The sequence below is a fragment of the Aotus nancymaae genome, unplaced genomic scaffold (genome assembly GCF_030222135.1).
Source record: "Aotus nancymaae isolate 86718 unplaced genomic scaffold, 86718_ANA_hifiasm-v0.15.2.pri h1tg000006l, whole genome shotgun sequence".
Taxonomy (NCBI): Eukaryota; Metazoa; Chordata; class Mammalia; order Primates; family Aotidae; genus Aotus; species Aotus nancymaae.
The window spans coordinates 1,262,556-1,332,462 of NW_026988417.1; the positions used below are offsets into that span (position 1 = coordinate 1,262,556).

Here is a 69,907-nt window from a genome sequence, read left to right on the forward strand (position 1 = left end):
CTGGAGCCTGGGGCTGCCTGTCTGTGCTTCTCATGAGGCATTTCTCTGCTACCTGGCAGGCATTCCCATGTCGACATTAAAAAGTCATTTCTTACACACTGCTTGTTCATTTCTCAGCTTTCCTCCCGGTTTCACCCTATGGATCAGCCCTGCAGTAGAATTTCTCGGAGCCAGTGTTCCTCCCCTCCGCGCCCCTCCGTTCTGACACAGTCCCCCCTTCCCGCCGGCTATCCAGATTTGGCTTCTCGAATCTCCCCTCATCAATCACACCCCCGGCTATTCATCGTGTTTGTCTCTCGGAGCCATCGTTCTACGCCTTTCCTGTGGGTAACAACGCTTGTCCCCCTTTCCTACCCCAAATGGAGATTGATTATCTTCACTTGTACTCAGAGATGAGGACTGTCATGCTCTGAGATCAGACTGCGAGAGGGTTTGGAAGCTCCGTGGGTGCAGGATCTGCCTCCCGATGCCCAAATCCCACTCTCCTTGGTGCTTAGTGGCCTCGGGCACTGGCAGCCTGAGTGCCCTGTGAGGTGAAGGCTGTGCCTCCAGATGGCCGTGGACGGTGAAAGATGGCGTGGACACTTCCACTCCGCCCTTGGCCTCACCTCGCCGGCTGTAACAGGTGCCGGTTCTTGCTGTTTCTCCCTCCTAAAGAGCTCTCACCTCTGTGGCATCCTCCCTTGTCCCTTCCTAGGCCTGGGCCCCCCACCCCATACCTGGGTCTCCAGAGCCGCCGCCTCCCTCGCTGGCCTCTGTGTGCCCTCCACACTTTAGTGAGAGTGAGTCTGTCACAGGCAAGCCTGACCCTGCAGCTCTGTAGGACCTGAGGGCCCAGGTCCAGAGGCTGGCTCTGCAGGACTGTCCTGGCCACGCTCCCCAGGCACCCGGCTCCAGCCCATGGGCTCCTGGGATCTGGGTGTGTTGCTCCCCTCCCTCTTGCCTCTGGGCCTGAGCACAGGGCACTGCCTTTCCTGGTTCAGGTTCAGCTTATGGCAAAACAATAGCACTAGTGACAATGGTTGCCGGTGTTCATTGCTCTCTTCCACTGGGTCGGGGGCTCTTGCCATTCCTTATCTCACTTTTCCCACAACCCGAGACTATGGGATTGCTGTGACTTTGGGTCCCATTTCACAGGTGGGAAAACTAAGGCTCAGAAGGTTTAAGGGAATGGCCTCGGGCTCATAGCTAGCACAAGGTGGAGCTGAGACTTGAAATCGGGCCTGTCTGGAGCCAGCGCCTGCCTGTTTAATGGGCTACACTTGGGGACTCCTCTCATCCAAAGTTCCCGGTCAGTGCCCCTCCCGGGCTTCCCCTGTGTTCCCTGTGTCACAAGTCAGTTTGATTCTCTACCCCTGCACTCTGCTGCAGAGCCTTGCATGCTGGTGCCCAGGAGACGTTCCTTTGAAGCAGGGAAGAGGACTGTGTGGGTTGAGGAATGGCTGCCGCTGGCATTGCCAAGGGAGTCACAAGCGAGCGCCCGGCCCGTGGGAATGTGAGGAACACAAGGATGTGCCGTGTAACAAATAACCCGAGAGCTCAGGGCCTGGCGCCGGGGAGCCTGGCCTGGGAGCTTCTGGCGCTGGCCCTCTTGGCAACCCTCTCCACGCAGCGACCCCGGACTGGGGTGCCCTCCCTCACTGCTTCCACAGGCAGTGGAGGTGGACCGGGAGCAGGTATGACCCCTGGGATGCTCTGGCTGGGCCGGAGAGTGGAGCCCCTCATGGCTCCCCACACTGTGGGGGGCAGACCCAGGCCCAAGGCCCTACCCGGCCACAAGGAGGGCTGGGAGGTGCTGCTCATCTCAGCTTGGAAAGGGGACGGGAGAAGGAACCAACGGACCTGGATGGACTCCGCCGCCGGGAGAAAGTTCTGAGCTTCACAGCTTCCGTCAAAGGATGCCCAGTTCTGTCCCCAGAAATACATGGGGGGTTCTCACTCTGCTGAGTGAACGCAGATGCTCAGTGCTGTGGACTTACTTGTGTCCCTTGCAAATTCTGGTACTGAAGCCCTAACCCCCAGGACCTCAGAATGAGATTGTATTTGGAGGCAGGGCCTGTAAAGAGGTCATTAAATACATGTAACATCTGTGGGGGAGGTCCTCATTGGCATCGGGGGCACTTGGTGTCTGCGTCCAGGGCCCTCAAGCCTCCTTCCCCCCACCCCCCTGCTGTTTCACGTCAGCCTGGCGCTCTGCACTCACTGGGGAACCCGACTGTGAGTGTAAACCAGTCAGTTGCTGTCTTGCTGGGGAAGGCCAGCACACGTTGGGGGCGTGAGAGTAAACAGCTCCCGGCCATGCTGCCTGCTCTGCTCTGGTCTGCTTGGGGTTTCCAGCTGAGCCAAACTAAGCATGAAAATTTAGCTTCATCACAGAGGCCCGGGGTGCCCTGGGCAGGTGCCCAGCCAGGTTAGGGCTGGATTCTCACTGGGTGAACCTCGGGGAAGGAGAGGCTGTAGGTGGGAAGAGCCTGTGTTTGGCAGGGACTCCTCTGCCCTTGAGCAAATGAAGACAGAAGATGAACCCCAGGAAGCCTTGGGATTAGCTAAGCACACGGAGGACAGCGGGGACTCGGGGGCAGACCCACGGAGAGGAGAGGAAAGACAGGGCGCCACGCCGGCTGAACCCGGAAGCTTCTGCCATTTTTCCTGCTGACGAGAAAGGCCCTGGTGAACATTCGCTTTTGCTGAATAACTGTGTGTCCAGAAGCAGCATCATGCTCTTCCGTGCAGCTAAAGGACAGTGGGAAAGCTGGGGTCGCCAAGATTGACGTCTTGGCAGGAGGCCTGGGATATCGCCCCGCACGTGGACCTCTGGTCGCGGTGGTGTTTCCGCAGCTGCGAGAAGCTGGAACCGGCAGGGCGGGGCTGACGCACCACACGGTGGCTGCTCCAGAAACGGGGCTTGGCTGGGCTCGTTCCCGGCCTGGGCCACAGGATTCTGAGGGCCTCTCTCCAAGGTGGCTTCAGCGGGGCTACGACGGAGGAGGTGACGTTCATCAGAGGCGGATGTGCTGGCCCCTTGGCTTCTGCCCCTTGGGCCGCGGCTGTGTCCTTAGAGACGGTTCCACTGGGCGGGCGTCTGCCATCCACGCTCCTGTGGAGCATCTCGGGGAAGACAAGGTGGCTGCCGAATGATGCTGGGTTTCTCCCAGGACGGGGGACCCAGGGCAGGGGAGGCCGTCAGCCGTCAGCCTTCAGCCTTGCTCCCCTAGCCCCGTGGTCACCTGGGTCCCAGAGGGAAGCACATGGCCTACAAAGGGGTGCTTCTGTCTCCTAAGGTGGGAGAACCAAGTCACCATAAAGTCCTCACAGTTCTGGAGGCTGGGAGTCCAAAGCCCAGGTGTCGGCAGGGGTGGCCCTGCCCGGGGCTCGAGGGAGGGTCTGATTCACGACTCTCGCTGGCCTTCCAGTGGCTGTGGCCGTCCCCCACACTCCTTGGCTTGTGGCTGCCAGCCTCTGTCTTCACGGGGCCTCACGCTGTGTCCCTGTGTCTCCCCCAACCCCTTTCTGAGAAGAGCACTAGTCACTAGTCACTGGATTTAGAGCCCACCTAAGCTAGGATGTCATCCAGAGATCCTGAATTATATCTGCAAAGACCTGTTTCCAGATAAGGTCACCACACGTTCTGGGGACCCCCTCCAGTGGGGCTCAACTGAAAAGGGCCTAAGGAAAGCACTGTTTGGACCCTCGGTGGCCCTGCTTGGCAGCCCTGGCGGCCCCGTGCCCCTCGGAGGCCTGCCGGCTCCCAGCACCCTCCCTGAGCCCTCAGCCTCTTGGAAGGTGCCGTGGCACCCGAACCCCCCAGGCTCCAGGCACAGCTCCAGAGGTTGGGCGGGTGGGGGCTGCATCCAGGGCCTCACATGGGCAGGCACTGCCTCAGCCCCTGCCCAGTATCCCAAAGCAAGCAGGGCTGGAGGGTGGGCTCCCTGCAAAATCGCCGTCACAGCCCCAGGGCCGTCAGCAGGCAGAGGCGGGAAGCCTGGTTGTGGCCCCCAGCCCTGGGACGCCCCCGCCCTAGGACCCCCCACCCCGGGATGCCCCAAGCCCCGGGATGCCCACGCCTCATCCTCCCAAGTAGTTGGGACTACAGGTGTGTGCTGCCACACCCAGCTAAGCTTTTATTGTTGCAGTAAGGTCTCGCCGTGTTGCCCACGCTAGTTCCGGACTTTTGGCCTCGAGCCATCCCTGCTTGCTCTCCCACGGTTCTGGGATTGCGGGCATGAGCCCCATGGCTGGCCATGTGCCTTGTTGAGTCGGTGACCTCACCTTTGCTATGGAGATCTGGGTTGGGGTCCCGTGTCTCACGTGAGAATTGAGGCTCACGAGGTAGTTCTTGGCACCCTCCAACCCCTGAAAGCTCACACAGGCCAGGACAACCCCCCGGCACGCCTTCTGCCTTCTCCTCTGTGAACCAGGAAGCACATTGTCAGGGTGCCTGGTGCCCACCGCAGCCTGGGCTCGTGGAGGAGGCCTGTCTTTAACGTCTCTTACTGGGCATACCCAGAGGCCACATGTTCAAGGGTCAGAGAGACCAGGAGAAATCCCAGCTTCTTCACTCACGGCTGTGCATCCTCAAGAAGGTGACTTTGCCTCTCTGGGCCTCAGCTTCCTCCGTCTGACAGCACAGGGGTCTGCAAGTCTCTAGGGGCCATTTGGGCTCCGTGGGGACCTCTTGCCTCTGCCGTGGAAGCAGCTCCGAAGAGTACACGTGAGCTGTGTGGCCTTGTGCTGACCAACACCCTGGCTCACGGGGGTCGCACCAGGCGCCGCTGAGAAGCAGACCAGAGGCCACTGCTGTGACCAGGGTTGCTGCCTGACTGCCAGGCACCCCACTTGGGCCTCTGCCTGTCTCCTCTCCCTCGGAAACCCCACGGGTAGGTGTGCGCCAGCAGAGAGAGCGCAGGGCCTGGAGTTCTCATCTGTGCCACCAGAAGCAGGGGACGGTGAAACGTCATCCACGATCACCAGAGAGACCGCTCCAGCCCAGGCATCCTACACCAGCCCAGAAATGCGACGGGTAAGCATAACAGCAGACGTTAGAAGATATGTCATCCATATGGGTTATCCAGAGAAAGTGCCGGAAGGAAGCCAGCCACTGCCCACGAGTCAGAGCAGAGGGCACCCCGCTGACATCGAGGTGAGGCCAAGGGGAGAGAAAACGGGGCTGAGAAGGGCCTGTGATGTCAGCACGTGCGGGCGGGCACAGCGGCGGGTCAGTGTGGCTGGTAACGACCCAGATAAAAGACATAAACCTCGTGGACCAAACAACATGGGAGCTAAGCTCGGAAGCCAATTGGAAGGGGACGCGAAGAGGGGACTCGTGTCGCAGGAGCTCCCTCTGTGTCTCTCTCCATGATTCGGTCTAGTGGCAACAAAAAAATGCAGACAGATCAAGAGGGATGGTGGCTCACGTCGAGGGAAAACTTCCGAGAAGCCCTTGTCTGTTGTGTATTGGCTGCAGAGAAAACCTCAAGGAACTAAAAAGCAGATTAATTAAAATGATCCTGTTATCCAAATATCGTAAAATAAATAACGGGAAGTGCCAGCTCTTCCCCCAAAACTTAGAAACCAACACATTCCCAGGTAGCCCTTAGGTGAAACAGGATATCGCATCGGAACGTGCGCTCTCTGAAAAGCCAAGAAACCGTCAATATTGATCCGGTGCTGAGGGCTCAGCTAACTCGGTGTCCAGAGCCCCCAGCACACTTCTTATTTTTTAGAGGGAAAAATAAACATGAGGGACTTTGTGCCACCTTCAGAAAGCAGAACGAGAACAAGAAAGTGCATTTTAAAAAGCAGGGAGAAATTCCAGGCACCGTGGCCACACCTGTAATCCCAGCACTTTGGGAGACTTAGGCGGGTGGATCACCTGAGGTCGGGAGTTCGAGACCAGCCTGACCCACCTCTACTAAAAATACAAAATTAACCGGGCATGATGGCACATGCCTGTAATCCCAGCTACTCAGGAGGCTGAGGCAGGAGATTCGTTTGAACCCGGGAGGCGGAGGTTGCGGTGAACCGAGATAGGGCCGTTGCACTCCAGCCTGGGCAACAAGAGCGAAACTGTGTCTCAAAAAATAATAATAAAAGAAAAGTAGGGAGAATTAGGAATATAAAGCCAGAAATTAATGAGGTAGAAAACAAACATGTAAAAAGGAGAAATGATTGTTTTTCTGAAAGAAATAAAATCCCCTTGCCCAGCCCAAAAGCTGCATTGAGTCATGACCGTCTAAGCCGGGCGCGGTGGCTCACGCCCGTAATGCCAGCACTTTGGGAGGCTGAGGCAGGCACATCACTTGAGGCCAGGAGTTTGAGACCAGCCTGGGCAACAACATGGTGAAACCCTGTCTTTACAAAAATTAGCTGGGTGTGGTGGGGTGCCTGTAATCCCAGCTACTCGGGAGGCCGAGGCAAGACAATTGCTTGAACCTGGGAGGTGGAGGCTGCAGTGAGCTGAGATCGCACCATTGTACTCCAGCCTGGGTGATAAAGTGAGACTCTGTCTCAAATAAATAAATAAATAACTACCTCTATTTAGAATTTGTGTACGTTGAATAAAAAAACCCACAAACGATCAGGAAAAAGGAGACCCAAGTACGGAAGAGCCTGGGAGAACGATGGGACTCCAGCCTGCTCAGCCGGGGCAGCTGTTTGGAAACCTGAAGCAACGGGCGATGTTCTCGTGGGTGTAAAGTGCCAGAATGACTTCAGACCGGCGGCACCACGAGATGAGCACGTGGCGCTGGAGAGGGGGAGCGCTGAACCAGGAAAGGAGGCACCGGGAGCAGATGTCCGCAGCTGACGATGACCTCACTTCCCATGGAGGAAAAGTCATCCCAGGGTTATTTTAACCTTCCCAAGACATGAAAGGATGGAAAACTCTACAATTCGTCTCATGAAACCAGGATAGCTTAATTCAAAAACCTGATGTAGAGCAGAAAGAGAAAACCATTGACAAATATCACTTTTAGAAGATGCAAAAAAATCTAAGTAAGAGGGCAGCAAGTAGGACCCAGCGCAACATCAGAGGCCGCGTGTTTTGGCCACGTGGGTGAAGGCCAGGCTTACGAGGGCAGCCCAGCCATCAGAGAAGTCGGTTCACTAACCAGGTAGCACAGAAAATTCAGAGAACCCCACCGACAGGTACTGAAAAGAAGATTGAGCACAGTCAGCAAGCGTCATGAATAAAAGCACTATTTGTATTAAAAGAAAAAAGTGCAAAAGTCTCCGCACCTGACAGTGGCCAAGATCATTCTACGTGGAAAACCCAAATGTCACAAATACACGTTTGGCTCACGGGGCCTGCTGCTGTCGAGATTGTCCAGCATTTTCTCAGAGGTTCCAGCAGACTTAATAAGAAAACCAAACAAATGCCACAAACATCAGAAAAAATAAGACAATTTATTTTGTCAACGACCTGATTATAAACCTAGTGATGCCTCTGCACCCTCATTTAAAAATTAAAAATCAGGCCTGGCGTGGTGGCCTGTAGGGTCCAGCCCTACAGGGTTCTCTGAGCCGCTCCCGGCTGGTGCAGAGACGAGAAATTGTAAGACACAGAGATAGAGAAAAGAGAGTCTGGGCCTGGGGTCCACTCCTACCCAGATCGCGGAGACCCGCAGTGGCCCCGAATGCCGGGACGCCCCACTTTTATTGAGTTGCAAATCCGGGGGCAGGGTAGGTAGGGCGTGGTCTTGGTGGTTAGAGACTGGGGGCAGGGTGGATAGGGCGTGGCAGTGATGGGGTCAAATACATCAGGTGTCATTCAGGTGGGGGCTCAGGAATTTCTGGCACCCGAAGTGAGGTAAGGAGCGTAATGCATCAGCACTTTTTCCATACTTACCGAGAAAGAACTAAAACATGAAGATTTATATTACTGTTACTGATTATCTCTTCTAAGAAAAAAGGAACCAGGTGCAGAAGCAGAGCGTGAGAGTGGACGTGGAACGTGACCACTGAAGCACAGCCTCACATAGACACAGTTAAGCCCCGGGTGTCCACGGGCATCCCTGACAGCCGCCAGGCCTTACCACAAGAGCTTGGAGCAGCGGAGTTTTCTCCAGACTTCCCCAGGAAGGGGACGTCTCAGCCATTTTGGACGTCTCCTCCCCTAGCTGCCTAAACGGCGGGGCTTTCACAGCGCTGGCGCTGCCGCACAGCCGAGGCGCCCTCCAGCAGCCCTTATGCGGGTGTGACAGAGCCTGGAGCATCTTGCCTTAGTGTCATTCATTTCACAAGGTCACCCCAGGTCCACACGTCTGACCTGAGAGGCATTAGTAAAGGAATTATGATCACCTGCGAATAACTAAGATCACACATGAGTAACGGTTAACTACTAGGGTTATATTTCTAATTACTTTCTTCATTATTTATATGGAAAGAGGCTGAGGCCTTTTGCTCCTGCCTTCGTGCTTATGGGATCTCCCCCTATAGCGGCTCCGCCTGTAATCCCAGGACTCTGGGAAGCCCAGGTGGGCAGATTACCTGCGGTGAGGATTTCAAGACCAGCCTGCCAACATAGTTAAACCCTCTCTCTACTAAAAACACAAAATTAGCCGGGCATGGTGGTACATGCCTGGAACCCCAACTTCTCAGGGGACTGAGGCGTGGGGATCACTTGAACCTGTGCGCAGAGGTTGCAGTGAGCCGAGGTTGCGCCACTGCGCTCCAGCCTAGGTAACAAGAGTGAAACTGCATCTCAAAAAAAAAAGTTAAAACTAAAATTTAAAAATCAACTAAAAATTTAATACAAGATGAATATACAAAAAGTAGTAACTTCACGCTCCTCTAGCGATAATCACCTAAAATTTTCTAAAAAAAAAAGAGTCATGGGCCAGGCGTGGTGGCTCACACCTGTAATCCCAGCACTTTGGGAGGCCAAGGCGGTTGGATCATGAGGTCAAGAGATCGAGACCATCCTGGCCAACATGGTGAAACCTCATCTCTACTAAAAATATAAAAAGTTAGCTGGGCGTGGTGGTGCGCGCCTGTAGTCCCAGCTTCTCGAGAGGCTGAGGCAGGAGAATCTCTCAAACCTGGGAGGTGGAGCTTGCAGTGAGCCAAGACTGCACCATTGCACTCCAGCCTGGTGACAGAGTGAGACTTCATCTCAAAAAAAAGAAGTCAAAATATTCCATTTGCCAGGGTGAAGGTTAGGATGCCGTAAGGAGCAGCTCAGGCCATCGGGAACTCAGTGGGGGCGTCATTTCTGTCCCACATGGTGGCTGGGAACAGCTAGGTGGGCTGCTCTGTCACCTGCCACACGCGGTCTCCTCATCACGGCTCTCCTTCAGTCTTCCAGGAGGGTTTTCCTGGCTGCGGGGTTCCACTGGGTGCAGAAATGCCCATGTCCAGCCGACAGGAGGGGCCGGGGCCGCGGTCGGAGCGGGAGAGGAGGAGCCGTGTTTTCCAAGACCACCTGTGAGGCGTGGCCCATGTTGCTACATGTGTTCCGTGGTTAGCCCTTGGTCCGGGCCTGGCCTGGCTGGAACCTGGTCTCACCGTGGCAGGGACAGGGCAACGTCATCACAGAAGGGGCGATGACGGGAACAGCGTCTCCAGGTGACAAAAGCCCCCGACAATTTGGGGAGAGAAGTGGGGGCGGGGGTGAGAGGAAGCGGGGCCCGAGGGCTCCAGCTCGAGAGCCGGGAGCAGAGCAGCAGAGAGGGCCCAGCCCGAAGCCCAGCCTCCGGGTTCCATGAAATTGCCTCCAGTCACTCCAGGAGAAACAGCGCACGGCCCAGGAAAGAAAGAGCAGGCAGCTTGGACCCAGGCTCCAATCCTGGCCGCCAGTTACCGGACGGGGATGGCCACGTCGCGTGTGCGTGCCTCACTCTCCACATCTGCGGCCGGTCTTGATGGTTGCACCTGCCTGGCGGGGCTGCTGTGAGTTAAGGGGTGAGAAACACCTCCCTGTCCACTGTCTCCGATGCGTTCTTCCTGGGTCACCCCTCACTCAGCACCCCCAGAGGCTGGGTGGGCGCAACGGGCACTTCAGAAGGCATCCAGCCTGCAGAACGGAGTCCAGGACCTCGAGAAGCTTCAGGGATGAGCAGGGTGGGTCGGGGGCAGGGAGTCAATGACGGGGAGCGAGTGGAGGGAGGAGGGGGCGTCAGGACGGGGTGCGGGCAGGGCAAGGACGGCTGAGCGGCCCTGGTGTCAGAGCAGCGGAGGCTGGGCGGGGGCGGGGGCGGCCTCTGCGTTTCTGCCTCCAGGACGTTATGGATCTGGCGGGGAACACGTAAACCATGAGCTCACCCCACGGAAACGTGGTTTCCTCTGGCTGCCCCACAACAGCTGTTCCCCATCAGCACCGGCTCCATCTCCCTAGCAGGAAGCTGGGCGGCTGCAGCAGACCAGGTGTGGACGCCCCTCACAACCTCCCATCTGCGTGGACATCACTGGATGGGGTGGTAAGGGGGAGACTGGGGTGCAGCCCCCCACACCTCTGGCCCCTCTGGTGCCTGCCTTTGCTCTGACTATGTGGAGGAGATCAGCTCCCGGAGAGGGGGGCCAAGGCTGCAGGGTCCTCAGTGCCACCAACCAGGCATGACCCCGACCACGGGCCGAGCCCCACGTGGTGCCTCTGCCCTGGACCTGTGCGTCCCGTGCCCTCCTGGCTCTGCTGCAGCAGACCTGTATGCTCAGGCCTTCTGGACTGTTCCGGCCCCTCCCATGTGAGCTGTTCACACCATACCTGGTCCGGGCTGAGGCTTCCTGCCCCTTCCCCCTCTCAGCCTGACCAGGTTGGCCTGGGGGGCCTTAGGTGCAGCCTGCCCACGCGGCCCTCCCCGGCCACCGACAGTCAGGGGGACACAGATTCCCTGCAGGCCAAATGCAGATGCCCCAGCCCCTCCAGCCTCTTTCCCCACGGGATGTGATCGGTGACAAAGAGGGGGTGGACTGGCCTCTTGCCATGCTGGGGCCCTGTGCCCACCCTGCCCACTCTGAGTGTCCCAGCTGTGAGTTCCCAGCCCACTGGCTTCAGGCACTGCCACGCCCAGAGCTAGCCTCTCTGAAGAGCGTGTGGGTTTCTCCAGGCCAGGCCTGTGGCCAGCAATGCAGGCAGGTGTTCGTGACCAGGGCGTTTGTGTTTTCAGGAACAGACCCCAAACCACGCAGGGAGGGAGGAGGCCCTGAGAGAGAAGGCGCCAGCGCACGCATGTGACCACAGAGAAGACTGCCTTCACCCCGTCCACATCCCGGGAGCACCTGCCGCACGGGGGACCCAGCGCAGTTTCTGGTTTTCCGGTGCTGCCTTCTTGAGGCGTGGCCTCCACAGTGGCTCCCCTGATTCCTGAAAAACAGCTTCACTGAGGTGTAGTTCACGCCCACAAGTCACCCTTTAAAGAGCACCGTTCAGCGCTTCTTAGTATAACCACGGAGTTGTGCCACCATCCCCACTCATCTCATTCCGGAACGCGTGCATCATCCGCAGAAGACGTCCCGTGCCTGTTAGCAGCCGCTCCCGGCCGTGGTTTGAGTGTGGCCACAACAGAAACCAGACAGCAGTTTATCAACAGAGACTTCCTGCCTCTCGTCTGGAGGCCAAGGCGCCAGCAGGGCCACGTCGGCTCTCCTCTTCCACGACGGCTGGAGGGTGGGCCTGCCCCACGAGCCATAAGGGCCCTGCCTGGTGAGTGGGTCACATACCTCCCATCGGGCCCCACCTCCCGGCCTGGCTGCAGGGGGTCTAAGTTTCAGCGTGGGCTGCGGAGGATGCAAGTTTCCAGGTGTAGCACTGAACGCCGGCCCAGAACTCGCCCTCCTCACAAAATCGTACGAGTCAGCGTTCTCTAGAGGGACGGGACTAATAGGATCCATGCATCTGTGAAGGGGGTTTCTGAGAACTGACTCACGCGATCACAAGGTGAGGTCCCACGACAGGCCGTCCGCAAGCTGAGGCGCCAGGAAGCCGGTCCCAGGCCCGACACCTCAACGGTAGGGACGCTGACGGCGCAGCCGTGTCTGTGGCCGAAGCCCCGAGAGCCCCTGACAAACCACCGGTGTGAGTCCAAGAGCCCCACAGCTGAAGAACTCGGAGTCCGAGGTCGGAGAGCAGGAAGCACCCCGCACGGGAGAAAGACGGAGGCCGGAAGACTCAGCCAGCCCAGTCCTTCCATGGTCCTCTGCCTGCTCTATCCCGGCCGCGCTGGCAGCTGATGAGACGGTGCCCACCCGGGTGGAGGGTGGGCCTGCCTCTCCCATCCACTGACTCCAGTGGTAATCTCCTGTGGCAGCACCCTCACAGACACACCCAGGATCAGTGCTTTGCATCCTTCAATCCAGTCAAGGTGACACTCAGGATTAAACATCAAAAAATACATTCATTCCACCCCAATCGCCCCAGTCTTAACTCATCCTAGCACCTACTCACAACTCTGAAGCTCCAAGTCTCACCTGCTTCAGAGGGGGCGAGCCTCCAGGCACAAGCCATCTGAAGGCGGGCTCCCCTGCAGCTGTGAGCCCCTGAAACAAGCGTTACGTGCTCCCCAAATGCAGTGGGGCAGGTTCACGACAAACATTTCTATTCCAAAAGGGAGAAATAGGCAAGAAAAGAGAAGAGCAAGCCCAGGTAAGTCCAAACGCAGCAGGGCAGACAGAGTGACACTCAGGCTTGGGGATGATCTTGGAATCCATGCCCACCTTGCAGCCACGCGGGGCAGGGCTGGGCCCCAGGCTTCTCTGGGCTCAGCCCACGCAGCACTCGTGGGTCAGAGTCTCCTGCCTGCAGCTCTCCCGGGCTGCGGTTGCTCGTTGGTGGCCCTGAAGTCCTGGGGCCTCGGAGGCAGCCCCTGCCTCAGCTCCACTGGGCATTGCCCGGGTGGGGACTCCAAGGCAGCTCTGCCCCCACGATGAGTCTCTGCCTGGGCCCCAAGGCTGTCAGCAACACACTTTGAAATCTGGGTGGAGGCCACCGTGGCCTGCAGGGTCAGTGCCGTGTGGATGCCACCAAGGCCCACCACATTCGCCCTCGGGAGCAATGGGTGGGGCTGCGCCCACGCCTGCCTGACCGTGGCTGGGGCGGCCAAGGAGGGCTGGGCCAGGATCTGGGGAGAACAGGCAGGCTGTGAGCACTTTGGTCCCAGCGGTGCCTCAGGGGCCCACCCTGCAATGCTCCTGCCCTCAGGGCCCTCATAAAAGGGCTGGAAGGAACTAGCTGGGCTGCTTTATGGGAGGCTGATCACCCTCGGAGCTGCCCTCGGCAGACCCCGGCCTGCCGGCGCCTGGATCTTGGACTTCCCAGCTTGAGAACTGCAGGAAATACATTTCTGTTGCTTATAAATTACTCAGTCTGGGGTGTTTGGTTATAGCAGCGGGGATGGACTGAGACGCTTCCCGTTTCCTCCCAGCTGTGCCCTCTCCCCTAGCCCCAGGCAGCCGGGAGCCTACGCAGTGTCGCCAGGGACCTGCCCTTTCCAGACACTTGACATAAGTGGTCCCATGTGATCTGTGGCAGTCCGCGTCTGACCTCTTCCGCTTAGCAGATGTTCATCTGCTGTGGAGCGTGGGCCAGAGCTGCAGGCGAGTGGCACAGCGGGGCCGGGCCACAGGGTGCCCATCTGCCCATCAGCCGACGGACACGTAGCTGGGTCCACTTTGGGGCTATTTCGGATAATGCTACTAGGAACACTTGTGATGAGCTTTTGTGTGGACACACGTTTCTGATTCTCAGGGACGTGTCCCCAGGCGTGGGATTGCTGGGTCACGTGGAAATTCGACTTCACGCTTTGAAGAACAGAACGGCCGCACCGTCTCGTGCTGCTGCACGCGAGCTTCCCGTGTCTCTGCCCTGACACGGCTGATGCATCTGGCTCCAGACATCCCAGTGGCTGTGAGGCGGGGCCTCGTGAGGTTCTGATTTGCATTTCCTGGTGGCTCACGGTGTTAGGCACTTTGCCCTGAGCTTGTTGGCTGGTGTATACATGATTTGAAAAAACATCTATTCGGATCCTTTGCCCATTTTTAAACTTTATTGCTGACCTGTAAGAGTTCTTTAGCACGTCGGGTTTTCACTGCCTCACCCTGGAGCCGATACACATCCCTTCGCTCAGTCACTGGCCAGAAATACAGAGAAATGCTGCCGTGTGACCCCAGCCTGATGCAGGGGTCCCCGAAACATTGGACGGCACTGACCGTCTGCAGGACACAGACCCGGGAGGAGGCTTCACGCTGTTTATTTGGCCACAGTCCCTCCCGGATTCGAGACGTCCCCTTTAGCGTGTCTGTGCTGCCTGTGTGTTCGCCACCGTCTTTCACCGTGACTGACCACACACCGGCCCCACACGGGGCTGGGCAGCTGCGGCCTGCCGGTGCGTGTTAAAGCCTGGTGGCCACAGCTCTCCTGTTGCTCTTTTGTTCCAGAATTTCCTTCGTTTTCTTACTTTTCCATGTTAACTTCACAGTCAGTCTACCTGGTTCCGGGGTTCTCTGGTGTTTTAATTGCCTGCGGGGGACGGTGCCTCGTGCCGCCCGGGGCAGACCGGCCGTGTTGCTGGTCTGCAGCCGCCAGGCCTCAGGCCCTCTCTAACGGGTATGGACCTGCCGCCGTTTGCTCCTAGAAGTGCACACTTTTTGTTGAAAATGGTGCCTTGTCTTTCTTCGTCGTCCCTCCTAACTGGGAGCGCTGGAATCTGAAAGAGCTGAGTCCTGACTCTGAACGCTGTGCACGGCCGCCCTCGTAAGCTCACCTCTGTCTTCCGATCCATTTCCGAGGTCTGCGTGGAGTCACAGCAGCGTGCCGGGGAGCAGCCTCTCTCCGGCTGCGTGTGCCCAGCTCCTCCGGGGTGCTTGGCTGTGAGGCCTGGCCTGTCCCTGTGGTCGAGGCAGAAGACCCAGCTGTCCCCTCCCCAGGCCCTGCCCATGCCCTCCCGTTACGCTGCCTGGACTGCGCATAGGGCAGGACCCTGGGGCACATGGAGAGGAACTGGCCATGGGTGGAGACAGCGCCTGGCTGAGGTCCTGGGGAAGAGGCCATGTCCAGGGCTCCTGGACACAGGAGGTGGCGCTGGCTGAGCCCCAGTGCTCACGCTGGGCACAGGGGAGGCACTTTCGAGCAGGGCCTCCTCGGAGCAGCTGCATCCGGGGCAACTTGTCCACGTCCACGTCTTTACCAGAACTGCCGCTGGTACCCACGGAGCTGTGGGCTTTGTCCACGGAGAGCAGTGCCCAGCACCCAGGGGACCTGCAGGGCTGCTAGGATTCAGGGTTAAAACCGAGAATCCTGGCCCCCCGCATCCCTGTCCCCAGAGGCCCCACCAGAGCTGCCTGGCCCTCCCCTCCGCCAGCCCAAGCATCCGAGGCTTCTGCCAGCAGTGCCTGTGGCAGCCTCAGGGAGGGTTGCCGGGGGGGCTGTCGTTCGGTGTTGATCAAGGGACATGCTGGTGTCTCCATGGCCCCAGGCCCTCCAGGCCCTCCCGGGCTCCTTCACTCAGATGCCCCACTCACAAACACCCACCCAGGCCCCACCAGGGGCCCCTCTCACCTCACCTCAGAAGTCATGCAGGGCCTCGGCCGACAACCCGGGACCCTCAGCGTGGATGGGCAGGAAGGTCCAGGAGGGGCCCCTGAGGCCTCCTCGCTTGGGCCGGGGGGTTGAGGCCACAGGAAGCCACTCTCCACCCCTGATGCCCACTTGCAGCTCTCCTGGCTACCTGACCAGGGAGTTGGGGGGTGGGGAAGCGGAGCTTTTGGGGAGAGGCCACACCCAGTGTTGGGTTTGCGTGTCCCAGGTGGGCTTCTCCTGCCTGGACTCCTCCCGCGGCACTGGGCTGGGAGCTGTCAGGGTGACCCTGCCCCACCCAAGGTCAACCTGGGGCCGTGAGCAGGAGGGCGTCCCTCACTGCTCCTCCTGAGTCCCTGCACGCCCCCACAGGAGCCGCGTCTCAGGGCACACCAGACTGGAGAGGGCCCTGACCAGGGCCTGTGGGTGCCACTCAGTCACTCGCCCGGCTGCAGCCCCCGGCTCCCCTGGCTGACTGTGGGCTTAGGCTGAGCTGACCGGGCTGGGAGGTGTCGGCCCTTGGCCTGGCCTAGCCACGGCTCTGCTAGAGCAGGGGGAAGCTGGCAGCCCAGATTCTGGGGCCAGAGGGAGGGCCACGCTGTGACGGATGAGAAGAGGGAGTGACCTGGAGGCCCCGGGGCAGGGACCCACAGCAAATGCCTCCTCCAGGATAGATGTGTCCCCTGTGGGTGGGCCGGGGTGCCCAGCAAGAGCGGCAGCTCCTCAGGGCATGGGAACCCAGCAGGTCGAGTGGGGCTCTTGGAATAGAAGGAACCTCTTCGGGCTCAGCTCTGCAGGCAGAGAGGGGAGGCAGGGAGGGCCTGAGGCTTCTGGTGGGGAGGCAGCTTGCCCTGGGAGGTATCCCTCAGCAGGCAGAAGAGCCAGAGCATCCAGCCAGGAGCAGAGAGCAAACCCCAGCCCCAGGTGAACCCCAGGTGTGGGCTGGGTGTATAGCACGTGACTTTGACCACGAGTGGACAGGTGAGGGGACATGTGGGAGTGATGGGGACAGCGGAAGAGGCAGTGGGGGTCGTGGGGCAGGTGTGGGCGGTTGGAGGTGGGTGGAGGTGGATGGGGCCGGGGGGGATGGATGGGGTTATGTGTGAGCAGGTACAGGGCGGGTGGTGGGCAGGCGGAAGGGGCTGGGGTTTGTGTGGGCAGGTGCGGGGCAGTGCTGGGGAGGCACTGTTGGGTGAGTGTGGGGCTGGGCAGAGGCTGGCCTGGGACCCCAGGCTGCTGCTCAGAACCTACTCTCTGGGTAAGCAGCTGGGCCCTGCTAGGTGTGACCACCCACCGCACAGAGTAGGGGAGGCTGGAGCTCCAGACACCTGCAGGGGCTGGGAGTGCCGTGGGTGAGTCTAGCTCCTCGCCACCCTCTGTCCCACCAGCATCCATAGTCCCGGCTGGCCCCGGCGTCCTCCAGAGTGGTCCCGCCCCCCTGCTGGAGCCAGCTCGTGTCAAGGACCTGGAGAGGCCGTGGCGAGCCCTCCACGGTGGGGTCCTGCAGGTGCTGCTGCCACTGAGCAACGGGGTCAGCAGCTGGTTTCAAAGCAAGTGCAGCGATAGGCCGCCCTGGAGGAGCCGGCGCACGCAGGCCCCGCGCTTCAGGTGCAGGGAGGGTCCGGCTGCCTATCCTTGGTCTTGTTCAAGTCGCATAACCTGCCTCTCGGGGATGTGTGCGGACCCTGCGTGGGAAGCCCTTGACTGCTGTTTGAGGGTCGGGCCAGCGGCGGCTGAGGCTGTCTCTGTCCAGGGGAGCGGTCAGGAGCCTGGGGGAGCGGAGGTAGACTCAGCAGTACTGGTGCTCAGAGGGGCTGGGGACACCGACTTGGGCCACACCCTGGCCGGGCCACCCCGTCCCTGCCGGGGCTCGATGCCGAGGGGAGCGGGTCAGGCGGGTAGAGGCCCGGGGCCAGCCTGGGGAGCAGAGCTGCTCGGCGGGCCTGAGGTCCTCCTCCGGGCGCCGGGCTCAGGGCCCAGTGGCCAGATGGTTTTCCTTGCTGCAGGGAGTGCCGGCAGCGGGGGCAGGCCTGGGAGGGCTTGTGCAGCTGGGCCTCTCTTGGGCTTCTCTGCTGTTTTTGCTGGAAAATCAATCCTGCAAGTCCAGCTGGGCTCTGGCTGAGAGCAGCTAGGGGTGGGGGTGGTAGGTGCTTCCCGGCCTCCTCGGGGTCAGTTCTGGGCCCACAGTGGGGAGAGAAGGCAGGAGGGGGTGGGGGCCCAGCCTGGGGTGGGGATCCCAAAGAGCCTGGCTCCCCATCCCGTGCCCTGCTTGGGCCACCCAAAGGAACTGTCCTGACCCTCCCAACTTCCTGTCCAGGTCCCTGGAGCTGCCTGCAGCCTCCCCTTGCTCCCGTGCCTGGGCGGAGGTCTAGAGAGGCCAGAGCCCAGGTGTTTGTCAGCAGCCAAAGGAGAGTTCTCTGCCAAGGCGCAGTAGCCCGAGGAGCCAGGGCGGCCGCTGCCTGACCCTCCCCGGTTCCACCCCTCCTGCCCCCGAGCCCTACGCCAGACCTGAGAATCACGGCCTCCTCCTGCTCCAGGGGTCCCAGCAGGGCCCTTGCTCGCCTGGAGGGTGTGCCCTGCCACCTGTTCTCAGCCCTTTCTGCGGACCTTTCTTGAATGGACTCTGGGCAAGGTGTGAACACACGAAGGCCATGTCCTCGGCTTCACGGTCTGTGCCTCTGCTGTCCGAGTTCGGGGGCCGCCCACGCCTCCGTGGTTGGCATACCAGGGTTCGTTTTACCCATGCGGGCCCAGGACCTGTGCCCTCGAGCACATCTCCAGTTCACACGCATAAGCACACGCCTGCCCACCAGATACCCACGCACCTGCACGTACGCACACGTACACCAAGCCAGCGGGCCCCACCGCCTCCCCACCGTCCGCCGCCCCAAAGCCCTCGGCGTCAGAACCAGGAGGGTGCTGTGGCTGTTCCCTTTTGAATACACCTGAGTTGCACGAGCCCAGATTCATAGACCTTTGTTGCTCCGTATAAACTTGGGGATAGAACTGTTGAACTTGTTCAACGTAAGCGGCTGAGATTTCGCCTGGGAAGGTGACGAAGTCATTTAAAGCGCAGTATTTTACGATGTTACCAGCCCGCCCCACAAGCACAGCCTGTCTCATCTGATGGCCTCACTGTTCACCATGGAGGCTGGCGGCCCCGGTCACTCCCACGGTCTTTACCAGCCGGGTGCCAGCGGCTGGGACCAGGTTCTGGCCACTGTGCTCACTGCGGAATCGGGCTAGCGGGCCGGACCCTGCATCGTGAGGACAGAGCAGGACGCATCCCGTCACAGGCACCCGCTGTCTGCACCACCGGTGCTCCCGTGAGGCCACCTGGCCAGGCCCAGGATTAGCTGCAGGCTTTGGCTGATTTTCTTGGATTTTCTACACAGATGTTTGTCAGCAAACACCAGCAGCTTCTCTCTTCCCTTCCAACACACAAACCTTATTTCACGTTCGTGTCTTAGGGTTTTAGCACAATCTCCAGTCTAATGCCAGCCTCCAGGGAGATGAGCCGTGCTGCCCATTTCACCAGTGAGGAAACCGAGGCTGAGGCCCCCCCACCACCTTCTGCTACCAGCACCCCTCCTGGGGCCTGGCTGGGCGGGGTGACTCCCTGGAGGCGGCACCAAGGGGAGGTTCGTCTTGAGGCTCCAAACATTTTTCTGACTGTTTTCTGTCCCTTACAGCCCAGACTCAGAGCCACACTTCAGCGTCCTGGCTCCCTGGCCGCCAGCCTTGCACCGCGGACAGCCGTTGGCGGCGTTCCCTTCCTGCAGGGAAAACCGACCCTTTGACTTGGAAACACTGAGACCAGCTGAGTGGGAGCCTCCGGGCCTGTGTCCAGTCCACACTGCCGGTGCCTGGCTGCCTCTCAGGGCGTGGCCTGTCTCCAGCTGGAGCTGGGAGGGCAGCCCCACCCTCGGCTGCCCTGGGGGCTGACCAGGGCCCAGTGACCCAGCCCAGGGCTTGCCTGTGCAGAGGCTCAAGCCAGCAATCAGCGTGGAACTCCTGGTCTTCCCACCGCTGCCTCTGCAGCCCCCACCAACGGTATCAGAAAACGTCAGCTCCAGCCAGCACCCCAGACCCTTGGTCACCTTGCCTGCCCCTCCTCACACCCAATGCCTGTGTCGGCGAAACCAGGGACAGCTCTTTAATCGTGTCCAGAACCCACCCTTCCCATCAGCCCAGGCCACCTCCCTCAGTGGTCTGGGGGCTCCAGGATGAGGGGCTCCAAGCAGGTCAGAGATGGGCTGGGTGTCCTGAGGGGAAGGAGGCAGAGGCCTCGGTCAGGGAGGCAGGGCTGCCCTCTGTGGGCCTCGAGACCAGGAACCACTGCCCATACCCAAGAGACCTCTGCGGGCCCCGGGGTGCAGAGCCAGGTAGGACGGGGCACCCCACCAAAGGCAGTGGCCTCCCCGCTGCTTCTGCTTTAGATGGGGCGGGGAGCAGGGGGAGGCTGACACTTGGGGACTGACGCTGCAGGGTCTGGACACTTGGGCTGGCAGAACCCGCCTGCATGCAGGGAAAGGCTCAGGCCAGGGACGTCCCAAAGGGACGCGGGTTCCCCCAGCGCCCGCTGCAGGCCCTCCTTGCAGTACCGGGACCCACCTGCAGGAGTCTGCCTGCAAGCGCTCCTCCGGGGTGTCTGGCATCAAAGTTAATCTCATAAAATGAGCTGGGACTCTGCTGACACGCATGGACCACACTTCCAAAGGAAACTCGGAGGAACCAGGAGGCTGGGGTTTCGAAGAGGACACCAGTAAACAGGTCCGGCTGTGGGCCAAGGTGAGGGGCGACCCCTTTCGGCTTTTTTGCACATTTCTGTAGGCTGGCTGACCCGTGGTCTGGGCAGCTTCCTGGGCCCTGACATCTGCTGTGGCCCCTCCTGTGGCCCACAGTCTTCCCGGGCTGCAGGCCGGCCTGAGGGAGGTAAGCCAAGAAGGGAGTGGGTGGGCCATGGGGCAGGACCTCGGCCAGTCAGACCATCATCAACACAACGGCCCGGCCTGGCACACTGCTCCCCTCCCGGAGGGGCACTTCAGCAGCCCGCCTCCACGCCAGGACCCTACAGTGTCCCACAGATGAAGCGGGCAGAGGGCCAGGCCCGGGACCCACAGAGACCACTGCCCAACCTGCCACAGCACTGTGTCTGGGTCTCTCTCGGGCTGCCCGCTTCAGAGAGGCTGAGCTGGGCCCTGGAGGTCACCATAGCCGGGACTGAGGCTCACCCGTATCCTCGTGAGACACAGTCGCTAGAACAGATGCTAGGCACGCTGGCTCTTTCCGGGATTTTTATTTCTTTAAAATAATTCATACAAATGGTTACAGTCACAAACATGATTTTAACCAAAATATTGCTAGCCTACCACATCAGCAGGACGGCAGCGGTGCAGGCGGGGACGCTGCCACCCTCCGCGTCCCCAGGACAGACGTCGACGGGCAGCGGGCGTGCCGGGCACTGCACGAGCTTCTCCTCCCGGAGCTGCTTCGTGATGCCGTCTTCATTTGGAACAAGGGGGTTCATGCCAAAATTAGGAAAAACAGCCTTTGTTTTGTTTTTCTAAATTATCTAAAAATAAGACAAGCAGGTAGAAAAAACAATGCACTGTGTGGCAAAAAAAGAAAACGGGAAGGATTCATTGTCCTGAGAAGTTTGCCAACTGCCTCATCCGGGGCACGTTCCAACATACAAAAGGAAAAAATAACCTCAAGTCCATTTCCGAATGCCCCCGCAGGTTTTCTTTTTGTCGACAGCTAAGCAAACAGATCCTTTGTAATGTTCTAAAAACTGTACACAGACAAGAACGTTCATGGGAGAATAACTACTGACTTCTTCTGCTTAACGAGGAACGCGAAGGACACAGGACAGAGAGCCCACGGGACGGACGACGACAACCCACACGGGCCCGGCGCTGCCCACCCGCCTCCGGCGCCGCCCACCCGCCTCCAGCACCGCCCGACAGTCTCTGCGGCGCCAGGGCCGCCACGCAGGCACCTCCTCTGCACACTCTGGTCCGAGGGGCTTCCGGCCCTCCGCCCAGGCGCCGAGGCTGGAGAGCTCCTCCCGGGCTACAACTGGTCACTCGCATGGTCTCGATCCGCCTCGGGCTTGACAGTTTGGCCAGGAGAAGGGGCGTGGGGCGGGTGGGCCACAGGGGGCAGACCGTGGGACAGGGACATGGCGCTGGGCACGATGCCTTCCACAGCAGCTGGGATGCCAGTGGGGGCCACACCCACCACGCCGGGAGGGTACCTGCTGGGAGAGGGTCCAGCCGTGGGGCCCACCTGTAGGCAACCTGGCCAGGCCCCGCCTGCCCTCACAGTGGCAGCGGCACCGAGGGGGCATCTCTGGGAGGACCAGCAGTCAGGGTGAGGGTCCTTGCCTCTGCACGGACGCTCCTGCCCACGGGAGCTACTTCTCAGGGCAGGGGAGGGGAGCCCGGGTGTCTCCAGGCAACTGGAACATGAGGTCCTCACCTCACCCAAAGCCCCCTGCTCCCGTAGACCCCGTTCCCACACAGGCCTCTGCCCAGCAGTCCCCTGTCCACTGGGCCCTGAAGGCCACCCAGCCCAGGCTCCTTCCAAGGGGCCCTGGTTCTTGTGGGACTTTTGGGTGAGGTGGGCACCAATTCTACCCAGATCCTCGAGCTCAGCAGACACACCGCCCTTCCTGCCAGAGGCTGTGCTGGGATCCAGGGGAAGCCGCCCACCCTCATGGAGGCTGTTAAGTGCCCAGTGGGCCTGCTCACCTGTAGGCGGCCCCATTGAGCTCAGGGTGCACAACCGCGGGGTCCATGCTGGCCCAGTGGGTGGCGGCCGTCAGATGGTCCTTGTTGACACAGTTCTTCAGGCTGTCTGGGATCCGGCCTGGGAGACGCAGGAGGGAGGAACAGCTGTGGCTCTGAGGGGACCCCAGGAGCGTGGCCCACTGGGTTGAGGACATGAACTGCAGAGCTCTCGGCAGTGTGCTCCTGCCCTCAGCCCTGGGGCTCCCCAGGCACAGCTGGGTACTGTCAGGGGCCAGCACCCTCACAGCGTGGGCAACCCCCAGCCCAGAGCATGTGCCCAGCTTGCTGAGGGGCCTGTCTGCTCAGCCCAGGAACTTCCCAGAGCAGCTCACAGGCCCCAACCGGCAGGTCTTGTGTGTAGGACATGGCTCCAGGGCTCAGCCTGACTTTGGCCTCAGAGGCCCTTGCTGGGGCCTGGTGAGAGCAATGAGAACCACGGCCCTGAGCTGGCAGAACACGAGCCCGGATGCCGGGCAGATGTGGGCCCACGAGCACCTGGGGCTGGCAGGAAGGGTGCCCCAGGCTACAGGTGGGCGCAGGGCCTGACGGAGACACCCCTGCACCCACCTGTGATGGCTCTGCAGAGCTCCCCAGGCTGGACCGAGCCGCCCCCGCGCCCACCTCTGATGGCTCTGCGATCTCCCCCAGGCCTGACCGAGCCGCCCCCGCGCCCACCTGTGATGGCTCTGCAGAGCTCCCCCAGGCCTGACCGAGCCGATCCCGCCCCCGCGCCCACCTGTGATGGCTCTGCAGAGCTCCCCAGGCCTGACCGAGCCGCCCCCGCGCCCACCTGTGATGGCTCTGCGGATCTCCCGTGCCGCCTCCTCTCGCATCTCGATGGATGCCTGCTCGCTGTACCATGCGGCGTGGGGGGTGCAGATGAGGTTGGGTGCGTCCTTCAGGGGGCCCTGGCTAAAGCTGGGAACAACACCGGCATGGTCAGTGCGGCCCGAGTGTTGCGCCCGCGTTTCGGGGGGAGGTGGCTGGGCAATGGACCCCCTGTGGGAGGGCTCTGCCTGGAAAGCAGACCCCACAGCCTCCAATCTGCTGGACAGGTGGGCTGAACACAAGGGCACAGCCTGGGACAGTGAGACCCACTGGGGGCTCCTGACAGCGGTGGGATTTAATCTCCAAGCCCTCAGGGGAGCAGCCTTGATGGGGGGACATGCTGGCCTGGCCCCTCTCCACCGAAGGGTCTGTGGGTCCCACAGGCTGATCCTGCTCCTGCCGACGGTATCTTCTCCTGCAACTAACATCCAGCCCAGGGGCTGCCTGGGGTCCCAGGGCGCCGTCTGCAGGTCTGGATGTGACCCCGTGGCTCCATGGCCAGGGCCGTCGGGGACCACTCACAGACGTTGGAGCCTCACGCTCTCCTGGCTGGTTGGGAGCCCTACCCAAAGAGAGGCTGCAGAGGACGACCAGTGCCTCCCAGCACTGAGGCGAGGCAGGCCTGGAGCCCATGGCTCCATCCTCACCACAGAGCGGATGGCAAACTCCCCCAGTGCCAGCTAGCAAGAGGCTGAGCACAGACAAGTGCCTGGCCTGGCAGAGGCGCCGTCTGGAGGCCGAGGCCAGCAGGAAGGTGGGCAGGGAAGAGCAGGGGCGGCACCAGCCGTGGGGGCACCTGAAGGGTTCCGACTCGTGCACGTCCAGGGCCGCACCGCGGATCCGGCCCTCCTTCAGGGCCTGGGCCAGCGCCTTCTCGTCCACCAGGCCACCCCGAGCCGTGTTCACCAGGAAGGCCCCTTGTCTCATCTGGAAGACACAGGGACAAGGCTAGGCTCAGTCAGGGATCTGTGCAGGGTGGGCGACCAGGGAAGCAAGGGTGGCGGTGCGCCCTGTCAGGTGGGGGAGCCCGTGGCCCCTTCCCAGCCCAGGCCCACCTTGGGCTCAGCAGGGCTCTCGGACTGAAGGCCCTGGGCATTTGGCACTGTGGCCCTGGCAGGCTGGCTGGGACTCGGGCCTTAGAGACCTGCACAGCCCCACACCTCCAAGAGAGCTTGACCCTCCTGTCCAAGCCGAGCTGAGGACTGGGCGGGGCTCCGGCCTTGGCCCCTGTGGTACTCTCTTTCTGGGTCCCCTCTAGCCCAGCCTCCAATGTCCAGGGCCGTCTGCTCTGAGACATGGTTCTCGACTCCAGCCCCAGCTGGGGCCTGCAGCAGAGCGTGCTGTCTTCGGAACAGGCTCGTGTTTCATGTGCTTTTGCAAAAGGCTTTTGGAGAGGCTCCTCCTTGGCTTTGCAGCCAGGGCTTTCTGCATCCCCCCATTTCAACAAAGCCAGCCCCCCAGCCACGGCGCTTGGCTGGCAGCCGTGCAGGTCACAGTGGCTCCTCTGGGGAGCTGCTGCCCGTTACAGCCTCACACCCAAGATCCTCAGAGACAACAGGGCTCTGACCAGTGTCCACGTGCCACACCCTGTCCACTAGAAGGCTCTGTGAACAAAGAAAGGGGAGGCGGGCACCTGGCCTCATCCTCCTTGCAGCTACAGGGGTCTGGGCAGACGGCTGACACGAGGCCCGACAGGCGTGTACACACATGCACACACAAACCAGCACATACAAACGTGCAGACATATGTGCACCCACGCACATGTGCCCGCGTACACACACACCAACGCACACACACAACCCCCTGGAAGGCCTGGAGCCATCGGGAGCCAGCCGCCCCCAACTCCACCCACTCCAGGGAAGCGCAGTGCTGAGGCAGAGGCCCACCTGAGCACAGCCCTTTCCAGCTGCAGACATGCAACCTGAACCTGGCGGCACAGCACGGAAGCCACGACGGCCGACCCAAGGCCCCCAGGTAGCTGCGTCTGTCCCCGCTGTGCGAGCAACAAGGACTTCATGGGAATCTGGTACTCAACGGTCTGTGGTTTTGTCTCGTATGGAGAGTGTTTTAGGTATTCTGAGTAGAACTCGGAACATGGAGAAAGCTGTCTGTGCAGACGGGGCTCACTCCAGCAGGGCCGGCGGACACCGCGGTGTGGCTCGAGGAGGGCAGGGTCTTGCCCGGGTGCAGGTGGCAGCTGGGAGGGACCCACCCGACGCCCCCGCCGTCCCTCACGCCGGCCCCGCCGGAAGGCAGTCCCGCACCCCGGCCCGCGCACCTGCTTGACGGTGAAGTCGTTGATGAGGTGGTGGTTGTGCTCGTTGAGGCCGCAGTGCAGCGTCACACAGTCGCTGTGGAACAGCAGGTCCTGCAGGGTGCTCACGCGCTGCAGCCCCAGCGCCCGCTCCACGCCGTCTGACAGGTAGGGGTCGTAGAAGAGCACGTTGAAGCCGAAGGCCTTGGCTCGCAGCGCCACCGCCTGCCCTACACGACCTGGTGGCGTCAAAATGCAGCATGAGACCCTTGCTCACCCGTGGCCAGGAGGCCAGCCCCCACAGCCAGGGTCAGAGTGGCCTCTGTGCCTCAGTTTGACCGTCTGTCTGCCAAGGATGACACCTTGGGCGCCCGCACCCGCTCCACACAGGACGTCTGCTTCCAACGCGCCCGCTGCCAAGGCGGAGGCTGTGCACAGGGTGGAAAGGGGTGAGCTAGCCCCTGGGCCCACACCACCTGTCAGCCATGCCACCCCCACTGCAGCCTGTCCACAGGACGCAACGTGAACCACTCCGTGTCAAACGGACCGGTCAGCAGGTGTCCACCGAGCCCACATGCGCCATGTGTGCCCAGGCCCCTCCGATGGTCTGCTTTCGGGTCCACCCATCAGTGTCTCCGGCACCTCAATTCCAGCAACAGCTCGGTGGAGACAGCAAATGGGGCAGGAGGGAACCTTCCAGACCAGGGTGGCCCCGCTGGGGTTACGTCCTGTCCTGGTCGTGTGGAGCAGCAGAGAAAGCCACCCGGGCAGACATGCCTGCCCGTCCCCCAGCCCTGCTGTGGGCCCTTCATACCCACTGCCCGCCCCCACCGCAGCAGTCCAAGGCTGGCGCGGGTCCCAGCACAGGAGCCTCAGAGTGAGGGCCACCGAGTCTGGCTGGGGCTGGCTCTGCCCTAGGGAAGGGTCTGCAGGGTGCACGCACCCACTGTGAGCCAACAGTGCAGGCGCAGACTCAGAAGCCCAGACACAGCTGTAAGGACACGGGACCCCAGCTCCTGTATCGCGTAAGAGGGAACTGCTGCAAAGGAAGGAAGCGGGGTGGGTGCCGGGGCAGGTGCGAGAGTGGACGCAGTTTCAAAGGCGGCGGCCAGGGCAGGTCTCCCTGGGAAGGCCAAGCTTGCTAGAGACATGAGGGGACAGGAAGGAAGCCGGAGAGCTGGAACAGCATGTGCGAGGGGCCCGCGGCAGCCTGAGGGCCACGGAGACCAGACTGCCAGGCAGACAGGGCAGCCGACGGAGTCCAAACGCCCAGGGGAACAGGAGTGGGGGAGGCTGGGAGGCCAGTCAGAAGAGCTGAGGACCACCTCAACACACTACATCCTAGAAAGAGAGGCGCCTGTTCTAGAAGGAACACGGTGGTTCCAGCAAAAGCTCTTTAAACATGCTCAGAGATGACAGCAAGTGTGGATGTAAGCAGCAGAAAGATGGAGGGTTCCAGAAGATACATGGCAACTCCTTAAAAAGCCACATAGAAACCCAGTCCAGGGAGGGCTCAGCAGGGCGGAGGAGAAGCAGGACTGCGAGGGTTGGAGCCACAGCCGGAGCACCGGGTCCAGGGAGGTGGGCTCGGCAGAGCGGAGGTGGGTGCAGGATTCTGAGGGTGGGAAATGGCCTGAGTCCCCAGGGAGCTCCTCAGGAGTAGGAACAGACCCCGCCCATCAAACCCCCTAGCAGGGATCCCATTGAGTGGGCAGGAAAAGGAGGGGAGAGGGCCTCCCCCAGCGCAGAAGGCAGAAGAGACGTGGCTTCCCGCTGCGCTAAACGGAAAGCCCCGGGGAGTCGGGCTGCCGGTGGTGAGAACCAGTCCGAGCCCCAGCCCAGCGCTCCCGCGCCTGACACGGGACAGCAGCGGCTGTTCTGGACAAGACGATTCTTTGCCTTAGTCTCTGCTATTCTGGCTTATGATAGGAACCGTGATGACACAGGTGAAGCGGCAGCAAGATGTGGCTTCTCATTAGAACGAGACGCTAGAAGCGGACGAACCCACAGATGACCGAGGCTGGAATCAGCCAGCAAAGGCTCTTAAATAACTACTCTAAACGTGCTCGGAAATGACAGCAAGTGTGATGTAAACAGCAGAAAGACGGAGGATAAAGAACCACATAGAAATTCCAGAACTAAACATCCTCTCTGAAACAGAACTCCCTGGATGAAACGAACAGCGAAAAGTTTCGGGAGCTTGAAGGCAGGGCTCAAAGTCAGCAGACGGCGCCAAACAAAAACAGAGAGAGAAGATTTAAAATGTTTTAAAGAACAGGCCATGGTGGCTCACGCCTGTAATCCCAGCACTTTGGGAGGCCAAAGCGGGCGGATCACATAAGATCAGGGGTTCAAGACCAGCCTGGCCAACATGGTGAAACCCATTTGTAATAGCATTACAAATGCCAAATGCCAAACAATAAACTGAATGAACTCCGTGGAATCCTTCTACTGATGATGACAGAATGCTGTTAAGAAAAGTTAAAATAAACAGAGCGATGTCATATTTGCGTCCTGAAGATTCCGTATCGTTAGGAAGTCAGCATTCCCAAAACTGGTATTAAGGACTCAACAAAATGAAAATTGAACAGCTGATTGCAGATGGGAATGGAAACGCACAGCAGGACCTAAAACAGCCGAGACCCTGGAGAAAAGCATGGCGGAGGAACATGGCCTGTCAGACCTCCAGGCTCACTGCTGTGTGGACGGCGTGGCACGGGGGACAGGGAACGCCGCCTGTCAGACCTCGAGGCTCACTGCCGTGTGGACGGCGTGGCACGGGGGACAGGGAACACCGCCTGCCAGACCTCCAGGCTCACTGCTGTGTGGACGGCGTGGCACGGGAGACAGGGAACACCGCCTGTCAGACCTCCAGGCTCACTGCCGTGTGGACGGCGTGGCACGGGGGACAGGGAACACCGCCTGCCAGACCTCCAGGCTCACTGCTGTGTGGACGGCGTGGCACGGGAGACAGGGAACACCGCCTGTCAGACCTCCAGGCTCACTGCCGTGTGGACGGCGTGGCACGGGGGACAGGGAACACCGCCTGCCAGACCTCCAGGCTCACTGCTGTGTGGACGGCGTGGCACGGGAGACAGGGAACACCGCCTGTCAGACCTCCAGGCTCACTGCCGTGTGGACGGCGTGGCACGGGGGACAGGGAACACCGCCTGCCAGACCTCCAGGCTCACTGCTGTGTGGACGGCGTGGCACGGGAGACAGGGAACACCGCCTGTCAGACCTCCAGGCTCACTGCCGTGTGGACGGCGTGGCACGGGGGACAGGGAACACCGCCTGCCAGACCTCCAGGCTCACTGCTGTGTGGACGGCGTGGCACGGGAGACAGGGAACACCGCCTGTCAGACCTCCAGGCTCACTGCCGTGTGGACGGCGTGGCACGGGGGACAGGGAACACCGCCTGCCAGACCTCCAGGCTCACTGCTGTGTGGACGGCGTGGCACGGGAGACAGGGAACACCGCCTGTCAGACCTCCAGGCTCACTGCCGTGTGGACGGCGTGGCACGGGGGACAGGGAACACCGCCTGCCAGACCTCCAGGCTCACTGCTGTGTGGACGGCGTGGCACGGGAGACAGGGAACACCGCCTGCCAGACCTCCAGGCTCACTGCTGTGTGGACGGCGTGGCACGGGAGACAGGGAACACCGCCTGTCAGACCTCGAGGCTCACTGCCGTGTGGACGGCGTGGCACGGGGGACAGGGAACACCGCCTGCCAGACCTCCAGGCTCACTGCTGTGTGGACGGCGTGGCACGGGAGACAGGGAACACCGCCTGTCAGACCTCCAGGCTCACTGCTGTGTGGACGGCGTGGCACGGGAGACAGGGAACACCGCCTGTCAGACCTCCAGGCTCACTGCCGTGTGGACGGCGTGGCACGGGGGACAGGGAACACCGCCTGCCAGACCTCCAGGCTCACTGCTGTGTGGACGGCGTGGCACGGGAGACAGGGAACACCGCCTGTCAGACCTCCAGGCTCACTGCCGTGTGGACGGCGTGGCACGGGGGACAGGGAACACCGCCTGTCAGACCTCCAGGCTCACTGCCGTGTGGACGGCGTGGCACGGGGGACAGGGAACACCGCCTGCCAGACCTCCAGGCTCACTGCCGTGTGGACGGCGTGGCACGGGAGACAGGGAACACCGCCTGTCAGACCTCCAGGCTCACTGCCGTGTGGACGGCGTGGCACGGGGGACAGGGAACACCGCCTGTCAGACCTCCAGGCTCACTGCCGTGTGCACGGCGTGGCACGGGGGACAGGGAACGCCGCCTGCCAGACCTCCAGGCTCACTGCCGTGTGCACGGCGTGGCACGGGGGACAGGGAACACCGCCTGCCAGACCGCCAGGCTCACTGCCGTGTGGACAGTGTGGCAGGGGGGACAGGGAACACCGCCTGCCAGACCTCCAGACTCACTGCCGTGTGGACAGTGTGGTGTGGGAGACAGGGAAGAGAAACAGGTCAACGGAACAGAAGTGTCCAGGCGGACCCACTCACATGTCACCAGCTGCCTTTCCACAGACAAGCCAATGGGAAGGAGGCCCCACATGTGCTGCAGTGACCTGCCATCCTGGGAAAGGGCGGATCACAACCCCAGCCTCACATCACGCGTGAGTGGCAACCCAGAAGACTCTGGACCCAGAGGTCAAAGCTTCCAGAAGAAAATACAGAGCACCTGCATGACCCTGGGGTAAGCGAGATTCCTCAGAACACAAAAGACAGTCACCTAAAAATCAACACATGATATACTGGGCTTCATCAGAATTGAAAACGTTCTCATCGCAGAGACCCCAAGAAAGTGAAAAGTCAAGCTGTGGCCTGAGATACTGGGAAATATTTAAAAACAAACATTTTGAAATTATGAAAGTATCCACGGTGCATATCGATCTGACAAGACTGACACAGACCACATGAGGGCTTCGTAAGCAACACGGAAAAGACCACGGCAGAAATTGCAAAGAAAGCTGTGAAGGGCTCTGTGCTTTGCAAGACAGGCACAGCCGGTGGCCAGTAGGCAGGAGAAGGTGCTCGGCCTCCTTGGCTATCAGGAAACTGCAAGTTAAGATGAAAATACCACGAAATGCCTGCTGGAGTGGCTAGAATCACACAGACCACAACGCGGAGTGCTGGCGAGGACGCAGCTGCCTGAGCGAGAAGCCACGTCCTGCTCTGGGACGCAAAAATTCCACTCCGAGGAACAAACCCAAGAGAAATGTGCTCACAGAAGTTTTGTTTGTGATATTCTAGCCACAAACTTAGAAAATCCATCACCGAGAGTCTGGACAAGTGAATCATGCTGGGTCCGTGTGATGGAACTGTCATCAGGAAGGAACCGCTGGGTCATGCAAAAACACAGACAAGACCCAGGTCACCACCCCGACCAATAGGAGGCGGGCACCTCAGCAGAGCTGGGGAAGGCCCGTGCTCTAGAAAGCGGGACCCGGGTCATCACGGGGCAACTGCGGTGGAAGGGGACCTCAGGGGGCTGCGTGGTGTAGGAGCCTGCTCTGCAGACGGACTGGGGGGGTTCTTGGGTGTCAGTGTGTGCCACGTTTCCCTGTGTGTACGTAAGATACTGCATTTTTCAGAAGGGAGGGAGGGAGAGGACCAGAAAGAGACGTACGTCCTGGCACCAGAGCCTCGCAGAGCAGAGGAAGCGGCCGCCCCTCGCCTATCCGAGTGGCGCCAACACTGAGCCACATGCTGCCCAGGGCTTCAGCCTTCCTGAAGTCACCACAAGAATGGATTCCACGCTGAGAACCACCTAGACACAGGCGTGCACAGCGGAGGGCAGATGGGGGCATGCAGACCCTGGGAGGGCCTGAGCGGCTGGTGACCAGCGCTGGCCCCGCCTGGAGCACGAGGCGCTCCCGAGGAGGGCGGGGATGGGGCTCAGGGACAAAGGCAAGGGCCTGGGTGCGGGCTGCAGGTGCTCCGTGGTCAAAGGTGCCAGGCAGGCAGCCGGGGTGGGGTGGGGGTCCCTGTCCACGTGGTGGAGGCTGCAGCATCAGGGAGCTTGTGTCCCTAGAGGACAGAGCCACTCTCCTCAGCTCCTGAGGCCAAGGGAGCTCTGACCTGGCCTGGGTCACCACGAGAGCACCACGGCAGAGGGGGCTGCGCCGAGAGAGAGGGAAGCAGCCGCACCCCAGGACAGACCCCAGCAGCTCTAGGGGCACCTGCCTGAGGGCCCACAGGATGGCCTGGGCCAGTGCAGGGGAGAACGCCCACGGCAAACCCCCCAACCTGCCAGGTCCACCCTGCACTCCCCAGGGTGCCAGGACCCACCCCGCAGTCCCTAGCAACACTCCTCAGGTCAGGCCTGGGTGGGGGCCTCAGCAGGCGGGGTCCCTCAAGGAAAAGGGTGGCCACAGCTCTGCCCTCTGAGGCACCCCGACCAGGCGCTCCAACCGCCACTCAGCGTGGGGCCGTGGGAGGGGCAGGTTGGGCCGAGCTCCACGCTCAGCCTAGGCAGGTGCCACCCTCAGGCCTCAGAGTGGCCACGGGAAGGGCCTGGGGCCTTCAGGGCTGGGACCACGGACCCTGACCCCAGGAGAGAAAGGACAGAACTCCAAAGGCAGCACACCCGCCTGCTCTCACCAGGGGAACTACAGACACCCCCGCCACACACAGACACAGCCCACGCCCTCCCAAACCCCTAGTCCCTCTTTCACCCCAGGTGAGGCGTCAGACCTGTGGCTGCGGGGCAGACGGCACCCTGCAGGCAAGGGACACACGAGGCCCCTTGTCCCATGGGCTTGCTCTGGAGACAGCCCAGGCACTGACCCTGCACAGGGTTGGCATGCAGCTCAAGGAGCCCTGACGTCCTGGCCCCTCCCGGCCTCTGCCCACACCTTGGCTGCCTCTCCTCCATACACGCGTGCCGTGGCCGTGACATGGGCGGAGCCGCCCAGGCCTCAGACGAGCAGAGGTGTAAGAGACAGGCACCTCAGGGCTCCAGGGTCCTCACAGGCTCCAGCTAGCCTGGGGTCCTGGTGGGGGCACCAGCAAGGCCATGAGAGTTGTGTCCAGGAAGAGACAAACGTGTTCCACGCACATCTGCGAGCCAACCTCTCCCACTAGCTGAGGTATGTTATCCTCACCAAGACCACCCAACATGTCCCTGTTCCCCACACGCTGGTGGGATAAGGACAGCGGTCAGCAGGGGTGGGCTGTCTGGATGTTTGGGAAGCGGGGGGCCGGCTGGTCAAGGGGAGTCCCTGGTCCTCACATCCCCATGGGGCCTTCTGGGGAGACAGTTACCTGGGCCACAGTGTCCAGGGGGTCTTCAGAAAAGGGACCCCCCCACCCACCCTCTCCATGAACTCTCTAAGGGAGCATCTTCCCAGCCCACACCTGGGCCCAGGCCAGATCCTCCTCCCTCCTTTACGGGGCTCCCCACACCTGCCCTCTCCCAGCTCCCTTCCTTCGAGACATGACTCTACTCCCAGAATCTCTCTCACACACACACAGACACACATACACACACACACACACACACACACACACACACACGCCTGCTGGTCTGAGCTCAACCCAGGCCTGGCTGTGTGGGGCCTGCTGCGCACCGGGCCCAGGACAGGCGGCTGCAGAGTGAGCAGGCAGATGAAGAGTGAGGGACCACGGGGTCAAACCACTCCACGGGACCAGGGCCAGCACCAGGGGAAGCTACTGGTGACAGCAGAGGAGGCCCTGCCCCGAGCGGAGCCCACACAGCCAGCTCCAGGGGCCCTGAAGGGCCAGCACATGCCAGACCGTGGTTGACGTGTGTCCACATGCATGTCCGTGTCTAGCTGCGTATGTGCCCACAACTGACAACAGTGTGCCCCCGTGAGGTCATGTGTGATGCCCCCGTGTGCCGTGTGATAGCTCTGTGCTGACATCCAGGTGTGATGTCCGTGTCGTATGATAGCCGTGTATGCTGTGACATGTGTGTCCCCGTGAGGTCATGTGTGTGCTGTGATGTCCATGTGTGATGCCCCCATGTGCCGTGTGTGCTGTGACATCCACGTGTGATGGCTGTGCAATGCTGTGATGTCCACGTGTGATGCCCCATGTGCCGTGTGATAGCCGTGTGCTGTGACATCTATATGTCACCGTGAGGCCGTGTGTGCTGTGACATGTGTCCCCCCGTGGTCATGTGTGCTGTGACATCCACGTGTGATGCCCCCGTGTGCCGTGACATGTGTGTCCCCGTGGTCATGTGTGTGCTGTGACATTCACGTGTGATGCCCCCGTGTGCCTTGTGTGCTGTGACATGTGTCCCCATGAGGTCATGTGTGTGCTGTGACATCCACGTGTGATGCCTCTGTGTGCCGTGTGATAGCTGTGTGCTGTGACATCTGTATGTCACCATGAGGTCGTGTGTGCTGTGACATCCATATGTGATGCCTATGTGTGCCCGTGAGGTCATGTGTACTGTGATGTCTGTGAGGCCTACACATGTGCTGTGGTATTGTGTGTGATGTTTGTGCAGGCCCGTGTGAGGCCGTGTGCTGTGACATGTGTGTGATGTCTGTGTGTGCCTGTGAGGTCCACGTGTGTACTGTGATAACTGTGTGAGGTCCACACGTGTGCTATGGGATTGTGTGTGACGTCTGTGCAGGCCCATGAGGTCCACGTGTGTGCTGCGATGTCTGTGTGAGGCTGTGTGTGCTGTGACATTTGTGTGTGATGTCTATGTGTGCCCATGTGAGGCTGTGTGCGGTGACGTCCGCATAACACATGTGCAAGCCCATGTGATGCCCATGTGTGTGCTGTGACGTCTGTGTGTGTAAGGCACACAGCCTGGGATTCCCGGGACCCGGCACTTGGGCTGTGCACACTCAGTCCTGTCCTGGGTTGGGACCGACACCCGCAGCCCCGCCCAGCCCTGGGCCTCTCCTCCTAGGCATGGCTGAAGAGTGGCAGTGCCAGACCCTGGGAGGGAGCACAGGCACGGAACTGTGGCCGACGCACCGAGTCCGATGATGCCCAAGGTCTCCCCACGGATCCTGGCGGCGCCGGACGCCACCTCTCGGATCTGCTCGACGCTCTGGACTCGCGTGCCCTCCCGCAACGCCTGGTGTAGCCAGGTGGCCCGCCGGTACAGGTTCAGGATGTGGCACAGCGTCGAGTCGGCTGTCTCCTCCACGGACGCTGCAGGCACGTTGCAGACGGCGATGCCTGTGGGGACAAGGACACAGCGGTCACACCCGGACCGGGCCCAGCCCCCGGGAGGACACCGGGGCCGCCGGGGCCGGGGCAGGTGTGAAGCTTCCCAAGGAAGAAGCCGAAGGACACGTCCCCAAGGCCACCCTGGGAAGCTATGGAACAAGCACGTCTCACAGGCTTAGGGGTGGCAGAGTAACCAGCCGAACTCCTGCGCACTGTGGCCCAAGCCCCACCTCCACTTAAGGTTCACGAGGCCCCTGCTCGTGTGTGCTGGGGCTGGGGCGGAGACGCTGCCCTGACCCCTCCCAACTCAGCACTGGAAGCCCAGGACCACCACTGCCCCAATTCCTCCCTGGGAAGCTGCGTCCAGGTCAGAGTCCGGGTGCTGGCCCACCGGCACACATACACGGACATCTGCACGTGTCTTCGGGGCTCCCCCAGGCCAAGTGCGGCCCCTGAAGCCCCTTCCACCCTCCGTGCCCCACACGCCGCAGTCAGTAACACCGAAGCTGGAGCCATTCCTGGAAAGTGAATCCATCCCATTTCTCCCGAATAGCTGGGCCGGGCACACCCATGTGTGCCTGCTGTGTGACGTCCTCCGTGTGACCCCTACTCCACTCTCCTGGCTTCGTACCCAGAGGCAGGCCCTTCCCCGGCCAGCACCCCGCCCTGCACTGCTCTGCACTTCCTACTCCATCCGGGTGGTCACACTCCTGCGTCCAGCTGGCCCTGCATCTAACTGGCCGTCCGGCTCCCTGGCGAGGAGGAGGAGCGGGGGCCAGGACAGAGCTGCACTCATGCCCAGAGACTGGATAGGACCACGTGGTTCCACAAGTGGTCCTGAGGGCCAGGAGGGGCCTGACGTGGGGAGGCGCGAACAGGGGCTGGACGAGGCCGAGGGCGGGATCCCACGCAGCCCGCAGACACAACTCGCTTGGATGTAAAAACGTTAAGCAACGGAAGGACCAAGCCAGGCACGGGACTGGAACGAAGGCCTCCTGAGGGCGGCCAGACCGTCCCTGGCTGAAAAGCAGAGCCCCGGCCTGGGAAACTCCAAGGACAACGGAGATGGTTAACAGCAAGGGCTGCTCAGAAAGCGCCCAGGCCTGCACCCGACACCACGGCCAGCACTGCCCGGGACACCGCCCACAGAGACCAAGGCGGGACAGGGCTGCACGCGGCTTTGGCCCACGTGTGTCGGCAAAGCAGCTCAGGCCAACACAGGAGGAAACCCCCGAACAGGAAGCACGGCTTCCAACAGCACCTGCGTCTCCCACGGGAACACAAGCGGTTCCGACTTTACAACGCCCTAAGCTGCATCCTAGAACAGGGAAGCAAGACCATGCCGTAATCTGGGCAACCGTGGGTACCAGCAAGGTATGACCTCGTCTGTCACCAGCATCGAGGAGAAAAAACTGACCAGGCACGGCAGAAAACGGAGCGTGCACTCCATGCAGAACGGCCGAGCGCCGCTCCCCAAGTTTGTTCTGATGTGTGCGTGCGTGGTGCAGACGTGTGTGTGTGTTCCATGCACGTGTGCAGGTGTACTGGGCTGTGACACACACTGCTGTTCCCGCCGTGTCTTGGAACAGAGACCTATGAGCCTATTACAGCCATACACTGACACCTCTGCCCCTCACCCCCAGGGCCCTGGTACCCCAGCAAGGGGCACCAGCCCAATGTAGATGCAGACCCACGTGGCAGCAGCTACACGTGTGTGAAGCTGCAGCTGGATTTCCTGCTGCCCACAAGAGCATGTGCCCACAGATGAGGCTCTGTGAGGAACAGAATGGCTGCAACCTCACGCCGGCCCTTGACGGGACCACACGCCACTGCCACCCGGTGACATGCAGTGGGGTCCTCGATGTGGCAGCAAAGCCTCCATGGAAGCAGCAAGCCTGACGGAGCTCGCACGAATGGGCACGGGAGACCCCGGAGCCGGCCTACCTAAATCCCCGGCCGACTTGATGTCGATGTTGTCAAAACCACTGCCGATCCGGACGATGATGCGCAGGGCTTTGAACTTCTCCAGGTCCTCCCTGGTGAGTGTGATGGTGTGGTACATCAGGGCCCCCACGGCCTCATTCAGGACCTGGAGCAGGGAGAAAGCACACCCGCTGAGCCAGCGCCTGCAGACCCTCGGCCTCAGCCTTCAGGGCAGGGAGATTAGCCCGTGGCCCTCAGGCTCTGTTCCCCACGCGCCAGCCCAGACACTGGGGGAGGCCACAGGAACACTTGCTTCCCCACCACGTGCTGCCCCTCACCCCCACCAGGGCATCCTGAGTCCTGGCAATTCCCGCCACAGCCCCCTCAACCTTGCGCAGGGTGCACGCCGGCGCTGGTCAGAGCTGCCCACTCCCCACTGTGGTGGCTGAGATATTTCCCTTTGAGCATGCACCCCACCCTGAGACTCTGCTCAGCCTCATGGAGGAAATGGGGTCCCTGCCAGGCAAGGACACAAGAGGGGGGTGCAGCCACAGCTGGGAAGGACGCCGAGCAGGTGCAGCTGCGTGGGGAGGGGCGGGGCACCCGAGACCTGCAGGCCCAGAGGTGCGGATGGAAAGCATTGAGTCCCCAGGACACACAAGCACGTGAACAGAGACAGGCAGGGGCCACCCAGCCACAAGGACATGACCACAGGAGCACGCACTGCCCTGTGTCACCTGAGAACCCGCCCAAAAATGCTGCCCACAGCGGGCACAGTGCACAGCACAGCCGGCGAGGCTTGGGAAGCTGTGTTCACAACAGCCACTCTGTCTTTTACAGTTTCTGTGACAAATCCTAGACAGAAACAGTTACAGTGAATGTGGACCTGCACACAGCAGCCTGACCGTGGTGCCTCCACTTAGCCAGCACCAGAAGCCGCCGTGGTCACGGCCAACCCCACCCTGCCAAAGGCTCCCAAGTACCCCCAGCCCAGAGAGGACCCCAAGGAGAGTAGGGGCAGCGTGGGGTGCAGAGGCACACGGATGGAGGAAGTGCCGGGCAGAAGAATCAGGCGTGGCACTTGGCATGGGGCGGAGGGTGTGGACCACCTGCACATGCACCCACGCCCAGAAACACCCACCTGCACACATGCATCCCACACACCCGTGCCCATGCATGACAACGCCCACATGGTGGAGACGCTGTGGAAACAGCCATGGTTGGTGGCTGAGGACACCAGGATGCAGAGACTTCATCCACATAGGCACGTCCGAGTCCTGGGAGACACCACTGCACCTCCCATGAGAACATGACTCCAACCTACCACCTGTCCAGTGGGGCCACAGAGCCTTCTGACAGAGCAACAGTGCAAGCTCAGCCCAGAGGTTGCCAGGGGCCTGGGCAGCGTCCTTCCCTCCCTCCTTGCTGTGCCAAGAGCCTGCAGCCCCCTGGTGGCAGTGCCTGGGCTGCTGGACTGCAGGGTGTCCTGTGGGAGCTGACCCTGCCTGGGGCTGGGCAGAACAGCTGGTGCTGGGCCAGCACACATGGGTGGGGTGAGGGCAGCCCCCAGCAAGACGCTCACCACCCAGCTGCAACCCCTTCTCCTACAGTGCCCGGACTTCCAGTTCAGCCAGAACAGATGACTGCCTTTGAGGCTGGCACAACCTCCCTTCTGGGCAGCAGGGCAGGGGAGCCCCAGGCTGGCCTGAGTGTTCTGTGGGAGGAAGGGAAGGTCGGAGCGTTCGACTGCAGGAGGCAGGGAAGCATCTGCACAGACCACGGAGGAATGGGCATAGTACTCGTCGGTTCATGGACAGGGCTGATGGCTGGCCCCGGGCTCCTGGGAGGGCTTTGAGGCTGCATGGGTGCAGACCTCTAGTGCACCACACTGGACCAGAAGTAGTGTGGACCCGGTGAGGCCATGGAGGACAGCAAGGGCAGAGGCCAGCAGTGGGTGGCTGGTGCATGGCTGTATGTGGAGGTGCCAGAAAGACTGCTACGTGCACTGGAGACGGGCGGCCACACCCACGGAGGCCACCTCGGGCAGCTTGGCAGAGCAGCCACAGCTGAGGGGGAGTTGCCTGCAGGTGAAGCTTCGTCGGCACCCACTACGGGCAGGAAGGGCTGCATATGCGAGCGGTAGGCAGTGCCATGTGGGAAATGGGCTCTGGGGTCAGGAAGGCCTGGCACCAGTCATCAGCCCAGGGGGCCGGCCTGGATAGCTGGACGTACAGGGGCCCCTCCCACGGTGTGTGTGCAGAGGCTGTGTGAACAGGCTGGAAAGACCCGCAGTGTACAGGACAGGCTTGTGCGTACGCAGGCACCAGCTTGCTTTTACCCTGAGCATTCAGCCATGGGCTTGGAAAAGTTGATTCTAAACTGCAGCACGTCACCTCCCGCATCATCAGATCAGATTCATGTGAATATCCCTACTGCGCAGCTTTCAGGTAGCTTCCCACATTGACTCTTCCATGACGAAAACGTGTTTCTCTCACCGAGGTAAGTTTTGAGAAGCGGAAACGTGTCGGCCGAGGACCCTCCTGCGGGCCCAGGGTGCCCCCACCCAGCTGCAGCAGCTGAAGATGGCTGAGCGGTGACAAGCAAGCAGCCTCCCTGAGTAGCTTTAGTAACTTGCCCGGGCACGTTTCTTGGCACACGTTTTCAGGCCCTTGCCCTTTTCCCCACCGAATATAGTATTTTTAACAACGCAGTGCTGGGTGAGTGCATTCGCACAACAGGAATCTGAACATGGCTTGGAGACCCCGTGCCCCAATCTCTACCACATACCAGGCTGGCCTGTGCACAGCTGCAAGACCAGAGCCGCCGGTGTGGGCTTCACCCTGTGGTGGCCACGTCACCCACAGGTCCGCAGGCAAGGGCACCACAGCTGCTGTCAGCCTTGGGGTCTACCTTCCTTCCCCCCTCACACTGCTCTACCCCTGACTATGGCATCGGTCTCCCATGGAGGAAGTCTGCAGGAGGTGGGTGCAGCCAGGCCTGCCCCTTTAGATCAGGACGCAGCGGCCTCCCAGAAGCCAGCCTCAGCCAACGCCCACAGATGTGTCCCCTCCACCACCAGGGACTCAGCCCCACTCCACTCAGCGCCTTCAACTCTGGTGCTCAGAGCAGGCCTGGGGAAAGCCGGGTGCCCAAGCTCACTGCTACTGGGCTGGAAACAGACCCCAGGATGCTCCTGGTGGCAGCTGATTCTCAGGGGGTCAGGAAGGGGCCTGCCACGCCCACCTCCTGCCATGGAGTTCCGCCACCTGCTTCTCCTGTGCTCAGGACTCAGGTACGTCGCACTTACCTTTCTGGACCTCATACACAGGTGTGGCTTGTTCTGTGACACTGCTGCTCACATCAGGTCACCATCAGGGCAGAATTTTCTCTATGATGCACAGCCACACACAAGCCCAGGGTGGGGCTGGGCCGAAGACCACGGGCTTCAGATTTCCACAGACTGCCAAAGCAGACTGGCTCAGGCCTTTCTATTCCATATGAAGGGACAGGATCAGGCTCCCTCAGCATGGCTGGTGCAGGGCTCGGCGCAGGCCAGGCCAGTGGTTACCGGCGGTGACTGCCGCACCCCTGGGAACCTGGGAGGGGCACCCCAGTTCTCACCACCCTCATCCATTTTCTACTGGGATTTTTCTATCTCCTACTGATTGGGAGAAGTCTTTGAATATATAAACTTCTCCACTTACTTATTTTACAAACAGGGTCTCGCTGGACTGCAGTGGTGTAATCATGGCTTGCTACAGCCTCAACCTCGTAGGCTCAAGCGACCCTCTGGCGTCAGCTTCCGGATACACTGGGATTATAGGCTCGGCCCCCGCACCGCTCTGAGTATGTCAGACATTCACCCTTAGGTTGGCACATAAGTTGAAAATACCCAAACCCCTATCTGCCACCTGTTTTTATTTTTAAAATTTATTTTGCTACGTCATTCTTTCTTTTCTTTCTGGAACAGTCTCGCTCTGTTGCACAGGCTGGAGTGGCACGATCTCGGCTCACTGCAACCTCTTCTTCTTGGGTTCAAGTGATTCTCCTGCCTCAGCCTCCTCAGTAGCTGGGACTATAGGCAACCGTCACCATGCCCGGCTAATTTTTTGTATTTTTAGTAGAGACAAGGTTTCACTGTGTTGCCCAGGCAGGTCTTGAACTCGTGACCTCAGGTGATCTACCCGCCTCGGCCTCCTGAAGTGCTGGGATTACAGGCGTCAGCCGCTGCACCCAGCCTTGCAGTGTTATTTCTAATTGCCATTTAATCAAAGTGATCTTTACCTCTGTAATATCACATTTTCTACAGAAAATGTATCTTTTGCGTTGTCATGACCTCAGGGAGTAAACATTCTCTTTCAAACGTTCCTCTAATGCTCTGCATTCACACAAGTGGCGGCTTACGTAGGCAGCGAGCATCTGCTGCTCCTGAACGGCCACCCAGGGCCCAGAAGTCACCGGCTCCCCAGTCCTTGGCCCACACATGTAAAAAGCCACTGCCCGTGTCCTTGGGTCCCACTGGGTGGGGCTGTCTCTGGTCCTCTGTCCTGTCCACTCTTGGTGGAACCAACACTGCCCAGCTGGGTCTTCTAGACCTGAGTGTGGGTCCTGGACACGCCCTGCGGGGGCCGCACTACACCTGAGGCTCAGCCGGGCACTGGTCAGTCCGCCTGGAAACAGCCCCTGCACCCGGTGGCGTGGCCTCTGTCCTCTTGGTCCTGGAAGAGACTGTGACCCAGTATCAAGGTCAGAGCCCACGGCAGCCTGTCTCTGTGCGGCCGCCTCTGAGAGACTGAGGGGCTCTAGGACGGTCCTGCACGCCCCCACCCTGACAATGCCAGCTTTTGTGTTTTTCCTGGATTTCTATTGCTTCATTTCCTGCCCAGCCCCAGCACCTCTGTCCAGTGAGGGCTTCCCAGAGACCTACCCACCCCTGAAGCCTGGAGATACTCATCTTGCAGGAGCACAGCTGTCCAACTGGCTGCAGGTCCTCGGGGGCCCCTGCGTCCTGTGCCCTCCCAGAGCCACCCTGCCACTCCAGGCCCCACAGTCTGCACCGGATGCAGCCTCCTGGCTCCCAGGACTTCCTCCTTCTTGCTCAGCAGTTCCACCAGAGGTGCAGCGCTGGGCTGAGTCTTGTGTCCTGGTGGGTGATATCAGTGAAATCCTAAAGCTGAACAGCAGGGGGCCTCCCAGGCCCCGACATTCTTCCTGTTCTTCCTATGACTGCACTGACGGCATCACCTTCTCTCCCTCCACAGCACTAAGATGGTGGCGATGTCCAACCAGCTGTGTGGGAAGCTTCCGCCCCAGGAGGAGAAATTCCTGACCAACAGTGACACACGAAGCAGGCCTTCAGTTTCCTCCCACGCCACAGCCCGCAGACAGGTGGCCCGCGGGCCCGCTGCCCTCTCCACAGTCACAAGGGTCCCTGCCTCCAGTCTCCTTGCTCCGTGGTTCCCAACACGCGGCTCCCCTCACGGTCCAAGGTGGCTACCCAGACTCCACCCATCACAGCTGGTTTCTAGCCAGCGGGGACAGGGAGGGGACGGCAGGGAGAGGCCCTGCTCCACTGTGTGCTGAAGATTGTCCTCTGGCCACCCCTAGTGGCAAGAAAGCATGGGCAGCCAAGTCCTCCTGCAGGACCACAGGCTGTGACACGGTGACTCAGCATCCAGGCAGACCTGCAGATTCACACGCAGCCCCGGGAGACCACGGCCCCCCTTCCCATCTCCGGACACGCAGCCCCGGGGGGCCGAGGCCTCTCTTCCCATCTATGGACGAGCAGCCTGGGGGGGCTGCAGCCTTTCTTCCCATCTCTGGACACGCAGCCTGGGGGGGCTGCAGCCTCTCTTCCCATCTCCGGACACACAGTCCCGGGGGTCCGAGGCCTCTCTTCCCATCTCTGGACACGCAGCCCCGGGGGCCCGAGGCCTCTCTTCCCATCTCTGGACACGCAGCCCCGGGGGCCTGAGGCCTCTCTTCCCATCTCTGGACACGCAGCCTGGGGGGGCCGAGGCCTCTCTTCCCATCTCCGGACACGCAGCCCCGGGGGCCCGAGGCCTCTCTCCCATCTCTGGACACGCAGCCCTAGGGGGGCCGAGGCCTCTCTTCCCATCTCCGGACACGCAGCCCCGGGGGGCCGAGGCCTCTCTTCCCATCTATGGACGAGCAGCCTGGGGGGGCTGCAGCCTTTCTTCCCATCTCTGGACACGCAGCCTGGGGGGGCTGCAGCCTCTCTTCCCATCTCTGGACACGCAGCCCCGGGGGCCCGAGGCCTCTCTTCCCATCTCTGGACACGCAGCCCCGGGGGCCCGAGGCCTCTCTTCCCATCTCTGGACACGCAGCCCCGGGGGCCCGAGGCCTCTCTTCCCATCTCTGGACACGCAGCCTGGGGGGGCCGAGGCCTCTCTTCCCATCTCTCTTCCCATCTCCGGACACGCAGCCCCGGGGGCCCGAGGCCTCTCTCCCATCTCTGGACACGCAGCCTGGGGGGGCCGAGGCCCCCCTTCCCATCTCTGGACACGCAGCCCCGGGGGTCCGAGGCCTCTCTTCCCATCTCTGGACACGCAGCCCCGGGGGTCTGAGGCCTCTCTTCCCATCTCTGGACACGCAGCCCCGGGGAACCGAGGCCTCTCTTCCCATCTCTGGACACGCAGCCCCGGGGGTCCGAGGCCTCTCTTCCCATCTCTGGACATACAGCCCCAGGGGGGCCGAGGCCTCTCTTCCCATCTCTGGACACGCAGCCCCAGGGGGGCCGAGGCCTCTCTTCCTACCTCTGGACACACAGCCCGGGGGGCCCGAGGCCTCTCTTCCCAGCTCTGGACACGCAGCCCCAGGGGGGCCGAGGCCTCTCTTCCTATCTCTGGACACACAGCCCCGAGGGCCCGAGGCCTCTCTTCCCAGCTCTGAACACGCAGCCCCAGGGGGCCAAGGCCTCTCTTCCCATCTCCGGACACGCAGCCCCAGGGGGCCGCGGCCTCTCTTCCCATCTCTGGACACGTAGCCCCGGGGGGCCAAGGCCTCTCTTCCCATCTTTGGACACGCAGCCCCGGGGGCCGAGGCCTCTCTTTCCATCTCTGGCTTCTGTAATTTCCCTGTCTTTAAGCTTCCTGTTCTTACTAGATTTTCACTCGTGTTTTTAATTTCAAGTTCTCCTAGTTCTCTGCGGCTGCTTTCAGCAGAACCTGCTCTCCTTCTGGTTAGGGGCTGCTTCAGACCCCTCCAGGATGCCAGGGCGGTTCCCAACACTCCCATCTCTTCCAAGAACACTGCTGCATCCCCTGGGGCGGCTTTCTGTGTATTTACCGTTCCTTTCTCTGCCCTAGGCTGTACGGTCTGGGTGCGGAGCAGGGAGTCTGTCTCCCGCCAGGGACCACGCCGCCCCACCCCGACCAGGGGCGGCCCACCGATCTGCATTTTATACGAACCTGTCCAGGCAGTCTGGGATTACTACAACCCTGTTTTGTCTGAGTTTTCCAGTTTGTTGGCAGACCTCGTTCTAGCACGACTTACGACTTTCGAAGTTTACCGTGCACCTCTTTTCCGTTCCACACGTGTGTATCTTTAATACACACCCAGCTTCCCGACGAGAAAACCGGACCTAACCGGGGCACTGTCAAAACCGAGCTGGTACCACGCCTCCTCAGGTGTACACGGTGGCCCTGCACACGTGCAGACACGTCCATGGGATGTGCTCACGTGCAGATTCCGGCACACTGGCCCACGGGCGGCTCCCCGACCCGCACCCTGGCAATGGTTTCCGTCACGCTGATGCCGCCACCCGAGGAGGAAGAGATCAGACGGCGTGCAGCCCTTGAAACCAGCTCTTCACTCGCCACCACGCCGCCGAGATCACCCTGCCTGTTGCTGAGGACGCCGAGGGAGGTGGCCGGTGTCTGCCTGGCCACTGACCTGCCAAAGGGCAGCCGGGGGGTGTCCTGGTTTGGGCTGTGGTGAGTTAAAGCTGCCAGAGGGCATGACGTGCAGGTCTGCCCGCGGACGTGCACTGCGAGCCTCTGCGATTAAGGACTGTGGCCGCTGGGCTGCATTACAGGCGCGCGTCTACCCGTGCAAGAAACCAGGAAGCGTTTTGCAGAGCGACCGCCCACCCCAGCAGACGCTCCCGGCAGACACACGCCCATCTCTAGCACCGTGCTTCCTTCGGAGATGCTTCTGCTGTCAGCACTTGCAGCCCCTCCCCTCTCTTGTTCCGAAGTGTCTGAGGGTGGCTCCTCATCCCTCCCTCCTGCCCACACTGCACGGCTGGCTGCTGAACCTGCCCCCTCTGTTCTCCATTCGGCTTCGGCGTTTCTCAGATCCACTGTCACTCTCTCCTCTGAGGCGCACGCCCCGTTTTGGGGTCAGCAGCTCGTCGTTGGTGTCTGGCCCGGCCTTCTCTGAGGGCCGTGCTGGGGTCACCGTGCCGGGGTCAGCTCGGGGAGCTCTGGTGGACCCGCACCGCCTTTCCTGGCTTTTGGGCTTTATGCCTCATCTGCCGTCTCCTGACTGCCTGGTTCTCTCTACTGCATCTGATGGACCCCATGCCAGGCAATGACTTGTAGAAATGAACCGAGGCCTAGGCTGAGGCTATGTTCCTCTGAAGGGGCTGTCCCATTTCTTCCTGCCAGGCACCTGGGGCCAGGCAGTGTGGCGTCCCCTAAAATCCAGGCTCAAGTTTCCCCAGATGTTGGCAGGCTGGATGCCCACTGTGCGGCACATCAGAGTCCAGGTCACCCTCACTCCAGGTGTCACCTTCCAGGCCATGGATTTCCCAGCAGGCCCCACACCCTGCAGGCCAGTGATGCTGATGCCACCAAAGCCAAATTCAACCCGTCAGCCACCTCTTCGAGAACAGCCACCACCCCAGGCCAGAACTGGCAGGGTCCGTCCATTCCTGCAGATTCTGGGCTCGTCTGGATTGCAGCCTGGGCAATCGTAGCTCTGTCCCGTTAGCTCCTGAGGACCAGCTTCTTCGTCTGTCTTCAGGGAAAAGCTGCTCTCAACCACTGACCCCTGGCTACAAGTAGAAGCCAGATCGACCTGTTTCTCATCACAGAGGAGCCTGTGGACATCCTGAGCAAACATGACTCAGGAAAGATGCCCGAAGGCTGCCCACTGCTGGACCACAGCTGGGTCTTGGGCAATGCCGAGACCACCCATGCCTGTGCAAAGACCGCTGTGCGCCTGGGGCCAGGGAAAGCAATTCACTCTGGCCCCGAAACAAAGGCAGCGTCCTGAGGACCTGCTCTCTGGGAGAAAACTGAAAATAAATCCAGAAGCTATAGGCGAAACCCCGTGTCCATCTCCTGATGGGGCAGGGCGAAAGGGACAGAGGCCGCACCTGTCCCAGTGGCATCCAGACCTGCCGCGGCCCGTGCTCCCACCCCTCCCCACTCCCCTCTGGCATGCGGCTCTGGCAGCCCCAGGACAGTACGTGGTGGTACCTTCTCGTGGATCTCCTGCGTGGACTGCGCGTCACAGAAGGCCACGGTGGCCACGTCCTTCAAGATAGGCATCTCCACCGTGCAGTCCCGGCCATCCAGCAGTGCCACCAGGGGCCGCGGGTGCAGGGGCCCGTTCATGATCGGAGGTCGGACGCCTGCAAGACAGAAGCAAGTGCTCAGCCTTGCATCACCGCAGCCCCGCGGCCACGACCTGCTCCACGCTGCTCACTGTGCACGGGCCGATGAGGGCTTTCCATTCTAAATGTTGGGATGTTTATAAAAATTGAATTAAAAATCCACAGGAAAGACAGATTTGTGTGCCTCAGCTCATTGACACGAGTGGACACAGACTGCAGACACCCACCACCATCGCCCTCAGGCGCAGGGGCTCCCAGACCCCCCGAGACCCCTCCTAGACCTGTCTGAGACTCCCCAAGACCCCCCCATACCCTCCAAGATCCCCTGAGACTCCAGGGCAGCTCCATGAGGCGGGGGGACAGGAGGGACCCGATGACATTGGAGGGCACAGATCGCAGCACGGGGCTTTAGGAACATGGCTGCCCTTTTCCCCCTGGGCTACCGCGTGGCTGCTGGAATCCCCGACGGGGTCACCAATATTTCACATAGAACGCCCCACCCTCTGCCTGGCATCGCTTCCATTTGTAAATTTGAAGGGACAAGAAACAGAGCGATGGAAGAAAAGGGTTAAAACCTATTACAGCCCACTGTGCCCCCACCTTCCCAGAGCGAGCTGGTTAAAAACCACTAACACCCATTCCTTTCACATATGACACAACTAAGCTTCGTTCGAGGCCACATGAACAAAGGAGCTCTGAGGTGTCACAGAAGCACGGTAGCTTCCAGGCACCACCCAACCACCCTGTGCCAGGCAGGGAGCACCAGGCGGGACCACCATCAGCCCCACAGCAGCCGGGAAAAGGCACAGCTGGAGCGGGGTCTGGCCGGTCCACCCCCAGACTGGCCCCAGGAGACCAAGCGGCCCCCGGAACCATTTGGCCAACAGGAGGGGAGACGCAGGACAGAACCAAGACGCAGAGTGACCCAGTAAAGTCCTCAGCGGCCGCAGCCACAAGCACGCTCGGCCCAGTCTCCCACCCCGTCCACCAGCGGGTAAGCAGAGGCCACCGAGCCGCCAGGGCCCAGAATGCACTGCAAACATGGCTCTTGGAGCCCACAGCAGAGAAAAGAAACACCCTGGTGGACAGCCCAAGGGTGCAGTGGGCCTGCAGCAGGTGCCTGCAGGGGACAGGGCACAGGTCTCCACTGACCACCCCAAAGCCGAGGGCTCCCGGTGCAGCTGGGCCCAGGCTCCTCCCTCCAAGTCCTAACGCTCCAGTGTCCTCAGAGGAGCCAATGGCCATTCCACCCACTTGCCTTCAGGACAGGAAAGGTGCCAGGACCTGCCCAGACCCCAAACATGGGGTGTGCACGATCAAAACCACATCCTGGTTCACCTGTTCCCTCATTCCATCTGGACAGGAGCTGCCCATGCGCCACCCCCTGCAGCCTCCCAGTGACACTCCACACGTCCCCTCCCGCAGACCCCAGTGACACTCCACACGTCCCCTCCCGCAGACCCCAGTGACACTCCACACGTCCCCTCCCGCAGACCCCAGTGACACTCCACACGTCCCCTCCCGGAACCCCCCCAGTGACACTCCACACGTCCCCTCCCAGAGCCCCCAGTGACACTCCACACGTCCCCTCCCGGAACCCCCCCAGTGACACTCCACACGTCCCCTCCCGGAACCCCCCCAGTGACACTCCACACGTCCCCTCCCGGAACCCCCCCAGTGACACTCCACACGTCCCCTCCCAGAGCCCCCAGTGACACTCCACACGTCCCCTCCCGCAGCCCCCAGTGACACTCCACACGTCCCCTCCCGCAGCCCCCAGTGACACTCCACACGTCCCCTCCCGCAGCCCCCAGTGACACTCCACACGTCCCCTCCCGGAGCCCCCCGTGACACTCCACACGTCCCCTCCCGGAGCCCCCCGTGACACTCCACACGTCCCCTCCCGCAGCCCCCCAGTGACACTCCACACGTCCCCTCCCGCAGACCCCAGTGACACTCCACACGTCCCCTCCCGCAGACCCCAGTGACACTCCACACGTCCCCTCCCGGAGCCCCCCGTGACACTCCACACGTCCCCTCCCGCAGCCCCCCAGTGACACTCCACACGTCCCCTCCCGCAGAACCCAGTGACACTCCACACGTCCCCTCCCAGAGCCCCCAGTGACACTCCACACGTCCCCTACCGCAGCCCCCAGTGACACAGCGCACGGTCTGGTTCCCTACAAGTGGCGGCGGTTACTGCTCAGGTGTGAGGGGTTTCCGTTGCTGTTTCTGAGTGAGTGGGTAGACATCCACTCAGTACCCTTGGTCTTGACTTCTGATGAGGAAGGTGTGAACACGCGAACCCCACAGGCCCATAGCTCACAGGCCATCGCAGTGCAAAGTCTGAACCGCCCCTGCCAGTGAATGTGGCGACTTGGGCTGGTGTCGTAGTGAGAATGCGACAGTAGGAACCACAACAGATCATGCGGCTGCGTCTCAACCACCTGGCAGGACTCCTGGGTGCTGGGTGAGTGGAGCCGGGAGGAGTAGGTGAAGACGCCAGGCCCCACCAGTCAGGTACCCAAGGTGCCTCTTCGCGTCACCCACCAGCTGCCCCCACCCACCGTACCAGGGTCCCACCAGACAGCCCGCCCTTGCAGGCTTGTGGAGATGCCCTGGAGGCCGCGCAGTCACGCGGCCCGTGCTGGAGCAGGCTTTGCAGCGGCCCCTCAGTCCAGGGCTGTTTCCTGGCTGCACGCACTTCTGGGCCAGAGAACACAGACCAACCATTAGAAACAGCTCCACAGGGCCACAGCCCTGCTCTGGGGCAAGCCAGGTGGACACCTGGGACTTCCAGGGTTCCATGTGGGGCTCCGTCCTCGTGCTGGCGGGCCCCGCACCCCCTCCGTGCCCCTCAGACACTTTCCGGCAGAAATAGTAGATGCCACGGACAGGCCTGACCACAGCTGTGCTCTGCCGTCAGGCATGCAGGAAACCCTCCCTCGGGGGATGCCTGTCCTCGCCCAGAGCGCACTGGGGGCTGGGTGGCAGCAATCAGGCCCAATGCCCGCACAGCCCGGGTCCCTCGACTTCATCTGAGGCAGTGCCTCCTCCACAAGGTCGCAGAGAGACCGGCCAGCTCCGCTCTGCCGCAGACGCCAGGAACCCCTACCAACCTGCCATCTCTTAATATGGGCTCGGCTTCCGCGACCATGAATTCGCCTTTTCAAAGCCTTTTATCTTCAGGATCCCCAGGCAGAACCGCGTCCTGTCTCGGAGCCTCATCCCACGTCCTTAATTGTCTCGAGCCAAAGCGCTCAGGCTTCTGATCCACGGCAATCACTGAAGCCTGCGTCGGGGTCAAAGTCTTACTAAAAATCAAACACAAGAGACACATTAAAACGCCATCAAAGGTCCGACCAGAACTCACAGACTCCAGGAAGCGCCACGGACGTGGACCTCACTGCATGTGCCACACCCAGGGCTGCTGGCTGGGACCTACCTGGACTCTGGGGCCTGCTGTCAGCCAGGGGTCCTGGCTCCCGCCACACATGTGAGGGGCACTCACCCCGAGGTGGCAGTGCCAGGCCTGAGGCCGGGCTCCAGTGACCCCTATGCCGCCTCTTGGGAACCGCCCCCCAGGGCTAAGGCCACCCCCACAGGCTCTAGCTGCACCCAGATGTCCCCAGTGTCCAAGAACAGGGGACAGAGAACAGGACAGAGGGTGCGTGCTGTGGGCAGGGAAACCGCAGAAGGTTCTGCCTACTGTTCTGGAAGCTTCTATTTCATGTGGCCAATTCCCAGGAGCCGCCAGGAGAGGTCCTGCCGGCTTTTCAGCATCCAGCCTGCCACTGCCTGCCCTGGGCCACGCCCTCTCCACCTCTGACCCTCAGAGCACCCCAGCGACGCTCCCTTGATTCTCCCGAAAGCACTGCTCGGCTCTTCCTGACTGCTAGGCCAGGGCCTGGCAGGAAGCTGAGGGCACGGACCTCGATGGCCAAATGCAAGCGGCGGGGGGGCACCTGAGGGGCCAAGCCTTCTAGGCACGCAGCCCTGGGATGTACAGGGGGCTGGGAGTGCCCACGATCACCCAGCCCTGGGGAAGGTGTCACTACTCTGGCATGAAGACACCACACAGGGGCTGACCCCAAGGTGCAGCTGACGTCTGGCGGACCAGGACAGGAGCCAGCCACCAGCCACAGTGTGCAGGCACAGGCAGAGACGACTGCCTGCCAAGCCAAGAGGGGCTGCTCAGCCAGGCCTAAGACCCTGGTGGTGCACTGGGAGGCCGCCCCTGCCAGAGGCCTTACAGACAAATCTCCGCCCCTCACTTCCCTCTGCAGGATTCAAGCGCACATGCCGACCATCTCCAGCTTCCAGAGACACCACTGCACGCGGTGCAGCCCCACACACGAACACACTTCCCACCCAGGGTCCCTGACACCACTCTTCATGGCAGGCACTGGGTGGGGCTCCCCTATGGATCACCCTAGAGCAGCATGGTGGAGTGGGATCCCCCTGCCTGAGCCTGGGCCCCCAACGACCTGCACTGGGCCTTGAAGCGGGGTCCCCGCCTCCCCCGGCCCCCCCAGCCCTACCCCCACCCACTGCACCTGGATCCTGCATAAAAACAGAAACTAAAAGGACAGGAGAAAACAGCCTCAATGCCGCACCTCTGCCACGAGCCAGCCTGGCCAGGGGGCACGGCACCGCGCCATCCATGCCCGGCCAAACGCATCAACACTGCCCACGGCGGCCCGGTACCGGCTGCTGCTCGTCAAGACCGGCCGATACTCATCAGCACTGCCCATGGTAACACGGCGCTGCTCCTGGGGCTCCTAGATACCCTCAATGCTGCTCAGTGCTTGTGAGTACTGCCCAGTACTTACACAGAGGAAGCCGATGTGGGAAGGCCACCTGGCCCTCCTGAAGGACCCTGCAGGGAGGAGGCGTGGGATCCGGGCTCCTGTGGCCCTGTGCTCCCCAGGCGGCCCTGCCAGAGCTGAGGGGCTGCGCCCTGTGCCACAGGCCGGCCCTGCCAGAGCTGAGGGGCTGCGCCCTGTGCCACGGGGACCTCCTGCGGCTCCTTGTTCCAAGGCTGCCCCTGTTCAGGACAGACACCTGAGGCCCAGCACCTGGTTCTCCTCCAGGGGCCTCTGTCTTGGAAACAGCCCTGGGGCGAGACCTGTCCTTAACTTTGGGGGAGGTCTGCCCACCCTGTGCCCTACCCTGGGACCACGGTGCACCCACAAAGCAGCCCCTGCCGGGCCAAACCTCCCGCACTGACACCCAGCGTCTGAGTCCCGGAGCTCCCACCCAGTGCGATGTCCGGAGGCCCTGGGCACCTCATGCCAGGGAGCTGGCCTCCCAAGAGCCCACCTAGCTGGCCAGTTGGGAGTCAAAGGCTCCAGGTCTGTACCTCCCTCACACGCTCCGAGATGAAGGCACGCAGCTCCCAGAGGGGCCTGCACCATCCAAACCCAGGACCCACACTGCGCTTCCTCATTGAAAACTCATGGCCACACATGGCTCTCAGCTCAGCAACACGAGGAGAGTCTCCAGGTTCGCATCTGCAGACGTTGGGGCCTCCTTCGACTTAGCCTCATATTGTAAGAAAGCCCTCAACGGACCCACAGGGGAAACTGAGTGCGGGGCGCACCCGAAGCCCATGCTTGCTTCCTCACTTTCCTGCAAATCTCAGACTGGTCTAACATAAAAATTTCTTTTAAAGAAAACGAGGTTGAGGTGAGGGGCAACAGCCCCCAAGGTCTCCCGAGGCATCAAGTCCCAGGAGGCTGCACGGTGGCGGCCCAATGACCCCAGCGCCTCCAGACCACGTGCCAAAGCCGTCTCTGGACGCGCATCACCAGCTGCCTGCCGGATCCTCCCTCCTGTTGGCCACACCTGCCCACTCGGCCCTAAGTCACATGTGTGCTGGGCATCAGTCCACTCTGGAGAGGGACCAGGGTAGCCCTTTGCACAACGGGGGTCACCACAGGCTGGGACCTGCCCCCCGGCCAGACAGCCACAGGTCTCTGGGCACTGGGTTTGCAGGAAGTCCCAGGAGACCCCAAGATGTGCCAGAACCAAGCAGCTGCTTGGGGTCATCTCCAGCCCAGGCTGCGCCAGTCCCCTCAGGTAGGACTTGGGGGTTGGGGGTCCCCTGCTGGCTCCTATCTCCTCCCGCAGCTCTGATGAGATGTCAGACTCAGCTGTCGAAACTCACCACGACAGCACTGTTCCTTCCCCAGCCTCAGTGCCTGGCCCCCATCCCGGCCTGCTCAGACCCAGCCTCGGCAGCCACCAACCCTCCAAGTCCCTCCACCGGCCAGCCCTGCTGGGCCAACCAGTCCCCTGCCCTCCCCCACGGCCTCTACCAGAAAATGAGTCCCCAAGGCCCTTCCTCACCAACCCCATCTTCTTCGCCCTCCCCGCAGCGGCCACTAAAGCTGCTGCCCAGGAAGGCATTCCCCGACCTCCAGAAGGGCACCCTTGGGCTGGCAGTCTCACCAGCCCTCACCCTGCCTTGTCCCCATAAGCCCTGATGACTCTGGGCTAAAAGTCTGGCACTGCCCCAAGTGGCCTTCTTGTGACAAAGCCGTCCTGCTGTGAGTCCTCTGGCACAGCCACCTGGGCGTTGGTGAGATGCCTCCTTTGGCTGTCCAGGCTGAGCTGCCCAGGCAGGGACTGACAGTGACGAAGGCAGCGCACAGCCTGACCCAGAGCCCTCCAGCCTCGAGATGCAGCCGCCTGCCGCCCCAAGGGAACTGAGTCCCTGCCCTGTAATAACAGAGAAGGACAATCCCCCAAGAGGGAGCCCCACAGCAGCATGGGGCCACCAGAACTCCCCCCAGACACCGCCCGCCACCCACGGGCCGACGCAGCACCTCCAACGACAGCGTCCTGTGAACCAGGGAGCCACGGCGCTCCACGGGGCCGTGGGCCACGACAGCGTCCTGTGAGCCAGGGAGCCACGGCGCTCCACGGGGCCTGTGAGCCACGACCACGTCCTGTGAGCCAGGGAGCCACGGCGCTCCACGGGGCCTGTGAGCCACGACCGCGTCCTGTGAGCCAGGGAGCCACGGCGCTCCACGGGGCCTGTGGGGCCACATCGCAGCTCAGAGAACACAGAGTAGGAGCTGTAATCAAAGGCATGAACTTGCCACCAAGACTCCTCTCCAGGACTTCCGTGGATTCGCGCATTCCCACGTTCGTTCAGCGAGCACACGCAGACGCCTTGTGAGCTACAGGATCCCTCAGAACGCCACCTTCCCAGCTCCTACCACGTGTGGGGTAGCCGGGCTACCCGCTTCCTGGCCTTCCCAACGGGACATTCTACACACGATACTGCTCGAGAGGCAGTCTCGGATGCCTCAGGCTCATGCCAGTCAGGCAGACAGGGCAGCCTAGCAGCCCGCACACCACAGATGGGTGGCAGGCCAGGGCGGCACGGGCCACATCAGGCCTGGGGAGTTGATGGCGGTGCCAGGGGAGGGTGCAGAAGGGGCCTGGTCCCACCACCACCCACGCCTCTCAGGGCCACAGCCCCAACGCCTCCCCATCCAAACCAACCCTGGACCTACTGGGCTTCCCCCGGACCATCCTCACTCTCTTTCAACACCCCCAAGCTGGCACCGCCTAGGGCCACCCAGAGGGACAACTCAAGATCAGTGTTTGGCTTGACAAAGAGCCATCTAAGAGATTTCTGGATTCACAGAAAAAAACAAACATTTCCTCATGGGAGATACCACATTAAGTGTGTGGTTGGAAGGGCTGCTGGAAGGGACAGTCAAGTGACACAGGTGGCACCTCGTAGGTTACCCCGACGCAGTCGGGGGGGGACAGCAGGGGGCTCTGGCCACTGCAGCAGACAGTGGAGGACCTGGGGGGCCAGATGCTCCCAGCACAGAGATTTTGCCCACCAGAGGACCCCGGCGCTCTGACCAGGCGCTGACCAGTGTTCCCTCGAGCGATGCAGTTCAATCACAGAACCCGTACAGCAGCCCCTGCAGCCTCTACCACCTCCTGGCCACCCCTGGGCCCTGAGCCAGGCCTGCACCCCATCAGCACCACCTGCACAGAGCCCTCTCCAGCCCCGAGTGGAGTGAAAAACAAGTTCTGGAAGGAGAGTCACTTGAGATAAACACCTCACAGGGCACACGCTCTGACTTGGGCACTGCATGGGGAGTGCCAGGGCACAGCTGGGCACAGAGCACTGCAGGAAGCCTTCTCAGCAACACTCATGGTGCCAGCCGCACGCCTCTTGGCTCTGGGATGGCACTGTCAGCTCAGGCCAGGTCACACTCTGGGAGCGCTGGCCACAGGAAGTTGAAAAGGCAAGCGACAGTCAGGAGAGAAAAACCAGAAAAACTGCCAGGCTGGTGGGGAGGCCGGTGTGGCTGGACGGCCACCTCTGAGCCCCAAGGGAGTGAGAGGGCTTCTCCAGCCTGGGCCCGTTTCCTGGACAGCGGGGCTGCTTCTGCCCGGGGTTCCCTAGCAAAGATTTATTCACAGACTGGCTGTGAATAGTGGCTGTCTGCTGGATAACCGAAACTTACACATGTACAAAGAGGGGTGGCTCCTGACCCTGGGGGAGGCCGACAGGGCCAGCCTGGCAGGGGCGGCTCAAGCCCACAGGACTGGGCCCAGGCTCAGTCCACTCAGCAGAGGGACAGGACCAGCCCCCGTCCTGTGCACCCCGGGGCCAAGCCTCCCCTCCCCGCCTGCCGTATCCTCAGGTTAATGACAAATGTGTAGAAGGGAAGATCCCACTCACGGACATCCCCAACCACACGCCCACCTCTCAGAACTAATCACTGTCCTCGTCAAAGCTGACAGGATGCACGTTGGGAACATGGCAGACACCCCAAAAATGGCCGGGCAGGCAGACGAGGCACCACCAGGAGTGACCAGATGCGGCCCCCAGTGCATGTCCCTTCCAGAGCTCTGTAGACGACCCACAGACAAAAGCTGGTGCTCAAAGATGGGCGACAGAACCACAGAGAGCAAAAGGCGTCTGCGGAGCCGACAGCACCTACCAGGAGCCAAGCCCAGACCCCAGAAGGAGGTGGTCAGGCCTGGGCCGGCAGGGGAGACCCGGGAGGCCTGGTGCTGAGGCCCAGGGCAGAGCCACGGCCAACGAAGCTCCAGGACGGAGAAAGGGGTCCCACAAACCGCAGCCGTCATCCTCAGCTGCAACGGCAAACAGAGTTCCCCACGGTGCTGCCCCAACACTGCCCCAAGTCGCGGCTGGAGACGCAGACGCGCAGAGGCCACCCGCTGGCCGGGAAAGGTCACTGCGATAGCCCAGCGGGGCAGCCGTGGTGCGGGCCCAGCAGCCAGCGCCTCTTTTCCCTGAGGAACGCGCGCTCCTTGCCGAGCTCCTTCACAAACGGTGGAGAGGACTCGGGGGGCTCCACGGGGCACCCTGCGCACCCGCCGCCTCGGCCAGACTCCGGGCCCTGTAAGCCCGGCTCTCAGGGTTTCACTCCCCAACTCAAGAGCGCCGGGAATAGCGCGAACGCCCTGCCTTTTCCCCACTGGAAGGGCACTCTGTCCAGGCCGTCACGGAGACTACAGCAGCGGGGCTCTGGCCCCGGCCCGGCTTCCAGACACCGGCGCCCTTGGAGGCCGCTCCCGGGCAGAGGACGCTCCAGCCTCGGCCGGGGGCTCGGGCGCACGGGCCCTGCCTTTGCAGCCGAGTTGAAGGTGCGGGCAGAGGCTCCGCGGAACGGCCCGGGCCGGCCCAGAACGCGGGCACTGCAAGATGGCGATGCCCGCGGGCCCGGCGCCCGCCCAAGCTCGCAGCTTCCGCAGCCCGCGGGGAAGGCGCCCAGGACCAGGGCGGCACCAGGCACGAGCAGGTGGGGGCGCCGGGCCGGTCGGGGGCTTCGCGGGGACGGAGACCCCCGGGCCCTCCCGCGTCACCGCCGGGGACTGCGCTTCGGGCCCGGTCTGAGGGTGGCGGCCTCCTCCGCGGTCAGACCCGGCGCCCGGGCCCCGTCCCCTTCCCCCACAGCGCGCCGCCACCGTAGCCCGCGGCCTCCGGGCGGGCGGGGCGCGCTCCCGCGAGTGGCCCAGGGAGCGCGCCCCAGGACGTCCCGAGCTGCGCAGGGCGCACCCCACACCTCGGCCCCGCAGGCCCAGCCGCGGCGTCATGACCGGGGACGGGGGTAACGGCCGGGGATCGGGACTCAGGGGGCCGTCCCGGGGCCCGCGGGGCTAGGGCCAGTGGAGCCGGGGATCCGGCGGGGCAGCCAAGAGGCCCGCAGGCCCCTTTGTGTCACCTGCGCGGGCCGCGGGCGGGGCGGGCGGACGGCGGCGCTCGCGCACGCGCACCGGCAAGCAGCAGTCCGCGCATGCGCACCAGCCCTCCCGCGGTCCCGCCTCCGGTCGCGGCTACGCGCGGGCGCTGACGCGCACGCGCACTCGCACACAAAGCCAGCGGCCTGCCGGCGCGCGCTCAACCCGCCCCCGCACCCCCCGCTCCCCGCCCGCGCGGCCTCCGCCCCGCCCCGCCCCCGCCCGAGGCCGGAAACGCGCGCGCGCGCGGCCTTACCCAGCGGCAGGCCCTTGTTGAGCAAGTGCGAGCTGCCCATCGAGAGGCGCGGGCGGCCGCGGGCCCCGACCACTCCGGCGCGCTCCGCCGCCGCGAGCCCGGCGCTTGGGGCGGCCTCGGCGCCGTCCGCTGCTCCGCCCGCCCGCCTGCGCCTGGCCGCCGCCGTGCCGAGTCTCCGCCGCGCCGCTGAGCCGCGCTCGGACAACCGCGCGGGCGGGGACACGGCGGCGCGCGAGGGCGGGGCCTCGCGGTTGGTCTCCTGGTTCCCGGCGCGGGCGGCGGGCGGACTTACGCGGGCGGCTCAGGGCCCGCCCGGCCGGGGCGCGGCCGCGGGGCGGGGCGGGAGCCCGGCGGGAAGCTGGTCGGGGTTGCAGCCCGGCGGAGCCCCGGGGCCCGGAGTTCCGTACGTTCCAAACCGCCCGTCCCCGAGGAAGACGGGCAGGGTCGGACCGGACTCAGCGCCGCTGGCGGGCGCGACGTCCGCCCCGAGGCCCCTGCGGGACGGCGCCGGGCCCGGAAGCCGAGGCAGGGCCGCCCACGTCAGCGCCCGGCACGGGCCCGAACGTAAACGGCGCCCCCCCTCGCCGGAGCCACCCCGCTCCCTTCCCGCGCCTCCAGCCGCCGCCTCCCGCGTTCGCGCCTCGGTGTGCGGCGGGGTCCGTGCGGTCCCGCTCTTCCCGCTGCTGTCCAGGGTCACCGAGGCCGCGGGACCCCGTCGCCTCCACCCGGGCCCTGAATTTACCGTCCGAGAGCCGGCCGCACTCGGGGCCCGGGAGGAGAAGCGCGCTCGTCCCGGTGTCTCCCCCGCCCGGGGACCCCGACTCCGGGAGAGGCCGCGTCCTGCCAGGCCCGGGAAGCTCAGGGCTGGAGAACCCGCTTCCCGACCCCGTTTTTCTTTAACAAGAGTGGGGTTTGTAGCCAACCAACGTCCTGGCAGCTCAGCTCCTCTTTCCCGTTAGGGATTAATGTCGAAGCCCTGCCCGCTGCAGGAGGCGTCCCGACCCGGGCCTGCTCCCCCAGGGGCTGCCTCTGCAGATTCTCCCAGGGGCCCAGGGATAGCCAGTGGACGCTGCCCTCCGCCCCGCGGGGGGCCTCTGTGCGGGGCTGCTCTGAGCACTGTGAAGTGTTCGGATAGCTGCATGATTTCAGATACAACAGTATGCATCCTGCATGATGCACACTCCTCTCCGCCGCGAGGCACCTGCTGTGGTTCCTGAGGACGCGTCCTGGGCCGGCCTGAGAACCTCGTTTCCCCTTCGAGGGCTGGGAGGACCTCAAGCCTGGGGGAAGCCTGGCAGGTGTCACCAGAGCTTTGGAGAGGGTGGGGCTCTGATGGGGAAGCCCAGTGGGAGTCATGAAGGAGGGAACATGTGTGGAGCCCTTGTAGGGGTAGCGGCAGTCCTGCAGAGATCTAAGAAAAGAATATTCCAGAAAAGTGAGCAGCAACTTCCAAGGCCAGGCATGCGTGCAGGGGACAAGGGGCCGCAGCTGGAGGGGCCTAGGTGAGGCTGCCGGGAGGGGACAGTGTGGTTGGTGGGCGCACAGGCAGGGACCTCGCTGGGCTTTCCTGTCCGCTGGGCATGGACCGGCAGCCCAGGAGGAGGCAGCAGGTGGCCGGGCGCAGGGATGTGCCAACCCCTGCCCCTAGGGGAGCTGGGGACAGGGGGGTCCCAGACACTCTATCCTCTGCAGTGAGTCAGGCTGTGATTTACTGGGAGATGGTGGATAAAATGGAGAGGCTTCTGGGGAGAAATTCCTGGCTCCGTGGTGGACTTGCAGAGCTCAAGAGGCAGCCACGTGGTGGAAGGTGCAAGGAACATCAATAAGGCTTTGGGCCCTGTAGGTGGGGCTGCCATGAGCAGCAAGCTCAGTCCAGATGAGCAGTTCCTCTCCAGCGTCCACTTCCTGCACACGTGTATGTCGAAAGTAGCTGGGGCAGAGCACCCCGGAATTCCACAGGGAGCTTAGAAGCAGAGAGCAATGCAGGCCAGCCAGGGATCCAGCGTCTCCCCCAGGACCACGCCCCACAGCCTCCCCCCGGCACAACTCGTTAGTGGGTTATCCTGTCTACTTGGCCCCAGCCCCGTCCCGCTGGCCTGGCTTGTTCCAAGCACTGCGTTCTCCAGCCGCGGTTTTGGCTGCAGCGCCGTCTGCTCCCCACGTTGGGCAACTCCAGCCGAGATTCCTACACCCACATGTGACGGTGTTGCCCGAGGAGAAACCTCAGCTTTGGGTGTGCCAAGCCATGTGCACAGCTCGTCCCAACGCCCGCACGCCCACCTGCCTCTCCCACCTCCAGTCCCCCCCTGTGATGAGCAGATGCCCACCGCCCTCCGGGGTTTGGCCGAGCATGTGCCTGCCTTCTAGCCCCCTGTGGTTGAGCCTGCCGTGTGCCTGCACACAGGAGAGGCTCCTGGCGTTTGCCCTACATGATGGGCTGTCCTGGGAGCTGCTGGTGAGTCACCTTGGTGGGGATGCCAGAGGCCTGGGTTCCCCCAGCCAGCCTCAGTTTCCACATGGAGTCTTTTTGCCCGTCACATGGGACAACCTAGTATTGGGGAGAAACTCAGTCCACCCTAAAGAAGCTGCTTCATGTGACTCCATGTCAATGGACTCTATTTATTCAACGCAGATATTTATGTGAGTCTCCTCTGTTCCGGCCACGTGTGAAAGAAAAACTCCCCAAGTTGCTTGACACCGGGACAAACCAGGAAGTTCACTGCGTCTGGTTCCTCCTCTTCTGCCAACTCTCCCAGGCCACCGTTCCGATTCCTGGCACAGAGTGGGGGGCGAGCTCCTCGGTACCCAGAGCGTCTGGTGTGTATCCAAAGGCCTCCAGTTTATTGGCCTGTATGTTCAGTGTCACACTGAAGACAAGGGCCACCCTGTTACTTCACACACCTCAAATACAGAAAGTGCCTGGAAATGTTGATAAGGTATTAAAGGAAACCACTGGGTTGTCAGTCACGTACACACAGAAAAAAAAAAAACAGTCGTTTTTATTTTTTAAGATGAAGTTTCGCTCTTGTTGCCCGGGCTGGAGTACAATGGTGTTATCTCAGCTCACTGCAACCTCTGCCTCCTGGGTTCAAGCGATGCTCCTGTCTCACCCTCCCAAGTAGCTGGGATTGCAGGTGCCCGTCACCACGCCCCCTAATTTTTTGTATTTTTAGTAGAGACAGGGTTTCACCGTCTTGGCCAGGCTGGTCTTGAACTCCTGACCTCAGGTGATTCACCCACCTTGGCCCCCCAAAATGCTGGGATTACAGGTGGAGCCATTGCACCCAGCCAAAAAAAAACAAAAAACAAATTTTTCATACTAAAATGATGAACAAGTAAACTTGAAACAAAAATGGACAAATACCTAAAATATTTTTAAATGTGTTTATTTTAATTGGCAAATAATAATTGTATACATTTATTGTTTACAACTTGTTTTAAAATGTGTATACATTGTGGACTGGCTAAATCAGGTTAATTAGCATATTAACTCACATACTTGTTTTTTGGGGTGGTGAGAACACTTACAATCTACTCTCTTAGCAATTTCCAAGCACAAGTTACGTTGTTATTAACTGTGGTCACCATGTCCTACTATAGACCCCTTGATCATATTCCTCCATGTGGCTGAAATGTATCCCTTGACCAACGTCAGCCCCCAGCCCCAGCCCCGGATAACCACCATTCTACCCTCCGCCTCTGTGAGTCGACTTTTGTAGATCCCACCTGTAAGTGAGATCATGCAGCATTTGTCTTTCTGTGCCTGGCTTTTTCACTTAACTCCCTTCTGGTTCATCCATATTGTCATACCTGGCAGAACTGTCTTCCTTTTTAAGGCTGACCGTGTACCTTTTCGTATAAACACCACATTTTCTACCTAAATATTTTTTTAGTACAATGGTTGAAAACTGCCACATAACTTGTTTAACTGCCGCAAGGCTTGGTTTTCACCCATAAGATGGGAAGAGAAATAGCATCTGCCCTGCAGGATGATTCGAGCTGTGAAGCCCAGGGAAGCCGAGAACTGCCGCGGCAGGACAGGTCTTCCAGAAGCCAACAGACCTGCCTTGTTACTTAAGCCCTCCAGGGCCCAGTTTCGTCAGTGATGCAATGAGTGCAAAAGAACGCCTGTCTCGTGGGATTGCAAAATGATACAGAGGATGTCTTCATTCTGTGCTGCTGTAACAGACTCCTACAGACTGGATAACTCAGAGTGTACAGAAACTTGCCGGCTTATGGTTCTGGAGGCTGGGAGGTCCAGCGTCAAGGTCAGGGCCTTCTCGTTGCGTCATCGCATCGCACAATAGCAGAAGGGCAAGGAGGAAGGATGATCGAGCAAGAGAGACAGAGAGAAGGGGGCTGAACCCTCCCTTTTATAACAAGCCCACCAGCCCGTTCAGGAGGGCAAAGGCCTCGTGGTCTAATCACCTCTCGAAGGTCCCACCTATTAATATCACAATGACAATCAAACTTCAACATGAATTTTGGAGGGGATAGTCATTCAAGCCAGAGCAGAGAGGGATGGCAAATGTCCTGAAAACAAGCCTAGAAATTCATCTTAGAAATAGTGCAAAAGCAGATTTCCACTTCTCTCTTTCCCTGTGATGGTATGACCCCAAAAGCCTCCCAGGACAGAGCTTGTGAACACAAGATAGAAACAACAAACTTTTAATGCAGAGCTGAGCTTGCAAGGAGGTCAGGGACGTAACAGGAGCCAGAGACAAACAGAAGACTGAAAACCAGGTCTTCAAGCGTGAGAGCCCAGGGGCAGCTGCCCAGCAGAGTGCTGGTCTGGAGCCTCGGGGTCTAAGTCTCAACACTCACATGGGAAAGGCGATGAGGCCTCCCTGGACCCACATGAAGCAGGAACTGGAACAAGGGCACTCAAAGGGCTACACCCTCAGGAGAGATGTGAACGAGAAGCTGTGTGCCCACAGGAGCAGGAAGACAACACGATGGTTGCATGTTCCTTGCCTGATGTGGTTCTGAGAGACAGAAAGCTCTGTTGACAATTGATTATCAGGGCTCACAGCCTCATTAGACATCAGGTATTGATTTTTTCTTTTTTCTTTTTTTTTTTTTTTTTAGATGGAGTCTAGCTCTCTTGCCAGGCTGGAGTGCAGTGGTGTGAGCTTGGCTTACTGCAACCTCTGTCTCCCAGGTTCAAGCAATTCTCCCATCTCAGCCTCCCGAATAGCTGGGACTACAGGCACACACCACCACACCCAGCTAATTTTTGTATTTTTAGTAGAGACCGAGTTTCAACATGTTGTGCAGGATGGTCTCAATCTCTTGATCTGCCTGCCTTAGCCTCCCAGAGTGCTAGGATTACAGGCGTGAGCCACTGTTCCCAGCCTGAATTTTTCTTTTTAGAGGCAGGGTCTAGCTGTGTTGCCCAGGCTGGTCTTAAATTCCTGGGCTCAAGCGATTCTCCTGCCTTGGCTTCCCAGAGTGCTGGGATTACAGGCAATAGCTACCATGCCCAGCCTAGGTATTGAATTTTCACAGGTTTCACAGTCCAGGCCCTACCACCCCTACAGCAAATAGCTTGATCTAAAACCTGAGCTCAGGCCAGTAATACCCTTAAAGCCCATGACAGAAGCAGGCACAGTGATAGAAGTAAAATCACATAGACATTCTCAATCTAGCCCCCTCCAGTTCCTACCCATAAAGCCCACTGAAGATGAATTTACAATCATAAAGTACAAAACATGCAAAGAAGGAACCACAGGAGGGAAATCAGCAGATGTGTGAACAGCAGGAACGGACTCCTCCACCAAAGGCCTTTAGAAGGTAAATTGAGCAAATAAGAGAACATGAATTAAACATGTTTACATGGTTAAGAATTACAGGAATGAAAGAAGTAAATGAACAAGAATACGATTCCGAGGGAGTGGGGGAGGAATAGGCAGTTTTGAAGAACTAAATGGAATATCTAGAACACAAAACTGCTTGCTAAAATTAACTCAATGGATGAGTTAAAAAGCAATTTAGACCTAGCTGCAAACTGAATTTGTGATATATGCAGAAATTACTTCTGGTGCGAGGCCGAGCATGATGAAAGAATGAGGAGATCCCAAACGTCTATGAGCGTTCCATTCCAATGGTTAGAAGAATGAGGAATCAGCAGTATTTATAAAGATCATGACTAAGAAAGTTCTATACTTGATGAAAAATGTGAATCCTAAGATTCAGAAACACTGTGAGACTTGAGCTGGGGGCAAAAAATGAAACTACACTTCTACATTTAGGAGTAAAGAAATGTTAAAGTGAAAAAGAAAACCACTGAGATTACATCAAAAGCAGTTATCATGAAAGCAGCCTTATCAATTACAAGGATAAAAGTCAAGCAATAGTCAAATATCTATTTTTTTCAAAGTCACAAGATAAAATTAGTAACATAGGATTCTATACATAGCATTATTTGTTACCTACTGGGGCATAACAAAATTCCTCAAAACTTGGCAGCTTAAAAAACATTCAATGTTTCACCATTTCCATGAGTCGGAACTCCAGGTGTGGCTTAATTGAGTCCTGGGCATATTGGCTTCTCACCAGACTGCAATTGGGACGTTGGCACAGCATCTGTGGTCTCATCTGAAGGCTTGCCTGGGGAAGTCTGCATCTGCGCTTACGCTTCATGGGCTGCTGGGCAGAGGCACCCTCAGCCCCTGGTCATGGAGGCTCTCCCGCGGAGCAGCTCCTATCAACAAAGCATGCCAGACAAGAGGGCAACACACAGTCTTCTAGGAAGAAGAAAGCCACGGTCTTTTTTTTTTTTTTTTAAACAAAGCAGTATTTGTGTAATTACCACTTGGTTTGAGAAGTAGAACACTGTGTCAAAAAGTCCTCCAAAGCCCCCACCAGGAACTGCCCTCCTCCTTCTCCCCAGTACAATTACTCCCCTCACTTCTGTCTTTTTGTCAACTTTTTTGAATTGTGGTAAAATGCGTATAACTTAAAATTACAAACTTAATCATTTAAACGTACACTTTGGTGGTGGTAAATACACTAATGATGTGCAACCATCACCACCCTCCATGTAGAACTTTCCATCTTGTAAAACTGAAACTCTGTCTCCATTAAACAGTAATTCCTTATTTCTGTTCCCCTGGCCCTGGTACCCACCATTATACTTTCTGTTTCTGTTTTTGACTACTCTAACTACCTCATATAAGTGGAATTATGCGGTAGTTGTATTTCTGGCAACTGGCTTATTTCATTTGGCAGTGTCCTTAAGGTTCATCCATGTTGCAGCCTGTGTCAGAATCTCCTCCCTTTTTAAAGCTAAATAGTATCCCGTTGTTTATACCACATTCTGCTTATTCACTTATCCATCGATAAGCACTTGGGTTGTGATAAGGTTTGGCTGTGTCCCCACCCAAATCTCATTTTGAATTGTGGCTCCCACAATTCCCACATGTTGTGGGAGGAACCTGATGAGAAGTAATTGAATCACGGGGGCAGGTCTTTCCCATGCAATTCTCATGATGCTGAATAAATCTCACAAGATCTGATGGTTTTGTAAAGGGGAGTTTCCCTGAACAAGCACTCTTCTCTTGTCTACTGCCATGTGAGATGTGCCTTTCCACCATGACGATGAGGTCTCCCCAGCCATGTGGAACTGTGAGTCCATTAAACCTCTTTTTCCTTATAACCTACCCAGTCTTGCATGTCTTTATCAGCAGCATGAAAATGGACTAATGTGGGTTGCTTCCATGTTTTAGCTACTGTGAGTAATGCTGCTATGAACATGTGTGTACAAATACCTCTTTGAGACTCTGCTTTCAATTCTTTAGGGTATATGTGTAGAAATTCAGTTGCTGGGTAATTCTGTTTTTAATTTTTTGAGCAACCACCATACTGTTTTCCATCATGGATGTAACATTTCACATTCCCAGCAATGGTGCAGAAAGGTTTCGGTTTCTCCACATCCTTGCTAACACTTGTTATTTTCTGGATTTTTTTGTGTGTTTGCTTGTTTGTTTAATTAATATAGTAACCAGCCTAATGGTGTCAGGTGGTATATCATTGCAGTTTTGTTTGCTTTTTGTTTTTGAGACAGAGTCTCACTCTGTTGCCCATGCTGGAATACAGTGGTACAATCATAGCTTACTGCAAACTTGACCTCCTGAAGTGATCCTCCTACCTCAATCTCCCGTTTAGCTGGAAATACAGGCATACTACACCGCCATGCCTGGCTAATTTTTAATTTTTTTTTTTAGATATTTTGGGGTTGGGGAGTCTCACTATGTTGCACAGGCTGGTCTTGAACTGGGCTCGAGCAATCCCACAGCCTGTTGAAGTGCTGGAATTACAGGTGTGAGCCACCGCACCCCAGCCTCATTGTCGTGTAGATATACATTTGCCTAACGAATGGTGATGTCATGCATTTTTTCATATGCTTATTGGCCGTTTGAATACTTACTTAGAGAAATGTCTATTCAAGTCGTGTGTCTGTTTTTTAATCGGCTTGTTATTTTACCGTAGAGTTTGAAGCGTTTTCTACATGTTAAGGACGCTGATTCCTGATCACATGTACACCTGCGGCTGCCTTCTCCGTCTGGTAGGTGGCCTGTCTCCTCTGTTGACGTTGTCTTCTGCCCGTGCCGTTGTCGTCATATCCAAGAAGTCGTTGCCAAATCGAACGCTGTGTAGCTTTGTCTTATTATTAATAGTTTTTAGTTTTACAGTTTTAGGTTGTACATTTAGGTCTTTGTAGTTTGTGTATGGTGTGAGACAAAAGGTCCTACTTTATTCTGCTGCAAATTGATGTCCTGTTTTCCCAGAACAGTTTGCCAAAAAGACTGTTTTTTTCCCCACTGAACAGTATCGGCACCTTGTCAAAGACCATTTGACCCTATATATGAAGGTTTATTTCTGAGCTCTGCATTCTATTTCATTGGCCAGTGTGTCTGTCTCTATGCCAATGTGGTACTGGCATAAAGACAGACATGTAGGTCAAGGGTGCCACACTGGCATAAGGACAGACTGTCGATTACTGTATTCTTGATCACTGTAGCTTTGTACTGAGTTTCCCAGATTACTAAATTATTGAATACTGTAGCTTTTAAGTAAGTTTTAAAATCAGGAAGTGTGAGTCCTCTAACTTTCTTCTTTGCTTTCAAGATTGTTTTTGCTGTTTGGGATTCCTTCAAATTCCATGTAAGTTTTAGGATGGGTTTTTCCATTTCTGAAAAAATAAAAGGCTTTGTGGTTTTGACAGGATTGAATTAAATCTGTGGATCACTTTGAGTACTATTGACGTCCTCCAATCCAAGAACACCGGATGTCTTTCCATTTCTTTACGTCGCCTTTACTTTCTTACCGCAATTTTTTGTAGTTGTCGGAATAGAAGTCTTTCACCTCCTTCATTAAGCTAATGCCTAACTTTTTTTTTTTTTTTTTTTTGCTGCTACTGTGGGTAGAATTGTTTTCATAATTTCCTTTGCGACTGTTGGTTGTTAGTTAGCATGAACAATGTATTGACTTTGTATATTACTACTTAGCTGAATTCATTGATTATTTCATTTCCTTTTCATGCCTAATTGCCCTGTCTAGCACTTTCAGTACTATGCTGAATAGCAGTGGGGAAACAGACATCCTTCCTTGTGGATTTTTCTTATATTCTTTTATGATGTAATGTTGAGGCAGTTTCCTTTTATTCCTCATTTGTTGTTTTTTCTTTAATCATGGAATGTGTTGATTTTGTCAAATGCCTCCTCTGCGTCAGTTCAGATGGTTATGTGAGGGATTTCCCCCTTCTTCTGGTAATGTCGTGTATTGCACTGATCCATTTTCATATGTTGAACCATCTTAGTACTCCAAGAATAAGTCACACTTGGTCATTGTGTATAATCCTTTTAATATGCTGCTGAATTAGGTTTGCTAGTATTTTGCTGAGGATTTTCGCATCTATATTCATCAGGGATATTAGTTCTGTAGTTGTTTTGTTTTGTTTGAGACAGGGTCTTGCTCTCTTGCCAAGGCTGAAGCACAGTGACACAGTCTTGGCTTACTGCAGCCTATACCTCCCAAGCTCAAGCCATTCTCCTACCTCGGCTTCCAGAGTAACTGGGACCATGGGCACATGCTACCATCCCCAGCTACTTTTTGTATTTTTGTGTAGAGATGGGGTTTCCCTGTGTTTCCCAGGCTGGTCTTGAACTCCTGAGCTTCCACCTTGACCTCCCATAGTGCTGGGGTTGCAGGCATGAGCCACTGTGCCTGGCCCTAGTCTGTAGTTTTTGTTAAAAATTTTTTTTTGGTTTTAGGGACAGGGTCTTGCTCTGTTGCCCAGGCTGGAGTGCAGTGGTATGATCATGGCTCATTGCAGCCTGGAACTTCTGGGCTTAAGGGATCTTCTCACCTTAGCCACCCAGGTAGCTAGGGCTACAGACATGCACCACCACACCAGCGTATTTTTTTTTTTTTTTTTTTTTTTGTAGAAATGGGGTCTCACTATATCACCCAGGCTATTCTTGAACTCCTGGTTTCAAGTGATCCTCCTGCCTCAGCCTCCCAAAATACTGGGATTACAGGTATTATTCACCACACTCAGCCCGGTTTTCTTTTCTTATAATATCTTTGTCTGGCTTTGGTATCCAGATAATGCTGGCCTTTTAGAATGAGTTAGAAAGTAGTCCTTCGCCTTCGGTGTTTCTGAAGAGTTTGAAAAGAGTTGCTGTTCTTCATCAAATATTTGGGAGAATTTGCCAGTGAAGTCATCAAGTCCAGGGCTTTTCTTTGTCAGATTTTTCATTACTGATTCAATCTCCACATTACTGAAAATTCTGTTCAGACTTTCTACTTGTTCCTGATTTATGTGTTTCTCAGATTTTATTTTTCTATGAAGTTCGTTTCATACATGTTATCTGATTTGTTGGCAGCAGTTTTTCATGGTACTCTCTTGTACATTCTTTTTATTTCTATAGAGTCTGTAGCAATGTGTCCACTTTCATTTCTGATTTAGTAACTGGAGTTTTCTCTATTTTCTTAGACCATCTAGTGAAAGATTTGTTAATTCCGTTGATCTTTTAAATAACTAATTTTTGGTTTCATTGATTTTTCTCTATAGTTTTTCAATTCTTTATTTCGTTTATCTCTTCTGTAATCTTCAGTATTTCTTTTCTTCTGCTAGCTTTGGGTTTAGTTTATTTTTATTTTTCTAGCTCCTTAAGTTGTAAACTTAAGTTGCAGGTTTGAGATCTTTCTAGTTTTTTAATGTAAGCATTTATAACTGAATTTCCCCTGTGGCACTGCTTTTGTGGCATCCTGTACGTGCTGGTCCGCTGCATTTTCACATTCTAAGTACTTTCTTACTTCCCTTGTGACTTTTTCTAGGGCCTATTGGTTGTTTAAGAGTGTGTTGTTTAACTTCCAGAATTTGCGGATTTTACAGTTTACCTCTGTTACTAATTTCTAACTTCATCTTCTTGTGGTTGGAGAAGAGTTTGTATGATACCTGCACTTGGAACTCAATTGAGACTTAATTTGTGGCCTAACAGATGGTGTATCCTGGGAAATGACTCATGCTTATTTGGGAAGGATGAGGATGCTGCTGCTGCTGTTGGTAGAATGTCCGTATGTGTGGTAGATCTAGCTGGTTTATTGTGTTGCTTAAATCCTTTATTTCCCCACTTACCTTCTGTGTGCTTGTCCTGTCCATTATTGAGAACAGGGTATTGGAGTCATCGACTATTGTTGTAGAACTATGGTAGCCTATGTCTTTCACACGTGATAGATTTGATAGTCTTACAGTTAATCAGGTTATGAACAATTGAAGAACCCAATTAACAAGCATCGTTCTAAAGACATATAAAAATCCTGTACCCCAAATTAAAGAATTCACTATTTTCAAGCATATGTGGAATGTTTACTAACAAACAATGAACACATTACCAGCCCACAAAACCAAATCTCAACAAATACCAAGGAATCTATATCACACTGGTCATGTTCCCTGACCAAACGCAATGACAACAGAATAAGAAGCAATCACCAAACACTGGAAAATGTAAAACCATAAAACCACATTTGACTAATAGCCCAAAGAGTGAATCACAGTGGGAGCTGAAAAGATTTAAAACTAGGCGATAAGAAATACGACATATAAAAATTTTTAGCATGCGGCTACACCCAAGTGCCTTTAGGTCATGGATGGACTGCAGGGTCTGGAGTAGTTGGGAGCTTAGCCTTAGTGGTCACATTCTACAAACAAGGAGTCCACACAGGAGCCTGTTCCCTCCATGCCTGTATCCAGATGGGATCCCTGGAAAGCTTTCTCTTGTGCTCCCCACTCTGCTGTGAGGTCTTTGACATGGTCACTTCTCCTCTCTGCTTCCGTTCCCAACTTCCAGGCTTTGCTCAGACGGCTTTCCACTTTTCTCATCAGATTGTTGTATCTTTTGCAGCACGTTGACATCCATCTTCGTAAGAGTCCCATGGAGCACATCTGTCACCAGGAGGGAGTGGGGCATGGGACTCCCTAGCCAGATGCTGGGTTTGATTCTAAAACCTCCACTCACCAGCTGGGTGACTGGGACCAGAAGCTCATCTTCTCTGGGCCTGCTTTTCCTCTCTTGGAAACAGAGATTATGATGGCAAGCACCTTCCTCATGAGTAGTTGGAGATGAAGAGAATTGACATAAAAAGGGGATTATGGGCCGGGCGCAGTGGCTCAAGCCTGTAATCCCAGCACTTTGGGAGGCCGAGGCGGGTGGATCACGAGGTCAAGAGATTGAGACCATCCTGGTCAACATGGTGAAACCCCGTCTCTACTAATACAAAAAATTAGCTGGGCATGGTGGCGCGTGCCTGTAATCCCAGCTACTCAGGAGGCTGAGGCAGGAGAATTGCCTGAACCCAGGAGGCAGAGGTTGTGGTGAGCCGAGATCGCGCCATTGCACTCCAGCCTGGGTAACAAGAGCAAAACTCTGTCTTGGAAAAAAAAAAAAGGGGGGATTATGATCCCCATGGGTGGTTCGGAGAGTGAAGTGGGTTGATGGAAAATGGTTGACAACCCCCTGTGGGGTTTGCAAGAGAGAAGTGGAATGAGGCACTGTGGCGACTATGATCACCCTTCATGGATTTCAGGGGGCAGGAGAAGTGGAATGAGGCATCGTGAGGATTATGATCACCCTTCATGGATTTCAGGGGGCAGAAGAAGTGGAATGAGGCACCGTGGCGACTATGATCACCCTTCATGGATTTCAGGGGGCAGAAGAAGTGGAATGAGGCACCGTGACGACTATGATCACCCTTCATGGATTTCAGGGGGCAGAAGAAGTGGAATGAGGCACCGTGGCGACTATGATCACCCTTCGTGGATTTCAGGGGGCAGAAGAAGTGG

The 69,907-nt window shown here is 59.0% G+C and overlaps 2 protein-coding genes across 3 annotated transcripts; both read right to left on the reverse strand.

The window, feature by feature from the left end:
• Nucleotides 1-10,329: 10,329 nt before the first annotated feature.
• LOC135270094 (uncharacterized) lies at nt 10,330-11,431 on the reverse strand. Its single transcript, XM_064364992.1, is given in 6 exon segments — nt 10,330-10,382; nt 10,385-10,429; nt 10,432-10,599; nt 10,602-10,766; nt 10,769-11,299; nt 11,407-11,431. Coding segments are annotated over 6 exon segments (987 nt in total).
• Nucleotides 11,432-20,785: 9,354 nt separating this feature from the next.
• Nucleotides 20,786-49,268, reverse strand: CTBP1 (C-terminal binding protein 1). 2 transcript variants are annotated; one of them, XM_021666982.2, is made up of 9 exons: nt 49,175-49,268; nt 45,919-46,073; nt 36,494-36,638; nt 34,352-34,558; nt 25,406-25,620; nt 23,924-24,054; nt 23,090-23,217; nt 22,261-22,378; nt 20,786-21,764 (listed from the first exon to the last, which is right to left on the reverse strand). In XM_021666982.2, the coding sequence occupies exons 1-9, from the start codon at nt 49,179-49,181 to the stop codon at nt 21,581-21,583; spliced, it is 1,290 nt and encodes a 429-aa protein (XP_021522657.1). In that variant the 5' UTR covers nt 49,182-49,268; the 3' UTR covers nt 20,786-21,580. The 2 variants fall into 2 exon arrangements, with proteins under 2 accessions (XP_021522657.1, XP_021522652.1); XM_021666977.2 differs by having other exon boundaries at nt 20,786-21,767.
• Between the last annotated feature and the right edge of the window lie 20,639 nt (nt 49,269-69,907).

Bases quoted from the DNA above. Each gene is read 5' to 3' on its own strand.
- CTBP1 (XM_021666977.2), bottom strand. The intron at 23,218-23,923 runs GTGCCCCCACGG...TGTTGTTCCCAG, and splicing joins CACGAGTCGGAACCCTTCAG to CTTTAGCCAGGGCCCCCTGA. The intron at 21,768-22,260 runs GTGAGCAGGCCC...ACCCTCTCCCAG, and splicing joins CTCAATGGGGCCGCCTACAG to CAGGTACCCTCCCGGCGTGG.